Below are 66394 nucleotides of genomic sequence, written 5' to 3' on the forward strand. Positions count from 1 at the left end.
ATACCGTCCCGACGTCACCACGATCTTGTCGTTCACCACAATTTGCACGGGGATCGACACGTAGTCTGAACACACGGGCAAATGCGTGGCATAAGCTAACATCTGCTGGTGTCCCTCAAGGTTCTTTCTTAGAGCCACTTTCAAACTCACTGAGCGGGTCAAAGTCGTTCCTTTCCGAGAAATGACGTCCTGCTTACCTTGATGCTCGGGCGTGGGCGGGATGTCCGCGGGGTCCGGCAGGGAACAGATGACGACGGCCGGGCTGCCCATCACCACGCCGCCGCTGAGGGACCCGTTGAAGAGGCAGCGCAGCCCGTCCGACTGCCGGAGCCGCGGCAGCGCCGGAACGCTGATGTCCACCTGGGGAAGGACAAGCAAGCCACGGTCGCTTGGTGGCTTTGGGCGCCGCCGTCCCCCCCCCGTCAAAATACGGCCGTACCTGCTGCGTCTTGTGGCAGCTGAGGCTCGGCGGGTCGAAGGCCCGAATCTCCACGCACTGCTGATTGGGCGACCACAGCCACGTGTTCTCCACCGAAGACCTGCCGCACTCCTGCTGCCTGGTGCACCTGCGACGGACGAGTGAGCCGCAAAGCTGAAGCGCTAAGCTAAGGCGCTAAGCTAAAGCGCTTTGGCCTACCTTCCCTCCAAAACACACCAGCCGCAGTAAGGATCCTTGAGGGACATGCAGGACTGGCAGTCCGTCTTCAGGTGGCACGACTGCACGGGAACCTTGGACATCTAAATTCATGACACAGCGATAAAGACCAACGTTGGTTGTCACCGACGACAGAGGTGTGAAATGCGGAAAGCACCTTCTTCCCGCTGGCGATGTACAAGTGCTGCAGCTGAGAATCCAGCAGCAGGTCCTTGTTGACTTTGTCGCCCGTCACTTCGTTGGACGCCCGCCCGTAAAGCTCCGGGTGGGCCGACAGATGCAACTTGAGCACCTGGAAAACAAAACGGAAAAGTTTTTTGGTTTTTTGGTTGAACAAAGACAAATTGAGCGTGACGTACTTCTCCGTTGGCCGTGCCCAGGAAGGCCACGGCGTGGCCCATCTCCACGGAAACGGCCACGGCGGTCATGACGCCCTTGCGGATCAGGGAGGGCTCGGCCACCAGGGCCACGTTGGCTTTGCCGGCCAGCGGCGACGGCAGGAACTCGGCGCCGCACTTGTACTTGGCCACCATATTGTGCTGAGGTCGGCCATAAATAAATAAATACATAAATAAATAAATGAATGACACCGTGTCAAAGCGCTAACTCTCTCCGAAGCCTTACCTGATTGTTGCTGCTGCACAGACCGCCCGACTTGGTGGAGTACGGCGAGTAGACGGCCGGACTGTCGTGGATGAGGCCGCCGTCGCTGTAGCAGGCGCCGATGATCTCCAGCAGCCTGGTGTTGATGGCGCGCAGAGGGTACATGCCTGGCAAACACAGCGAGGAGCACAACACAACACTCAAGTTGCCGGCGGTAGCGGCACGTTGGCGATCAGGAAAGGAGACCTACACATGGCCGAGATGCTGGGGTCTTCGTCGGAAGTGAAGGTGACAAAGAGAACCTTGTCGGAAGCCAGGATGTGCCCGTACTTGCCCGACCGCGTCAGATTCTGAGCCAAAACCTCGCCCGGTGTGGTCACGTAGGCGGCCTGCGGGAGAACGTGGCAACATTAAGACCACTGCCACTGACGGACGGCGTCCAGAGTGCAAGTGGCTTGTTCAAAAGAAGCCAAATACGTGCCTGAACTTTATTGAAGCGGTTGTCGGCGCTGCAGTTGAGCTGCAGCTCCGTGTACGAGTAGTAACTCTGGTCGTCCTCGCACATCCGCGAGATGAAGGTGAAGTTCTTGGTGTCCTGCACGCCCAGCGTGCGCGAGAACAGGAAGTAGACGAAAGCGCCGTCCTTAAAGGCGAAGCGAAAGTCGTGCAGGTAGCGCAGCACAAAGGGGTTGGCCTGCACGGCCGAGGCGTCGATGATGTTCTCGAAGATGTTCCACTCGCCGTAGTCCCGCAGGATGCGCGTGGAGATCAGCTTGGTGCTGTCGTGGCTGCCGTAGCCTTTAGCGACCTAGCGTCGGGGCGGGAGGAGCGTTCAGGTGGCCAGTTGCCAAAGAATTTGACTGGAGCGGCTCCTCACCAGGAAGACGGTGAAGTTGTCTCTCTCCTTGGTGAAGTAGGACATGACGCCCACCACCGAGACGCTTTCCTCGGTGCTCACCACGTACGACTTCTCGCCTTTGTTGTCGCTGAAGTAGATGACGTGCTCCACGTTGCTGAGGTTGCGCAGCGAGCAGATGCCCCTGAAGACGCTGCCGCACACCACCAGCCTGTCCTCGGCGCCGTGCACCAGGAGAAGCTTGTTGTGGTTGTCCGTCTCGGCCGCGTCCTCGCAGGAGTCCGTCACGGGCGGCGTGCACTGCCGGTTGTCCCGCCGGGGTCCCGTCTCCACGCGGGCTTCGGCCAGAAGGTCGGCCGACAGCTGGTAGAGGGCGTTGACGGCGCCCACGTACAGCCGCCCCGTGCGGGGGTCTTGGACCACGTTGTTGATGAGCGTGTCGGAGTGGAACTCAGGGTTCTTGGCGCAGGAGACGCAGAGGAGCACGCTCGCCGCGGTGACCAGGAAGGGCCACGCCCAGCGGCGCGCCATCGCAACTGCTCAAAGATAAACAGACAAGAGGTCTGATTGAACTCGGGGTGTCCCGCAAGGTTCGTTCTTAGAGCCACTTACGATCCAACAATTCAAGAAACGACCAGCGGCAGGCAAAAGTTGAAGTCGGAGCAGGACATCTTCAACAATTTGTCCGAAGAAAACGACCAGCGCGTGAAATGAAAACCCGACAGAGGACACAATGGTGCCAGCGGGGAACGGCCGGGCACAAAGAGCCGAGCCGAGCCAGCCCGCGGGACAAAGAGGGCCCGACACTGACGACACCGCCATCGAACTGGAGCCAACTGATCTTTCCGTCGATGCTCTTCTATTACTCACTACAATAAAAATGGTTGCATTCTTTGATGATTTGCCGCTCGCAGATGACGTCCGCAAACAAAAAGCGCGAGAAGCAAGAAATGAATAAATAAATAAATAAAGGGCTCTTGCGGAATGCGCTGGCCCGGGATGACAGCGGGGAGAGGAAGTCCACTTCCTGCGTGGATGGCCGTCAACAACTTCCTGAGGGAGCCTCTTTGGGAGGTCACGACCCGGGTGGGTGGGGGCTTATTGCAAGCAGAACTTTGCCGCGCCTTCCCAAGAGACTCGCTATCTGTTTTGGAAAGTTAAAGGCTGCTTTTCACAAAGCCTAGCGGCCATCCCTAGGCTTTCAAGGCCAGAAGGTGGCGCTAGAGGCACCAACCTTACAGACCACATGGTGCAGAGATTCAAACGCAACTTTCAGAGCGCCGCTTCAAAAAGCCTTTCTGTCCAAAACTTTTCCTTTGGTGCCGCTGACCTCATTCTGCAGCCCGCGTGCGTTCCATGTGGGCGACATACGGCTTCCTAATGAGCAATTTACATAATTAACACAGCGAGGCATGGCGAGGCATGGCGGGCTGCCCCTCGCCCGACCCCCCCCAACGTTTGCGTTGACGGCAGCTGACAAGCGACGCGGAGGAGGTCCGCAAAGCCCAGCATCTTGTGGGAACGTTTTGCAAATGACACACGCGCACAAATGCGCATTAGCCCATGCCGACACGCTTTAATGCCAGTTGGCAGCCGGCGGCGGGACACACGCAGATCACAGCGGTGGTGGCGGCGGCGGCGGCGGCGGCGGCTGACTCACTCCCTTGGGATGAGACAAGCGTTCAAAATAAACAACACACACACACAAAAATGCTTTTTGCTGACACGGCAACTTTCAACTTGTCAGTTGCTGAGCCACGCACGAGCTGGTGCATGTTTGGACTAATGGGGGGGGGGGGGAACCCAAATATGGCGGCAAAGCACTACTTTGTCTAAGTGAAACTCTTGGGTTCAAACAGCCATGGGAACCTTCTGTGGGCCAAAGTGAACAAAGTGAGACGTGACAGGCAAGAAAAAAAAAAGGGAAGGAAAAGAAAAGAGGAAAAAAAAAAAAAATCTGCGCCAGAAGAAAAGACCACCATTTAAGGACGCGGGGGAGACTTGTTGAAAAATAAATCCCACTCACCTGCTCACTTTTGGGGCGGGATGAGCTCCGGGGACATCAAGTGACTCGGCCCCTCCCCTTCCTGACACACACAAACAGAAAAAAGGTCCATTCCACCCAAATCTCATCCACAAGCAATATATCGTGGAAATGTTACTTCAGTTTTACAAAGCAAAACAGTCAGATTTTACCAAGCGCATTCATTCTCGTAAGCAAAATGGTAGCATAGCACTACTTTTGTCCGATTTAGGAGGGGGCCATTTTAGAATGTTGACATAATAGTTTAAGTTCTCGCTCAGCGCCAGCGTTTAAGATGTCGCCAAGTCACGTTATTGGCAGCTGGGCAGCGCTTCAAAAGATGTGCCGAGTATCTCCAAGCGCCATCACACATGGCTCAACTTAAGAGGCCAAAGTGCTCCTAGCTTCTTTTTTTTCCCCCCAAAACAGCTTGAAGACATCACGTTAGCAAAGCGCCTCAAACGCGCACTTGCGTTTACAACCGGGACGCTCCACGCACGAGCGAGATTTTTTTTTGTTGCTCCGGTCGGCCTTGAAAAATTCACGCGCAACTGTCAGATGACAGATGACTGTTGTGCGTGGCAAACATACTCACACTACAAGGGGTTTGAAGGTCACAAGGCAAGTCTCCTCACATGCAAACACGACCTTTGAACATTTGCAGGAAAACCAAATAAGGGACAAACACACACACACGCCACTAATGTGCAAACACACAAAGGCTCACACTTCCCTTTTTTGTGCTAAGGGCCAACGTGTTGCCATTCTCAAAATTCTCCTAGTGCTGGACTAGTAGCAAGCACATCAATGCTAACTAGCGTGGCATCGAGTCAAAGCGGCGTTGTGGAAGCAAAGCGAGAGGGAACCGTCCTCTGACCTCGGCGACCTTGCTGCCCGCTCGCTTCCTGTGTGACAAACGTTGCCAGTGTTCCGTCTTGCATCATTTTCCTCATCTTGTCCGTCGCAAAAACAACTGCTGGATGCCGAATTGTCATCGCATGACTCACCTCAAACATAAAGTACAGTAGGGAGGAGGGACTCCTACTGCACCGGTCCAGCAACTCACAAATTCAAACCACATTTTCTCATTCTTTTCATTTCTCAGTCTTTACGAAATTGACAGCCAATCATAAGAGCCACATTTTCAGATTGGACACCACATCCACCACCATCTAGTCACCAGATTGTGCATATTTCACAAGTGGCTGAAAAGCCAAAGGTCTCTGTCACCCATCAGAGCAAAAAGGACAGTCCTTATCTGGCCCACATTCCTATCCATTTTTTTTTTTTAAACTACGTGACAACTTGCTGCTCTTTTAAGGATTTTATTGGCATTTTATTGAGCGATGTGGAGTGGTGCAATCAAGTGAGGTGTTGGCTTTCTCTTTGCAGACTTGCTCAACAGGATCAGCCCACGGAGCCTGTGAGAGGCTCCAGATGTTCTGCGTACTGATTGGTCCCAGACACATTCCACTCGTCCCCTCGTGCCAGATCGGCTTGAAGGGAAAAAAAAACAAAAACGCACGCATCTAGGTCGCCTTGTGAAACAGCAGGCAAGGCGCCTGCACCTCCAGGTTGGCGTGCTGCACATAACCCAAAGCAAAGCAAAGCAAAGCAAAGCCGTCGGTATTCGTGCCGAAGTTCACACCACAAGAGATCGCAGGCAAACAGCAGCAAAAACAAACGAAAGGCAGCAGCAAAAACAAACGAAAGGCAGCAGCCGCTCCTTACGTTAAAAGTAGCAGCACCTGTCCAAAAGATCATCATACACGCTCGCACAATGTACTTGAAAAGGTCCAACGCATGCCGGAAATTCCACATTTCTCACTAGTTGGTGGATCAGCTAAAGTTCGGTTCGGCGAGTCGACCGTCCCTCGGCTAAGTCCGGTGGGACACTCAATTGCACGATTTGTGCTTGGAGTACGGGGCGCCGCTCGGAGAAACTCGCCACGGTGCTCGTGGACGCGGCGCTTGAGAAGAAAGGAGCGGACTATTTACTGGACAAAGCGTGTGGACTTACCTTCGTACCTTCGTCCCGTCGTCCCGTCCCGTGGCTTAGCTACTTCCAAAAGAAAAGTGCTCACATGCTGCTGCGCTGAAACAACTTCAACGACATTCCCAGGAAAAAAGAAAAAGTGAAAAATAAAGCAAGTCGTCGCGTGGTGTAACTTGGCAGCTCCCGGGTGAGGAGCATTCGCTTCGGTTCGGTTCGGTTCGGCCACTATCTCCTGCTCTTGTGAACGTCAAGCCAACTTCGCTGAGCGAGACGAGTGTGTGGAATTGGAATTGGGATGAGGAAGAAGCATCCTCCTCTTCCTCCTCCCCGAGCTGGAGCGCCCCCGCGCGTCTGTCAAGGTGCCTTCAGGCGGCGTCGCCACTGGTCGGCCATCTTGGAACAGAAAACGCCTCTGTTGCGCTGCGCTCTAGTCGGCGGTGAGTAGGGTGATTTACCCCATTCAAATACTCGTAACTTGCTGAACTCTTGGTAGTTTTACAAACGAATTGGTTTAATGCAAAGCTTAATGACATTCAGGCTGAATGTTTAACTTGTAATGTTTGAATTTGAAAGCACTTTGCCAAAGGAGATTTATAAATGTGTTTTTTCTTTTCTTTTCAGTGCCGTTTTGGCTTGGCTGCTTCTGTCAAAGCCACTTAAGCGTGCTGCGGCCCCCGCTGCTAATTGAGCCTTTCTTTGCACACAGAGGAGCCTTTGTTGCCGGAGAATTAGCGCGAGGAGAAATCTTGCTTCCTCACGCTTCCATGTTGCTGGGAAGGCAGAGAAGAAGAACACATGCATGTGTTCAGGGAACAAGGTACGGAGTAACCCCCCCCCCCCCCCCCTTCGCTCCATGATCAGACAGAGTTCAAAGGGTCAACATCAGGATCCGAGTCAAGAATTGACCTAACCCTGACCTCGCAAAACCCCAATCGAACCTGTTCCAAGTGCAAATGAGAGGTATGGAAAGCTGCTGGCCCTGAGGGCAGCTCCTTTACTCGCGGCTGCCTCCTTTGTCTGAAAAAGACTTCTAACACCTCATTAGAACACTGCCCACAGCAGAAGTGTGTGTGTGTGTGTCGTTGTGTGTGTGTGTGTCGTTGTGTGTGCAGTGTGCACAAGGTGTCACTTATGAATGATTCATGAGCATGTAAATGAGATGGATGCAGGCACGCACACCTCAATTTGCGTGTGTGTTGGAAAGGCAGTGGACTCGGTGATATAATCCATCATGGAAATGGAGTAAATGAAATGGTAATAATGGTCATAATATGAGAAATGAAGCTGCATTTAAATGGGATTACCGTGCTTCTAGCGTGGCAATAATGTACAATGCTTTGAATAAATACTCGGCAACACATTAGACTGAGGCTAAATGCGATTAATGTTAGGGAAGTATTATTGCATGCATTATTATTCATATTTATGCTTTCTCAGGCTGCAGTACTAGTGGAGCTCAAACAATCAGAGACAAATTATAAAGGCGATGGCACATCGTGTTAAACTTGACACCAAATAAAACCTGCTTCAAATATTAACAAGTGCAATGGCTAAACACACACACACACGGAATTTTGAAATATTCCAAACAGACAACACCAAATGTTGGTCAATGGCGCCCTCTAGTGGAGAGTAGAAGACATTATTATCCCCAAATGATGCATTTGTCGTCCTCCAGTGGCTCAATGACCACATATCTCCAGCTCGTTATTTGTTTATAACAGGAGCGGGGAAAAGGTCAATTTTGAGGTCATTGCAGCATGGACAAAAAAAACATAAATGCGTATGTGTGTGTATTGTGTGCTGTGTGTGTATGTTGCTGGGGATGTCCACCACTTCCTGTGCAAGGGCAATTGGTCAGGCAGGCCTCAACTTTTCTCACACTGCCGACTTCAACTAAATACGCACGCACGACAAATAAAGAAGATTCAAATTAATAGAAGAACTCATTCTTAATCTATTTTTAAATAATCCTGAGGATGTGAATTCAACTTGTATGCAGTGTGTACGTGTGTAAACAGAAGAAGAGGAGTGGGTGAGTGAGTGGGAGTACTATTTGTCACACCCAAGGGAGATGATCAAATTGTGTGTGCGCACGCACACGCACACGCACACACACACAGCCTCCCAAAATGGCTGGGGGCAGTTGAGAGTATTCTTAATCCCGTGCGGGTGTTTTCCAGTGTCTTTATCCTCCTGGATATGATGTTTCCATGGCAACAACATGAAAGCGGTAATCGGTTTATGATGCTTACACATTCAATAGTATAAAAGGACTACATTTAAGACTATGCATAATACTCCACTACTATATGTCTACATTATATCATGTATTGTATGATGCAGGATATCTCTTTTCACTTAAGTGCTATTTATTCTTTTGTTTTACAGCGCCCCCGTCCTGCAGTGGCTTGTACGACACATTAGCGCCGTAATTTACAATATTTTCACATTGGTTGTGTAGAAATATGTAATAAAAAAAAAGGGAAACGTTACTGATGTTTTTGCGTCCATTTTTTGATGAATATGAGATTATTCTGATGCACCTGACTGCAATTGATGGCTATTTCCGGTGTTCATCATCACCTTAAAGACGTCGGAATTCCCCATTGGCAGTACTGCATCAAGTTTGAGGTGCCAAAAGCTGCTTCTGAGCCCGGGTGAGTGGTTCCTCCGTGTATGTCCCACCTCTGCTTCTCATGACGACAGTCGGAAAATGCACCTTGTGTGCAAACTGCTCCATACCAAACTTCATCGACCAAACGATCGATATAAGAGTCATGTCGTCATTACGGGATAATGCATTTCTCGATAGACCCCCCCCAAAAAATATTTTTGTCATCAGAAGGTTTATATATCATCGGCATTAAAATTGGACTTTTGTAAACATGCTTATGCGCAAAATGTGGCTTGAATGTAGGATGATCTCCTTGTGTTAGGTGGACGAAAGTGAGTGATGCTAACGAGCGGGACAATTTAAAATGTGAACACGTTGGAGCTTTCCTCTCGTTGAACGTTCTCCTCGAGCGTGCCGAATACAACCTTTATTCCAACAGATACAATATTTGCTGTAGTGTATGCGCGCGGCCGTATAATTATTTGTAAACGCAAGCGTGATCAAATCGATCCATTTCAGAATGGAGTTTGGACTGTGTCCAGCTATAACGCTCATTTAAGCCAAATTCCACGATGGTGTCACAGATGTGCAAATGAAATACTACAATAAATGGCATCGTTGGGGTTTCTGCTCTAGATTTCTCAATCGTATTCATATTTATGATTTTTCCAAACGGACCAATGAACATTTGTTTAGCTACCAACAAGAGAGCGATCTTCCTTTGAATTATATTTGCATTAGAAGCGCAACACAACCCCCTCCCAGTCGTAAAGTTTTGGAAATCTGATCGTCGACGTCGCGTCAAGGTAGCAGGAGTTAAACCCAATTTAAGTGGAAGTTAAAAAAGCGCTGCCTTCATATTAAAGTGGCCGTTAGTGACGCATTTCTGAGGGGTCAGACGTCACTTTTATCGCGCACACGCACAACTCAAGTGCACATTTTAGATTGATGTGTGAGAAAGTTCAATTTGAGCTTGCCAGCGCAAAAAATATCAAGTTTGGGAGAGCGTTTTTGTTATGCAGGCAGAAAGTAAAAAGTACATTTTATTTTGAAAATGACCGGAGGTAGTGTGTGTGCATTCCATCGAAGAAACGCGCGTCAGAATGCCGAGCAGCTGATCCATGCGCGCGTCTAAAAATAATCAACTTTATTCTCCCCGGTCAGCTCACACCACACCACCACATCTTTTTCTCTTTATTTTTTTCTTCTTCCCCCTCCCCAGCCTCAATCGTCTTTTTCATTTGTCCTCCAGCAGGAATGAAAATTTGTCCGTAAGGATTGCGGGACTTCTGTCATCTTGTTGAGGTAAACCTTGGACTTTTCATTTCCACTTTTCTCACTGGGAAACGAGTTGAGAAGACTCTACCCTCGTAAACTGCGTGCGCGGGTTATCATTGATTTATTCACGCAACTATGACATCATTGTCAACATGACGTCACCAGCGACCACCAGCGACGAGTTGGACTATGTTTGGCACATATGAAGTGTGCGTAGATGTTTGAGTCCTAGGTGGAGGAGGGTGTCAAGTGTCTTTAACGCTCAGAAAAATTCAGCGGTGCGCTTTGAAACAACTCTATTTTTCATTTGATTGGATTCTGATACATTTGTGTATTATGAGTGGGAGGTTGAATGCTCAAATGTTCCCAAACGAAGAAGAATAGCCGTAGAGCACTGCTAAGTGGCAGCCATGTTTGTTTGGCCCCTTGTCAGCTGGCCATTTCTTCTGAACGTTGCGCTTGTCAGACGGCGGCAAAGAAGCGCGGCCATGGGCTTGTCGTTTTGCGGCAAGAACGAGAGCAGCTACAGCGTGGAAAAGGGCGTGCTGAACAACTGGTGCTTCCTGGACGCCCTCAACCTGGTGCCTCACGTCTTCCTGCTCTTCATCACCTTCCCCATCCTCTTCATCGGTCAGTACACGCAACATCAGCGCACCCAAGAGGTGATCACTCGTCACGTGTGTGTGTGTGTGCGTGCGTGTGTGTGTTTGTCAGGATGGGGCAGTCAGAGCTCCAAGGTGCAAATCCATCACAACACGTGGCTGCACTTCCCGGGACACAACCTGCGATGGATCCTCACCTTCTCGCTGCTCTTTGTTCACGTCTGCGAGTTTGCCGAGGGCGTGTCCGACAAGTGAGTTGACTCTCCGTCCCCCCGACGCCGGATGATGCTGTTGTTGTGTTTGCGCCTCACTGTAGGATGATGGACACCACCCACCTGCACCTCTTCATGCCAGCCTTCATGGGATTTGTGGCGGCCACCACGTCGGTGGTGTACTACCACAACATTGAGACCTCCAACTTCCCCAAACTTCTCCTGGGTGAGATTTGCGTTACAATGATATCAATAGTTCAGCCCGCACGCGAATACAAGACGTTTGCTGCTGCCACCTAGCGGCGGGGGTCCAAAGCGCACTCCGATTGTCGTCCACAGTGCTATTCATCTACTGGGTGCTGGCCTTCATCACCAAATCCATGAAGCTGTGGAAGTTTGCCAAGGAAAAGATGGACATCCACCAGCTGAGAGTCTGCATCACGGCGCTGCTGGTGCTGCTCTACGGCCTGCTCATGGCCGTCGAGGTCAACGTGATCAGGATCAGGGTAGACCAAATGACGGAAGGTGCGGTCGGGTAAAGTGCGAGATGGCTGATTTTTATGCGCTCCCGGCAGAAGTACGTCTTCTTCGCCAACCCTCAGAAGGTGAAGCCCCCCGAAGACTTGCAGGATCTGGGGGTCCGCTTCCTGCAGCCCTTCGTCAATTTGCTCTCAAAGGTGAGAGGACACGCCGAGAGCCCTTTGCGCGCTGAGCTCAAGCTCCGCCTCCGTCGGTAGGCGACCTATTGGTGGATGAACCCCCTGATCATGGGGGCCCACAAGAGACCCATCGAGCTGAAGAAGATCGGCAAACTGCCCATCGCCATGCGAGCTCTCACCAACTACCTGCAACTTAAAGACGCCTACGAGGACCAGAGGGTGAGTTCCAATCAAAGAACGCCTGTGCTAACACCGGTGAGCCGGTCTACGGCGCTTTGCATTGTAAGTTAGCATGAAGCTAGCAGATGGTCAGCTCCACGTCTTCCGCAGACGGCCGAGAACCCGGAGCGGGCGCCGTCCATCTGGCGCTCCATGTATCGGGCGTTCGGGCGACCCATCTTGCTCAGCAGCACCTTCCGCTACCTGGCCGACCTGCTGGGCTTCGCCGGCCCGCTCTGCATCTCGGGCATCGTCATGAACCTCACGCTGGAGGGAGACGCCGGCTCCACTTCCGACAAAAAGGTGAGTGAGGCGCCTGCTTCGATCGAGCGGAGTTGTACTTAGCGTGTCCGGCGGATGGCGCTACGTTTCGTCATCCAAAGCCCGCCGCGGCATTTTGGCGCCGACGAAACCCGTTTGGTCGCAACGGGTTCCCATCCCCAAAGAGTGATTCGCTAAAGGTGGAAAAATCTCAATGTTGTCATATTTTTGTAAAGGTGACGCCGTTTTTGTGCTCGTTTTCACACTGGAATAATTCCGCAGCCGTCGGCCAAGACAAATCACTTAGCGTGTTGACACGACTTGATCTGATTATGGAAATTTCGCGTTGAAGATGGGTCGTTGGGTGGTCCCGCCGTCCAGTCAATGACTCACTGGGTGTGATCGCAAGACTCTCTGGGAAATATGTTACCCTTGCTTGTGTTGGGAGCGGTGGCCTAGCGGGTCACTCGTCCGCCTCGCAGCTCTGAGGTCTGTTGACGAGCACCCGCCGAGCGGTCGCTTGTTGTCACAGCTGAACGGCAGATGTCCGACGGCCGCCGTCGTTTGGATTGAGACACACCATTAGGTACAGCTACGTGTGTGTGTGTGTGTGTGTGTGTGTGCAGGAGAACCACCCCATGCTGTTCACCGAGCTGCTCCAGAACACGTCGGTTCTCGCCGTCCTACTCTTCCTGGCGCTGGTGCTGCAGAGGACCTTCCTGCAGGCGTCCTACTACGTCACCATCGAAACCGGCATCAACCTGCGCGGAGCCCTGCTGGTGAGGCGCCGCGGCGTTGTTTGCGGTGTGCCGCACGGCTCACCGCTCAGCCCCTTTTGGTTCTTCCTCCACCCAGGCCATGATTTACAACAAGATCCTGCGTCTGTCCACGTCGAACATGTCCATGGGCGAGATGACGCTAGGCCAGATCAACAACCTGGTTGCCATAGAGACCAATCAGCTGATGTGGTTTCTCTTCCTATGTCCCAATCTGTGGGCCATGCCTGTGCAGGTATCATCACCGAGTCTGCCATTTTGCTTTGAAGCAACCGCTATGATATTTATTTATTTATTTATTTTTTCTTCTTCCACCAGATCGTGATGGGAGTCATTCTTCTTTACTACCTGCTTGGCTGGAGTGCCTTAGTGGGCGCGTCCGTCATCGTTCTTCTGGCTCCGGTTCAGTACCTCATTGCCACCAAGCTGGCCGACATGCAAAAGAGCACCCTGGTGAGCGTTCTTCTCCCCATTTCCGACGTGGGAACCGGCCGCCAAGAGTTGTGTTTTTGCAGGAGCACTCCACCGACAGGCTGAAGAAGACCTCGGAGATCTTGAAGGGCATCAAGCTGCTGAAGCTCTACGCTTGGGAGAACATCTTCTGCGACAGCGTGGAGGAGACGCGAGGCAAAGAGCTGACCAGCCTCAAGACCTTTGCCTTCTACACTTCCATGTCCAGTGAGAAGACGGTGGAAAAGATGTTGTCGTTGGAATGCCCTTGCTATCATGCTCTTCTGTCCTTGTGCAGTCTTCATGAACGCCGCCATTCCTATCGCCGCCGTCCTGGCGGTAAGCTCCTACCCGCAAACAATCAAACGGATCATGGTGGCCGGAACCTTCTAAATGTCTGAGAACCTCCTCGCAGACCTTCGTCATGCATTACTTCATCACCAACACGGGTCCGAGTCCCGCGGAGGCCTTTGCCACTCTGGCGCTCTTCAACATCCTGGTCACGCCGCTCTTCCTGCTGTCCACCGTCGTCCGCTTCGCCGTCAAGGCGCTCATCAGGTTAGGCCCCTCCCTGGTAGAAATCCCCAAGGAGGCAGAAACCTTTTCATCTTTCGCCGCAGTGTCCAGAAGCTGGGCGAGTTCCTCCAAAGCGACGAGATCGGAGACGACAGCTGGAGGAACGGCGAGGTGTCCGTCCCATCCGAGGCGGCCAAGAAGCACCGCGGAGGGGCGAGTATTCCCCACTCGCCGCCGCCGAACTGCTAACTTGCTCACAAGCTAACTTGTCTTTGTCTGACTGAAGACCAAAGCCATCAACAGGAAGCAGCCTCTCCGCTACCAGATGGACAACTACGAGCAGCCGTCCAGGCGGCAGATGAGACCCAGCGAGACGGAAGATGTGGCCGTCAAGGTCAGCACCTTTTTCTTTGGGCAAGGTCTGAGCCGCTTTCATCAAATCTGCAACGTAGCGAAGAACTGGAGCAGATGTTTGTTATCACGACGACGTGACTCCCGAGGAAGCGGCCCATTCACACGAGAACGTCTTGCCCCGAGAGCGGCCTCACTTAAGGCGACTCTTCCTGTCGCATCCCCGCGGGGCGATGGCCCGCTCATTAGCCCGGCGAGGGAGGGAGGGGGGGGGGATTGGGAACTTGACAGACGTGATGGAGTCTGCCTGGCCGAGGCCCGGACTTTTCCAGCAGCTCGGTCCCGAAGGTATTAACCTGGGTCGAGGTCAACTACACTGGGAAAAGCCCGCTTGGTCTTTGCGCCGCCGCCGTCACTTCCCGTTCTCGCGTTTGACATTTGACGGCCTCGTTAATTTCACGCAGCGCTTCCTTTGTCCTTTATCTGCTCTCACACTCCTCTCCAGAGGCAGCGGGGAGTAGGAAGTCACGTACGTAAAAAATTCGGATCAAGTCGTGGTCGGAAAAAGCCAGTCGGGTTTCATTTACTCACAAACGACTCAACTTCGCCTTCAACGTGTGTTAGCATGAAGCTAACACATGACGGAAGGCTCTCACGACCCGTTGGACATGTTCCAGTGGAGATGGCGCTCGTGGGCCGGTGTCGCGCTGAGAGGGAGTTCTGGAGGGAGGGGGGGGAGGGCGGCCTGATAAAATAAACTTAACGGGAACAAATAAACCAAACAGAGGAGAGGAATGTGACCGCCGGGAAGCGGCGTGCCAGATCATCGGACGTTTTGGGCTTAGCTATTAGCTTAGCCCTCCGTGGCAGAGCGTGACGAAGCTGAAAAAAACCAAAACAAAAAAAAACAGACCATGAGCTTCTTTTCAGGTGAGCAACGGATGCTTCACCTGGGGAAGCAACCTGTCCACGCTGAGCGACATCAACATCCGCATCCCGACAGGTGACATGATCGTCGCTGACGTTGAATCCGGTGGTGGCAAACGTTGCGTTTTTCAGGTCAGCTGACCATGATCGTGGGCCAGGTGGGCTGCGGGAAGTCGTCGCTGCTGCTCGCCATGCTGGGCGAGATGCAGAGCATCAGCGGCCGCATCCACTGGAGCAAGTAAGTCTGGCCTGAGCGGGTAGCTTTTTTTGCACGTGTCGGCGCTTTTTGCACCAGCTTCTGACTTCCTCACCCTCTCGGCCACCCGATAGCGAGAGGTTCTGCCAGGGGCCGTTCAGGTACTTTCCTTCCTCCAGAACTTGCATGATCCGTGCAACTCTTTTCTTTTTTTTTTTTTAAGGTAATGAACTGTCCCCATGGAAACGTTTCCTCAAAAGCCGCCTTAGACTGCATGTAGCATGTTAGCATGTGTCGTTAGCTCACGCTAAAGTGCTACCTTTGACAGCCACCTGGAAGCGGTGGAGGACGAGGCCGGTGACCACGCCGCAAGGTAGCGGACAGACCTGTGACATCATCCCCCCCCCCCCCCCCCCCCTCTCCACCCCACCCATCATAGTGTTTTGGCTCCTTGAATCATCATTGCTGGAGAATTTTTGATTTGATTTCATTTTGATCGTTTGACATTATTTTTTTACGTGATTATTTGACTTATTTTTGAAGTTGGAGACTTTGTGTGGACCATTTTGTGCTCCTTCATGATGGCATCCTTAACACTCATGAACCTGAAGCCAACTGTTTTTTGCCAACTTCATGTTCTTGGCGTGGATGTGTGAAAAGAAAAAGGCTCCTCCCTCCCTGGGCGAAGCTTCGTTGTCCTCACTCTTGTTTTTGCTCTGTCCTTAGCAAGAACCGCTACTCGGTGGCCTACGCCACCCAGAAGTCGTGGCTGCTCAACGCCACGGTGGAGGACAACATCACCTTTGGGAGCCCCTTCAACAAGCAGAGGTGACAAAGCGGCCAGCGCTGGGCCCAAAAGCGTTTTGATTGATTGATTCTGGATTTTGCCATGTCAGGTACAAGGCGGTGATCGACGCCTGCTCTCTCCAGCTGGACATCGACCTGCTGCCCTTCGGAGACCAAACGGAAATCGGGGAACGGGTGAGACTCCCTCCCTCCCTCCCTCCCTCCGGCTTTGCTTGCACGTTGCCCCGCCTTTGCTTGAGTGATCGCCCGCTTTCCCGCTTTCCCGCCAGGGCATCAATCTGAGCGGCGGTCAGCGCCAGAGGATCTGCGTGGCTCGAGCGCTCTACCAGAACACCAACATCGTCTTCCTGGTGAGCACCGAGGCGTCCCAAAAATCAAGCGGTGTAATCGCATTAGAGCAATTAGATGGCGTCAGACGGAAGCGACGACCGCCCGACCACGTGTTTGTTATCCCGTCGCCGCGGCGACAGCAGCTCCGCTCGATTCCGATCCTCCGTCATCCGGGCGAGGTTAAGCGGTGACGCCGCCGCCTTGGGAAAACGTGCCCGTTGTCATGGCGACAGCTGTCTTCTCCTTAGGATGACCCCTTCTCCGCCCTGGACATCCACCTGAGCGACCACCTGATGCAGGACGGCATCCTCAAGTTCCTGCAGGACGACAAGCGGACCGTGGTTCTCGTCACGCACAAGCTGCAGTACCTCATCCACGCCGACTGGGTCAGTCCGAGTCCGGCCGAGCGAGCGAGCGAGCGTGTGGGCCGTCGAGCTAACGGCGCCTGAGCGCAAACTCACCCCTGCTTCAGATCATTGCTATGAAGGACGGCTCCGTGTTGAGGGAAGGAACTCTGAAGGACATCCAGACGCACGACGTGGAGCTCTACGACCACTGGAAGACGCTCATGAACCGGCAGGACCAGGAGCTGGAGAAGGTGAGTCCTTCCCTCCCTCCTTCTCTCTCGCTCTCTCTCGCTCTCTCGGGCCTCTGACGGCTTTGCTCCACGCAGGACATTGAGCAGGACAGCCAAACCACCCTGGAGAGGAAGACTCTCCGCCGAGCTTTCTACTCCCGAGAGACCAAAAACCAGATGGACGACGAGGATGAAGGTAGGTGAGCTTCAGGATTGCCACCATGGCTTTCAATCCACCTTGCCATCCTTTTAGAGGAGGAAGAGGAGGAGGAAGATGAAGACAACCTGTCCACCACCACAAACAGGAGATCCAAGGTCCCGTGGAAGGTGAGATGATTTTGATCCTGACTTTCATTGGCCGTGGTGACCACGATGACTCGTAATTGTCAGGACTGCTGGTGTTACCTCTCCTCGGGTGGCTTCTTCATGGTCTTCCTCATGATGTCCTCCAAGCTCCTCAAACACTCGGTCATCATGGCCATCGACTACTGGTTGGCCATCTGGACCTCCAACCGCACCAACCAGACCATGGTGGCGAGATCCAACGGGACGTGCCAGGTCCAAGCGGTCAACAAAAGCCCCGCCGACTCAGAGGTCCGCTCGCGCCATCCATGGATGCATTTGCAAGAGATGTTGCGCAATGTCTGAAGCGGGCCCGCTTGCAGGACTCGTTCTACCTGACGGTGTTCATAGTTCTTTGCGCGGCCGGGATCGCGCTGTGCCTCATCACCTCGCTCAGCGTGGAGTTCTTGGGGCTCTCTGCGGCCACCAACCTTCACCACAACCTGCTCAACAAGATCATCCACGCTCCTCTCAGGTGGGTCCTTCTTCACAGAGCTCTTCTCTGGCGGGAACTGGATTGTCCGTCTTTCCTCTTACCAGGTTTTTTGACATCACCCCCCTGGGGCAGATCCTCAACAGGTTCTCAGCTGACACAAACATCATCGACCAGGTACGTCTTTGTTGGGCAATGTGGATCCTCGCTGACATCTGGTCTGCTTGTCTTCCAGCACATTCCTCCTACCCTGGAATCCTTGACGCGCTCCAGCTTCCTTTGCTTGTCCGCCATCGGTGTCATTTCCACCATCACGCCTTACTTCATCATCGCCCTGGTGCCCCTGGCCGTGGCCTTCTACTTCATCCAGAAGTACTTCCGGGTGGCCTCCAAGTGAGTGAAAAGCTGCCGAGGTTCTTCAGCAGGTGTCGGGACCAATTTTTCGTTCCCTCCCCCACACGCCAGAGATCTTCAGGACCTTGACGACTCCACGCAACTTCCCCTGCTGTGTCATTTCTCCGAGACGGCTGAAGGTCTCACCACCATCAGAGCCTTTAGGTAAGGGCGCCGTCGTGCATCCAGAGGAGCCCGGAACGGAAATGATGATTTGTCCTTCAGACACGAGGCCCGCTTCAAGCAACGCATGCTGGAGCTGACCGACACCAACAACACGGCGTACCTCTTCCTCTCGGCCGCCAACCGCTGGCTGGAGGTCCGCACGGTGAGGCTCGCCTTCTTCTGCTGGTGTCGTGATGACCTTGAGAATCATCCGCTGATGTTCTCTCCCGGCTTTCAGGACTACCTCGGAGCCGTGATCGTGCTGGCCGCGGCCGGCGCGTCCATCTGGGGTTTCCGTTGCGGCCAACCGTCCGGAGGTCTGGTGGGCTTGGCTCTCACGTACGCCCTGACGGTTGGTTTCGTCGCCGGACGACAGAAGCTAAAGAACATCCCAGGAACATCTGCTTGTGTTTCGGTGCAGGTCACCAACTACTTGAATTGGGTGGTGAGGAACCTGGCCGACTTGGAGGTGCAGATGGCGGCCGTCAACAAAGTCAACAGCTTCCTCGGTACCGAGTCTGAGAACTACGAGGGATCCATGGGTGAGTCGGCCGCCGCCGCCGCCGCCGTCTTTGGAAGCTCCGAGCAATTTGCGTGTCCCGCAGATTCTTCTCAGATGCCGGAGACGTGGCCCGAGCACGGAGAAATCAAGATCCAAGACCTGTGCGTGCGCTACGACCCCATGCTCAAACCCGTGCTCAAGCACGTCAACGCTTACATCCAGCCGGGTCAGAAGGTCATTATTCCAGATGGAGATGGCTGGCGGTCCGAGTCTCCTTCTCACGCCTCGCTTTTCTGGCCAGGTGGGAATCTGCGGCCGCACTGGAAGCGGCAAGTCCTCGCTCTCCTTGGCCTTCTTCAACATGGTGGACATCTTTGAAGGTGAGTGTCCTCTCCTCATTCTTCTCTCCTTTTGTGTTGACGTGCGTGTGTTTAAAAGAAAAATGTTGCCGTCTTTCCGAGCTTCCCTTTTTTGGGAAAAGTGGCGCGAAGGCCTGACGGCTGTTGACATTAACCGAACCATATGAGATGATTTGGCTTGTGGTGGAGATGTAAACAACTGGCCTTGAATCCATTCTTTTTTCTTTTGAACAATCATCATGGCGTATCGCATTCCTCAACAATTTCATTTCCATTCGACTTTTTCCACATTGGAATGTGTGTTGCTTTTTTTGATGGTCTTCTTTTTTTTCTCCTCCAGGAAAGATCGTCATCGACGGGATCGACATCTGCAAACTTCCCTTGCAGACGCTGCGGTCTCGGCTGTCCATCATCCTGCAGGACCCCATTTTGTTTAGTGGCTCCATAAGGTACACACACACACACATGGCTGAAGAGACCACTTCCTGTTTACGTTCCAGCCCGGCTGTTTGATTTAAGTTGTAGTCTTTTTTTTTTTTGGGAGGCAGCTGCAGTGCTTCCAATAAATCTCGCAAGGGCTTTTTTTGGTTTGTTTTCCCGGTCCTTCACTTTCTATTGTTTGTATCAGAGCACTCGGGTCGGCCAAATATAGCGGACTTATCAAGTGGGCCGCTTGTTCCTTTGAGAGGGGCTCCGGAATGGAGCCTTGCGGAACACCGCTCTGCTCCGAAGAAGCTTTTTCTCGCAGCAGGAAGTGGGCCGGAGACCTCATGTGACTTTTTGCCTGGCTGTGTTTGTTTGGACTGTGCGTGCGTGCGTGAATGCGTGGGGTGAACGGTCGAGTGTTTCACAGCGCTCACCGCGTGTTTCTCGGCCCTTCTGACGCATTTGTGCAACAAATGTGGGAAATGAATACGGCGTGACCTTCCGCAGGTTCAATCTGGATCCGGAGCGGACGTGCAACGACGAGCGCCTGTGGGAGGCCTTGGAGATCGCGCAGCTGAAGAACATGGTCAAGGCGCTACCGGGAGGACTCGGTACGGACGCCTTTGCTTTTACCCGGGCCGCCTTCTGATTGGTCGCCCGTCCCCTTTTGCAGATGCCGTGGTGACAGAGGGCGGCGAGAACTTTAGCGTGGGGCAGCGGCAGCTCTTCTGCTTGGCTCGGGCATTTGTGAGGAAGAGCAGCATTCTCATCATGGACGAGGCCACCGCCTCCATCGACATGGCAACGGTGCGTGCGTGCGTGCGTGCGTGATTGCGTGATTGCACGTGTGCACCCAAAGGTTCCTCAGCGCCGGATGGAGAGCAATCCTAAACTGGTGTTTCTGTGCGTTCAGGAGAACATCTTACAGAAAGTTGTGATGACGGCGTTTGCCGACCGCACCGTTGTGACCATCGCAGTGAGTGTTGTGGATTTTGCACGTTTGCTTCCTCCTGCTTGGCCTTTGTGTCCTTTTCCAGCTTCTTGTCATTTCCACTCCAGAAGATTTCAACTTGCTTTTCTTATCCTTTGCCACTCTGTCCTGTTCTGTCCCGGCCGTCCTGTCCCGTGCTAACCCTTCAGCACCGCGTCTCTTCCATCCTGGAAGCTGGGCAGGTGCTGGTCTTCTCCTCTGGGATTTTGGTGGAATGTGACTCGGGTGCCAACTTGCTAGCACAGGAGGAGAGCCTCTTCAGTGTGCTAGTGCGAACACACAAGTAGAACCGGACCTAACCAGCCCGGCCCACGTGGACTCGGCCCCACCCACTCCTATTCTCTTTCCGTTTCTTCTTCTTCTTCTTCTCGCCACCGGGGGCTGGTTCTGGTCCTGGTTCTGCCAGAGACAACCTGGTTAGTAGCAAAGAGTAACATTGTTAGTTGAGTTGCTCAGTGTGTGTCCTGCTCCCCCCCTCCCCTCCCCCTCCCTGCCCTCCTCAGCACCGCGTGCACACCATCCTGACGGCCGACCTGGTGATCGTCATGAAGCGCGGGAACATCCTGGAGTACGACAAGCCCGAGACGCTTCTGGAGCAGGAGGACGGCATGTTTGCCTCCTTCGTCAAGGCTGACATGTAGCGGCGGCGAGTGCCACTTGTCGTTCGCAATGTTTGGGTGCGGCACACGCCCCGACGTTTCACTTTGACTCGGGCACTAAACGTTGAGCCCAAAAACAGAAAGAAAACTTCAGCATCATGTAACAACATTTTTTTTTTTTTTTTTTTCTGGTGCGGCAGTCACACATGTTGGGCCGAGCGCATGTTGTTTTATTCCCAAGATGACTTCACTTGAGTCTTTTACCTTCTGCATGACGTGTTGCTTTGATTCCTATTCAGCATTTGTACAATGCGACCGAGTCGTGTGCATTAAAGTCCTTTTGTAATCTTTGCAAGCTGATGACTATTTTTGCCAATCGAAACATTTGCTGGCTCCTCCCCCGGGCGTTTTTTATTTGGGAAGGACTTATTTCTGGTGAGCGATATGTTACTAAATAGCGCCACCTGGCGGCTCGACCAAGAACCCATTTCCCTCAACTTTTGTCACATTTCAAGTCAAAGGGAGCACTTTAAACGGAAGTTGTTGAGCTCATTTGGGCATCTTTTTGATGGCGTTTTATTGCCTGGGTGGGTGCCTTTGAATTGACGCTTCGGGAAAGCAGCGCTACCGGGTCCGGCTTGAGGAGGTCGTAAAGCCGGCCCAGCAGAGGCGCCTCCCAACCAGCGCCGAAATGTGCGCGCGCGCGCGCACGTCAGAGGCGCTGAGACGACGTGCGTAAAAGGCGCACAAGAGCGAAGCGAGGCAGGCGAGCGAGCGAGCGAGCAAACCAATCATGCTGGCTCGAAAAAGCATTATCCCGGAGGAGTTCGGCTTGCCGGGGCTGGCGTCCCGCGTGCCCCGCAAGCCGGTGTTCCGCGACCGCATCAACAAGGCGCGCTTCATCGCCAAGAACGGCTCGTGCAACTTGGCGCACAAGAACATCCGCGAGCAGGGCCGCTTCCTGCAGGACGTCTTCACCACGCTGGTGGACCTCAAGTGGCGCTTCACGCTCGTCATCTTCACCACCACCTTCGTCAGCAGCTGGCTACTCTTCGCCATGAGCTGGTGGCTGGTGACGTTCGCGCACGGAGACATGGACCCCGAACGTCTCGACGGCGCGCACTGCGTCACCGGAGTCAAGTAAGTGCTCAGGCTGCAGCTTCAAAACTCGCCTTTTGACGTCACCTCGTGACGCAGGTTTCTGATGAGGTTTCCCTCATTGAAGTGACTTTTTCAAGCGAGAGAATGTCTTTCTTTGGTCCCGCCCACGCGGCCTTCTCCCTCCTCTGATTGGTTGCTGGCTCACATAACAAATGAAATGAGGCCATTTGGCTTAAATGGTGGTTTTGTTCCATGAGCACGATGGGACTGATCTCTTTTAGCAGTCACGGTTCACACTTGTGCGTCCTGCCTGTCCCGCCCAGGTCGTTCACGTCGGCCTTCCTGTTCTCCATCGAGGTGCAGGTGACCATCGGTTTCGGCGGCCGCATGATCACCGAGCAGTGTCCCGCCGCCATCACGGTCCTCATCCTGCAGAACATCGTGGGCCTCATCATCAACGCCGTCATGCTGGGTAGTCGTCAACGTAGACCGAGCCCGGTGACCCCAACGTGACCTCAACGTGACCCCAACGTGACCCCGCCCGCTTTTGCTCCAGGTTGCATCTTCATGAAGACGGCGCAGTCCAACCGGCGCGCCGAGACGCTCATCTTCAGCCGCCACGCCGTCATCGCCGTGCGCAACAACCGCCTGTGCTTCATGATCCGCATCGGCGACCTGCGCAAGAGCATGATCATCGGCGCCACCGTCCGCCTTCAGGTCGCTCTTTCTATTTGTTGGATTGCTATTGCGATTTTGCCAATCGTGTCGACCTCACGTTGTCTGTCCTTCTGCTGCTCCGCCGTGCGTTTGCAGGTGGTGAGGAAGACGACCACTCCCGAGGGCGAGGTGATCCCCATCCACCAGATTGACGTCCAGACGGAGAGCGCAACGTCCAGCAACAGCCTCTTCCTGCTCGCCCCGCTCATCATCTGCCACGTCATCGACAAGAACAGGTGGGTCCTCCATCGCCGCCCGCCTTTCTTGCGGCGGCGCGTGCTAGCGTAGCACCTGGGCTCACGCGCCTCTGCCCGGCAGTCCGCTGTACGACCTGTCGGCCATGGAGCTCCAGTGCAGCGACCTGGAGGTGATTGTCATCCTGGAGGGCGTGGTGGAGACCACCGGCATCACCACGCAAGCCCGCACCTCCTACATCTCCGAGGAGATCCAGTGGGGCCACCGCTTCGTTCCCATCGTCACCGAGGAGGAGGGCGTCTACTCCGTCGACTACTCCAAGTTCGGCAACACAGTGCGGGTTGGTCACGCGGCGGCCATATTAGAGAGGAAAACCGCTTCCAAATAGGGGACGGGTTGTAACTCACGGAGGAACTCTCAGTCCAAGGTTTGCTTGTGTGCTACGACGACAGGTGGGCACGCCCCGCTGCAGCGCCCGCGAGCTGGACGAGAAGCCGTCCATCTTGATCCAGACGATGCAGAAGAGCGAACTGTCACACCAGAACTCCCTGAGGAAGAGGAACTCCATGCGGCGCAACAACTCCATGCGCAAGGGTGCCGGCGGAGGCGGCGGCAGCAGCGGGAGCTTGCGACGAAACAACTCCGGCATGCTCTCGTCCAAAGTCCAGTTCTTCACGCCGGCCGAGGGCGGTCAGAGCGTGAACGCCGTCACCTGACAGGAGGCCTGGGTCCTGCTGCTTTGCTGTCTGCGTGTGACCTCTGCCCCCCCCTGGGACCTCTTCTTCTTTGTCTTGCCCTAACTTCATTGGCAACATTTCCAGAGCTAACACCTGCACCTGCAGATACCGCAAGACTGAGATGAGGGAGTTGCTTCCAGGTTGCCATGGTTATGCTTCACTCAGAAATGATGCAGAAAAAAATCTATAGCACTTTTTCATTCTTTTTTCAGGCAAAAGTGTTGCCTTAGTCCTCAAAATGATCACTTTTTACAATAAATCAATTTTGGAGGAGAAAATGTTGCCTTATAATGAGCCTGATAATGATCACTATTTGTCATAATCAATGTTTGTCCATTAAAAAAACAATGAAATAAATAACCAACCATTTCCCTTTCTGAATATGACACGAATGAACATTGTTTGGCTTTGTGTAGGAAAGATTCAGGACATTTTGTCGATATACTGGTGCTGATTGAAAATGAATGAAAATACGAAAAACAAACAAATAGGGTGGTCGCGCGAGCTTGACGTCACCGATGTGCTACGTCACAGACCCGGAAGTGACAGGGGTTTGTTTTGAACGGGTCAAAGATGGCTGCAGCGCTCCGTAGGTTGTTGTGCAGCAACGTGAGCTATGTCACCAGCTCACGTTTGCTGACTGGACGTCGGTACTTCTCAAACAGAACGGAACCGGAAGCACAACCACTGACTGTGCGCAGCCAGGAGAACGGCATTAGGTGACGAACTGGCTTGAAAAAGAACAACACTTCAATGTATTTACAATGCAAACCACAGCAGTCAGCTAGTAAATGAGTTTCAAGGTCTCTCATGAAATCGATTTTGTTCTTTTAACATGCTTTCCTTGTTCTGCTGCTTCCTGTTTGTTGTAACTTCATGTCAAAAAGTTCAACATGTGAATTTCTCTCCATTTGTAGAAGAATAATACTGAACAATCCCAAAAAAAGGAACGCTCTGTCTCTGTCCATGCTGGAGTCTCTCCGAGAGGACATCTTGACTGATGTGGACAGCCAAGATCTTCGAGTTATCATCATATCAGGTATCCCATGGAAATAATATGTATAGTTGGCCACTTTCTCAACTTGTGTCACTATTTCTTGCGCGTGTGTTAGCTGAAGGTCCCGTGTTTTCCTCTGGCCACGACTTGAAGGAGCTGACGTCAGCCCGGGGTCGAGAGTATCACACCCGTGTGTTTCACACGTGCGCGCAGGTTAGCCGCTTTACCCGTCTGTATTGATTCACTTCTTGAGCGTATTTATTGAGGTGTCTATTGCACGGCCAGGTGATGACTCTGATACAAGACGTGGCCGTCCCCGTCATCGCCATGGTGAACGGCGTGGCCACAGCGGCGGGCTGCCAGCTGGTGGCCAGCTGCGACGTGGCGCTGGCGTCCGACAAATCCACCTTCGCCACCCCGGGCGTCAACGTGGGGCTCTTCTGCTCCACGCCGGCCGTGGCCATCGGCCGAGCCGTGCCCAGGAAGGTGCCGTGTGACGCTGCGACGCTGAGGCTATTCATTAGCATCGTTTGTTAACATGAAGCTAGTTTTGTGACTTGTGCCCGGCAGGTTGCCATGGAGATGCTTTTCACGGGCACTCCCATCTCCGCCCACGACGCTTTGCTGCACGGGTTGCTCAGTAAGGTCGTTCCGGAGGAGCGATTGGAAGCGGAGACCATGGCCGTCGCCCGGCGCGTGTGCGGGGCCAGCCGACCCGTGGTGGCCCTCGGCAAGGCCGCCTTCCACAAGTGCGCGCCGTGACGCTTGAATGGCGACGTGGCCACGTTTGCTTTGCTTTGCTCATTCTGTCTTTTCTCCCCCAAGACAAATGTCTCAAGGACGAGATGCGGCGTACGCCACCGCCTCCAAGGTGATGGTGGACAACCTGGCTTTGAGAGACGGCCAGGAAGGAATACGAGCCTTCATCGAGAAACGCAAGCCGGTGTGGAGCCATCAAGTGGAAAACGTCCACGATTGACGCACGTTGCTCGGACGGACCTTGTGTGTTTCGGACGGACATCATCAGACCTATTCCTGCGTGCCTTAAAGAGCTGCATTGTGAAGGGACATTTAATTTAATGGTACTTAAATACCCATGTTTAATTTTAAATGTTTTGGGAATAATTAAGCACGATTTTTGTTTAATGTACATATATAGTGTTTATATTCAAACTGTGCAGATTGTTACAGCATATACAATACAATTAAACACTATGTTTTTGGAGTAAAACGTTTCATTTTTGGTTTTACTGTATTTTATTGTTCGTCATTATGGTTTGGTACTCTTAAAGTCAAGTGTTTTTTTTTTTTTTTTAATCGACAATACAAAAAGAAATGATGGGAATTCGTTCATCTGATTTTCCTTGCGAGTCCGTGAAGGCATCAGCGGTGCCTGCGTTTCCCTTGACTGTGCGCATGCGCAGTGCTGCCAGTCTGACCTTCATAGGAGCGAACATGTTGGCCAGGACCAGCGCCTTGGTGTTCTCCCCACAATGGTAACGAAAAGTCGCACTCTGCCACTGTTTTCTCGATCACCTCTGTTGCGTTGTGTCTCCAAGTGCGTCTTGTGCAAAAGACGTGAACCGTGTTGGGCCTAACTGAAAGTTATTGAAAGCTAAAGGACGTGCTAACGTGGAGGCCGCGGCTAATGAATGACAGCGGCTAGGCGGCTAATGCTAAATAAGACGGTGGTGACATTGTCGTATTAGTGCTGTTCTTTTAAGCCAACACAGAAGTGAAGTGTTTTAAGACAAACCACCTCGTATTGCTCAGCTATGCGTTAGTCTGCAGTGTTGGCAACACACATTTGCGCAAGTGTCCCCCTTTGCTGTCATTTTACAATAAAATCAAAAGTGGATGTATGATTATGCACAATGCAACATTTATAGTGTTTTGCACAAGTTGCATTCATGTGTGTTTGTTTTAACAGTGGGCAGATCAGGAACATGGCCACCTTGAAGGACAGTAAGTTCATGACATCCTGGTCCACTGATGTAAAATTAGATATTGTGCCGCGGCACGTTGTCAACTGAACTAACCGTGTGTCCGATTGCGTCTAGTCACCATCCGGCTGAAGTCCATCAAGAACATCCAGAAGATCACCAAGTCAATGAAAATGGTGGCCGCCGCCAAGTACGCTCGGGCTGAGAGGCAGCTGAAGCCCGCCCGGGTCTACGGCACCGGCGCCCTCTGTACGTGCACTTGGAATTGGTCCCGGCGCCCTCTTGAAAACAGCCAAAGCTTGACTCCTCCGCTGTGTCCCGCAGCTCTCTACGAGAAGGCCGAGATCAAGGCGCCCGAGGACAAGGCGGCCAAGCACCTGATCATCGGCGTGACGTCGGACCGTGGGCTGTGCGGTGCCATCCACTCCGGCGTGGCCAAGACCATCAAGAATGAGATCGCCAACCTGACGGGCAGCGGCAAGGAGGTGATGGTGGTCAACGTGGGCGACAAACTTCGAGGTCTGCTGCACAGGTACGAGCGCGCGCCGCGCCGGGCCCGCCCCGCCCCGTTGCGCCCGCCACCGTGCAGCTGAAGTGTTTTTGCCTTGTGGTCAGGACTCACGGCAAGCACATCGTGCTCAACTGCAAGGAGGTGGGCCGCAAGCCCCCCACTTTTGGCGACGCCTCCGTCATCGCCGGCGAGCTGCTCAACGCCGGCTACGAGTTTGACCAAGGAGCCGTTGTCTACAATCGCTTCAGGTCTTTGACTTGCCCGTCCTCCTCAAATGTGTCTGCAAGTAGCTTTGTCATTAAAGAGAAATGTTCTCCCCATGCAGGTCTGTCATTTCCTACAAGACGGACCAGAAGCCGCTTTTCTCCAACGACGTGGTCGCAAACGCAGGTAAGGTCTCGGGCCGCCTTTGCCCCCCCCCCGCCAAGCTCTGCGATGCTCCAACTCGGGCCGTTCTCCGCAGAGACCATGGGCGTGTACGACGATATCGACGCCGACGTGCTGAGGAGCTACCAGGAGTTTGCCATGGTCAACATCATCTACCTGGCGATGCGGGAGTCATCCACCAGCGAACAGAGCGCCAGGATGACCGCTATGGACAGCGCCAGCAAGAACGCTTGTAAGCCGGACCCGCTTTCACTGTTTGGTGGCAAACTTTCTGGGCCAGGCATTGATGGGTTCTTCCTGTTGTTTTTTTTTTTCTCCTCCCCTTTTGATTGACAACGTGCCTCCGCTCCTGCTCGTCAGCCGAGATGATCGACAAGCTCACCCTGACCTTCAACCGCACCCGACAGGCCGTCATCACCAAGGAGCTGATCGAGATCATCTCCGGAGCCGCCGCGCTGTAAGTTTTCATCTTCACAGCTTCGTGGCCTTCAAAACCTTCTAATGCTCTCGCACGTTTTGCATCGATCCGCTGCACTGAATTCAGGAATTGAGCCTTGCAGGAGGTAACCCGGTAGACGTCAACGTGCTTTGACTTAGTTAGCCGCTACGTTAGCCAGCAGTGTGGTTTTGTTGATTTCTTGTGTTTTGGAACGACGGGAATTCTTTCTTGGCAGGTAAGCGACGAGGTGAACCTCGACGGACGTTTCCGAGCGAAGCCGACGTGTCCGGCCACGTTTATGCTTGTGTTTGTAAAATATACGCAGAGAATAAAGACCTTACACCATCCGCTCGACTTGTTGCTTTTTTCGTGCAATTTCACAGGACAAATTTGGTTCAGATATATTTGTGAATTAAGAATTAACAGTGACACATGCACATTTGTAAGTATATTTCATATAGTTTCATTCAAACTGAATATTTAGTAATTATTTCCACATTTACTATAGTTTTCCTTTCATACTTTTTTACTGGCATATTCATGGACTAGCTTGAAATTGTTGACATATATTCTATTGATAAATTTGCTATTTATTTAATTCTAGTTATACGCTAACTTGTAAAAGCACAACACCAATCTTAAATGAGCGTCATCAAGGTTAAACAAACCATGATCAAGAGCAAAATGTTGCTATCAATAGCGCTGTCCGGGTGTTCCTAATGGAGTGTCCACTGAGTTGCAACTCTACATTTTGGCCGCTAGGTTGTGCTGTCGGACAGCAAATGCCCTCACGCTGCAAACAGGAGCTTAAAGACGCCGGAAGTCGGTGAGTGAAAGATTCCTTGTCACTTTTGTATATCCACTCAACACGCTTGTTACGTTTTCATACAAACTCGTATCATAGTGACATTTATTGTGTATTTGTGTGCGCTTATGACCACGCGTGTTCGTTGTGGGCTCACAATATAACAAAATCGATAACACGGTGGCCTTAGAAGCTCTATTTTGCCTTTTGGGAATTTCTGCGTGGTTACGCAGCACGTTTACATTAAAAAAAATGAAAGAAAGAAAGAAAGAAAGAAAAAGCGCTCCGTTTATGTGGTTTGAAGCAGTCGTGTACATATTCCACGTCACGCCTGTACCTGCTTTTGTTAATCAACTTAACGCATTTCTTTCCAAAGGTAAGCGATTATTTTTTGTACTATGATTTTTATTATTTATTATTATATTATTGTATTATTATTATATTATGAATAGCACGAAAAGTCAATATAATGAGTGCTTTGATGCGTTTTTCATTTAGTGGATCGAGTCTCAAAAGCTGACAAGTTCAAGTGTGCTTTGCGGGTGAGTTGAGTCCCACTCTTTTCCTTGTGCATCATTTTTTCCAAATCATGTGATATTGCGCTTTATCATCATATATATTGTGTCTTTCCGCCATTTTCTGTTTTGTCATTGGCCCAAATGGTCTTATTGATTGCGCTTTGTTGATGAGCTGTGACCGCCTCCATCTTGATGCACACACGTGAATAGAAGCTCAAACAAACACGAAATGTCTTGCAAATGGTTTTGCGGAATGCAGCCAGGCTGAGAACCAGCGGACCTCAAACTGGTTGGAAGGGAAAACATTTTGTGTGCATTATGAATTGACTCATTGACAGAATCTTGGCTTTAGTGTGTGTGTGTGGGTGTGTGTTGCGCTGCCAGTCAAGTGTCGGGTTGCGCTGGTTGTGGCTCTATGATAGATGCTGGTTGCCCCCCGACCCATGCTGGATGGATGAATGTCACCCAAGCTTTACAGCCACGCTTTGAAGTGTGTGTGCGCGGGGGGGTTCTGCGAGTATGGCCCAGCGTCAGTGTCCCGCTGAGCGTGGTAGCCCCCAACCTTTTCCTGTCCAAACCACACGTGTAACCAAAACCCAGTGTGCGTGTGTGAAGGCAAATCATAATTTGAGCGCATATTGCTCAATGTTGCTGTTCACTGCTGAAATGTTTGTGATTTGCTGACAAACTCAGCTGTTCCGTTTTCGTCGTCAGACGGCCGCATTTTGCTACCAAGGAACAAAGTGAATTGAGGCGTTTCATTGAGACAAAAGTAGTGCTTTGCCGCCCTCTTTTGTCATCCCATCGCGGCTCCGGCGCTTCCCCTATGTCACTTTCTGATAACCTGCCATCACTTCTCTCCTCCGCGTTGGGGAAAACGGCGAGCATTTCCTTCTGAGCCACGTTCACATCCGTCCTTCTAGCCGCATGCGATCACACGCTAATAGCTCTCCAAAAAGCGCAATTGCTCTCCAATCCTTTTGGGGGATTGATGCTATGATAGGTGTCGGATACACTGGTGAGGAAAATGAAAATAAAATAAAGAAATGTCTTAAAAATCCCTCTTCTTCTTCTTCTTGTTGGTCGTCGGCGTCTCGCCGCCGCCGCCGCCAGCAGCAGCAGCAGCCGGCGTGTTTGTCGGGCGTGCGGGAGATTAGAGACGCCAATGACAAGCGCGAGCGGCGGCGGCGTCTGATAGCGGATCCGCTCTGAATTACAGATCAGGCCTTTTTTTCAAACGATCTTTTAAATAGTCGCCGCGGGCCGCCACTTCTCATTGTTATGACACTAGTAGCATATTTGGGCGGGAGAACCCGCGCTGGCGCTTATTTAAATGAGACACGCACGCATGCTCGCACGCGCACGTGCTGGGAATTAAAAGCAAGTCTTATGAAAAGGACAAAAAAAGAAAGGACAAATTGTAATTAGTTGGATTTTGCTGTGTGGAGTCCATTAAGTGTTTGGAGCGACGAGGCGAGTCTTTGATTGCCTGGCTGGCGTGTCGCGCCTTCGCTCATTTTGATCGCTGAATTAACGCCACATCCCCTCGCAAAAAAAAAAGAAAAAAGAAGCATTTTTCTTCCCCGAGTGAGCGAGCGAGCGAGCGGCAGCCATGTCAGGAAGGAGTAGGAGGAGGAGGGAGGCCCTGCAGTGGCACCGGCGGGGGCCGGGCGGCGCTCTTGGCCTACTCGTCCCGGAGCTCTTTGTGCTCGTGGTGGAACGCCCCCTATTGGAACCCGCGCTGGGCCGCAGCAAGCGGGCTAATGGTGCTCGTTGTTTGTTTACTTGTCCCCAAAACGCATTACGCAAGGGAGCCAGCCGCCACAGAGGAAGTACACAAACAAGCTTCCTGTTTGTCTGTCTGCAAATAGCCGCACCCGCGCCGCCGCCACGGCAACAACCGCTAATGCTACGCTAGTCGAAAGAACCCACAGTGACCTTCGGCGACTTTCGATTCTTTTTCTCTTTTATTTTTCCCTTTTTGTTGACCTTCCTTTCCCATATTCTCACTTCATTTCCTTCGCTGCCCTCCTTTCCTTTCCTTTAGCATCCTTTTGCTAGCCTTTCATTTCCTTTTCTATCCTGCAGATAAGAAGAGCGTGTGTGTCCATACCCCCCCCAAAAAAAAATTACATACATGATGAAATAAACACACGAGCACGCTAACATTGAGCTGTGTGCAGCAGAGCCGCGATGTTCCTGGAGGCCCTAGAAAATGAGAAAGAAAAAAAGGGAAAAGCCATTAAATCCGACATTTTTCACCTTGGTTTGCACATTGTCACGGATCAGAGGCGAGAAGAAAATGAGTGGATGGCGGGCGATGAAATGAAAAGAAATGTGTTTTCACATCAGTCAGATGCGCATTTTGATGCTTTGTGTGCTGTGGCCATGGTTGTGCCGGTGACGCACGCACACCTTCAGGCGGCGCGTGAACGCGAGCGCTAAGATGGCGACACGCAAAAGCTGCAAAAATGTTTGACCGCGTGTGAACAAGCTCCAATTGAAAGATTCTGCCACGGCGGCGCCCCAGGCTCAACTTTGGTGCTCGTAAATATTCAAGCAACTTTTTCTTCCTGGACTTTTCCCAGCGTTTGTGCAGTCAAGCTAAGATATTCATGGGCTCCACCTAGCGGCATAAAGACGGCCACCTTTGACCTCCCGCATTCAATTAGCCAGCGCGTATCGGCGGAGATGCGGCCGGCCGCATGTCTGCCAGTGGCGTTCGTATGTTTACCCGCCCGTTAGTGAATGTGTGTGTGAAGACGTGTGCAGCCAAGCTGGACTAAAGGCCCGGCTCAAACGTGGGCTTATGGTCGCAGCTGATGGTGTGACAATCGCGCTGCGTGCGTGCATGAGATTGGCTTTTGCCATGACGTCACGGAGTTTCAGTCTATTTATGCCCTGTTGTTGTTGCACTGATGTCTGTCAACGTTTGGCATGAGGCCTGGCTGACTTTGTGACGTATCGCCGCGGCCATCAAACAGCCGCCGCGTTGGGACAAAATGCGTGTTGAAAAGGCCCGGCCGCAAAAGTGATCACAATGATTTGGCTCTGAATGGCTCGTTTCATGCTCAGAGAGAACAAACAAAAACAAATTAGGAGTGAAGGTCGGGAAAAGTCCCAAATACACCCAAAATTATACTTGTTGCCTTAATTCAGCTTTAAAATAAATATAAGTGTTCACTTTCAGTAATTTGGCTCTTCACGTGTTTTAATTCACTCTTTAAAGAACTACTTGAGTGCAAATACACGCACATCTACAAAGTAAACAAAGGCAAACTAATTATCGTAGAGTCTGTTAACTTTCAGCTAACATGTCATTCGAAACGCCCTAGACAGGCTAATGTAAGTTAGCATGGATGCTTCTTTTCGTTAATCACGCTGCGTTGGCTTGAGTTGAGCTCAGTGCTGCCCTGGCATGTTGTGGCACAGCGCGGTACTACAAGCGCGCAACTCTAAATTGCCTGTTTAGTGGAACCTCCATTCACAAACTCAATTGGAAACTCAAAAAGTGAATTATTCGCAACACAACTTTATTAACCCTTTGAAATCTTTGCGATAACGGGAACGAATGATGGCCGTCAACATTGGCGTACATGCAGTCAGAAGCGGCTTGCTCTTTTTGCCACCTTTGCGGCGGCGTGTCATTCCCAAAGTTGACGGAGTGTGACGCCACGTAATTGCTTTGCGGAACCTCACGGCGTCGATATGAATAATCTGTCAGCCGAGGTGGAGGTGGAGGCCGCCGTGGCAATCGCTGGCGTGCAGCGGCGGAGCCCCCCCGCCTCCCCCCGCGACGATTGCGCTGGCCATCCGGAAAAAACATATTTGGACTTTCCTTCTTGGCCGCGCACACGCACTTGTTATCTGTGTGTGTCGAGGGGGGCGCACGGTTAGCCTCCTATCTGATGAGTTGTTGGCGGGTGGGCGTGTCCAGAAGTTTCTTTCCGGGAGCAAAAAAAGGGGAAAAGGTGGATGAAAGGATGCAGTAAGGAAGGATGGAGGAAATGGAGGAAAAAAGGGAGAGAGGAAGGAAGAGTGCATGTACGGAAAAAGGAGCACAAGATAGCTTTTCGTTTGCTGAAATTCGGTTGGTGAACATTGTATGTGTGTTGCAGGAGATCCAGCATGTTTGTTTTGATCAGAGATCTTGTTTGGTTGCCTCACATTTCATCATACCGCTCGCTTATCTGCATTTGCTGCGCGCACACACACAGGCGCGCGCGCTCTTGTATTATTGAATGTAAGAATGTCTGTGCACGCGCACGTGAGACAAGCGAGTGTCCTTTCTTCTTTTGTCCTTCCTGTTTGTTGACACGAGCGCCCCCTCGGGGCTCCGGTTCCCACGCGACCCACGGGAGCGTTTCCCCTCGCAGCCGATTGGGAGGGCGGGCGTCCGTCCGTCCGTCCGTCCGTCCGTCCGTCGGCCATCCTAATGGCTTCCGACGCGGGGGCGGAAAGCGAATGTAAATAAGGCGATTACGCGTCCTAACGAGGGCCAACCAACCTGTTGACATGATGGCGCTGCTATTTTTAGTCTGCTAATAAGCTTGCGTGGGATTGGCCGCGACGCTGTCATGGGAGTCGCAGCCTGCGGGAAAAACTCGCTCTGGCGCAATCTTCCATCCAGTCTTGGCCTGGCCCAGATGGCTGGGAAATAGACTTTTTCTTTTTAATATCATCAATTCATTTTGAATGAATGACATTCTATTTTCCCCATCTACAGTGGACTTTTTTTATTTTCTTCGGCCTGGCTTGATGTAGAGTTGGTCAAGAGGTTTCACCGGTGTTTAGATTGCGCCGAGTGTAGCACAAATCCCATTCTATGCAGATTAAAAGCCGAAATTTGCCACAGCGGGATGGCGGCGGCACAGTGGGAACAGCGAGTAGGGAATTCAGCGTGCCAGCGCTTCCCATTTTCATGGACGACATCCATGGACGGCTTGTTCTCTTTTGACCGGCAACAAGATTACAGGAAGTTGTTCTTTTTTTGGGGGGGGGGGCACGGGTGAACTTTGCGCGTACCGGCTCACATCTTGTTTTCATGTCAGGGAGGACATCAGCAGTACTGTAGACCAAACACACACATACACACTCGCTTGGCCTCCCCCGCGCCTCACCTGTAAGCTTTTACCTGCAGCCCCCCCCCCCCGTTTTCCTTCCAAGCCGAGCCCCTCCCTCACTCCCTCCCTCCCTCCCTCCCGGCCGGCTAGTCTTTCCGATGCCACTCAGCCGTTACGTTCTCAAGGGAAGCGCAGACTTCTGGCGCCGCGCTGTTTGGGCTCGCACACACACACACACACCGCAAATTAGGTGTATTGTTGCGTCGAGCGGGCAAAAAGTCATCTGGAGGTTTTGTCCTCGCCTGCACATGAGGGCCTCCATCAGCCCCCACACCTCAAATGGTGGCTTTTAAAATGGCACGGCAAAATTTGTTCTTCATTCTAGTTCAATAAAGGCGAGTTTATTTTCTGGGCCGGCCTGGCCCGGCCCGCTTATAGACGAAGGCGCGAATTCCCCTGACTGTCTGCGACCTTGGCCTGAATGCGGCCGGCGTATTTGACTTTTAACAACAGGTCAAAATGGCCGCGCGGGATTATTTTTACAGACTAATTTGAAGCAGTCGGCTTTTTTTCCCAGCGCTTTGCCCCCCCCCCCCCCCCAACTGGAGTAATCCGCTCATCTTGATCAGAGGCAGACGGCGGCATTTGACGGAAAATTAGACAAATAAACGGCAATAACGTTAGCCTGACCTGACCCGACCCCATGACCTCGGTGACACTCTGGCTGGGGTCGTGACCCATCAAGGAGGGGGGGGGCAGGCTCGCTGTGTTGCTTGGCCTCTTTAATGCACCAAAGCCTGGCCCATTAGGACACACGACACCGAGCGGCAACACCGCCAGTTGACAAAGCACTCAAATTGTTGCTTCAAACGCTGCCGCATTGACTCCTCAGCTGATACTTTGGTGACCTTTGGCGACCTCAGGCGTCACTAACCTGCCACCCTCGGCAATCGAGTGCCGCAACCGCTCCTGAAATGGGTCGCAATGTGCGCCACCCTGGTGACCGCTTGTGGCTCTCAGATGCTGCTGGAGTGTCGAGTGAGGTGTTAAAAGTAGCGCTAAGGCGCCATATGCGTACGCTCGGTTGCCAGTGTACATCATCGACAGGGTTTTCCCGGCGAAGGAGGACGAGGAAGGGGTGGCACTCCACGAAGGGGGGGGACTTTAATGGCATCCTTCTAATATGCATCCATTTGTGTCCGCATGGACGATTCTTATCAGAAAACGGTTTGCCTTTGAAAAAGTGCCTTTGTGTAAACAAGATAAGCCGGCGCTGCCGCAACATGGCGTTTTCTTCCCCCCCCGTTTGCGTACTAGGAATCCAAATGTTGTTAGTAAGACACAAGGTGCAACCTGCACTATTCAAGGGGGCTCGGGGTTGAGCCTTGAGGTCAATAGCGCTGCGCCGAGGGCCAGAACTGCTCATTGTTGAGCAGCCAGGTTCAAGAGCTTTGTCCCAATACTTTTGTCCACAGTGTCCCTTCTTTCCCCCTGTGTGGAATAACATACCTTTTACCCCCCACCCCACATCACCCCCGTCCCATTTCCCCAAGTAGCGATGAGGGCGTCTGATAGCGATTACAAAACCGCACACACACACACACACACACACGCACACACGGAGCTAAAAGTGTTTTTCCAGGGCCTGGCGCCACCCGCAGCAGCGTAAACAATAAACACACACGTTGCGTACGTGCCAGTCCACGCGTGTTGTGGCGGCGGCGGCGGCGGAGCAGCAGACCTCCGTCCACGTCATCGTTCATGCTGCTTGTCAACAAAGTTGTTTTGTTTAGCACCTATGGCGTTAAAAAGGCCCCCACGCAACCTCTGGGTCGCCCCGACTTAGCCCGCCAGCTTCTCCGGGCTATCTTGCCATCTGTCTGGCGGCGGCGGCGGCGGCGACCAGGCGCTCGTGTTACACGGCGGACTCGGAGCAAATTGTCTATCGCTTCAAAGTGGCCGGCGATTACGTCCGTGAGTGATTAGGGGGCCGTTAAGAGGCGACCACTTGAGCATTGCCAGTGAACCTGTGAAGGAATGTCGCCCGGGCTCGGTAGCGCGCCGGGGAGAGCGCCCCCGGAGATGCACAAATCCCATCAAGGCTGCTCGTGGACCTTTTTTTATTATTTTTTTTTAACGCTCCGTCTAGCAGCTCCCAGACGGGAGAGCAGGCCGTAAAGAAAGGACAAAAAGTCAAGCGCCATCCCGCGGGCCTGGAGTTGAACACCCGCCGGCCGGCCCCACGTATTAAAAAGTAGCATATTGTCGCTCTTGAAAGTCTTCACGCCCACTTGGGTCAGGCTGTCGACATACAATGAAGAAGCGGCGAGCGGGTGCGTTTGATTCCAGGGCCGTTGGAGCGAGGAGCGCCGAACACGGCGAGCGCTTTATTCACACGCCGACGTGAGCGAGGAATGAATGGCGCACACGGGCGGGCGCAGGTGAAGTCGTACATCATTAGCGTCGCTGATGAAGACTATTATTGTGCCAAATTGATTCCGCTTCCGCCGCCGTCATAATGGCTGCCGCAGAAACGCTGATGTAACCATCAACAACGTTTCTCCCCGCCTAGAATGAAAAAGAAAAAAGGAGCCGGGCCTTCCTCAAATGACTTTTTTTTTTTTTTTTTTCCTTCTTCTGCGACCCGCCTATCATGAAATGTTGCCGATTATCTCCCATATGAAACGCTCAAATTGAATTCTGTCTCTTTTTCATTTAAGGAATAATTGAGTCGACATTTGGGAGCGCTTCAAAGGCGGCGGGGCCTTCGGGCACCCTCGTAAATTACGCTATCAATTCCGGATTGGCCATTAGCTCGGTGTCAAGTGCGCACCAGGTGCCCCTCCTCGTCATCGGCGGCGCCGTCTTCATCCTACTTTCCTCTTTTCTTTGCTTCGCGGCCCTCTGACACACCAGTCTCGCTGTGTGTGTGTGTGTATGTGCGTGCATGTGCGTGCGTGCGTGCATGTGTGAGACATTTTAATGTAACATCATGAAGACTTTTATATGTTTAGCGCAAAACATCCGATGTATGGGGGTCCATGTTTAACGTGTAAACAAGAACACACACACTCACACACACACCAACAAAATCCCTGGACACTAGATTAGGGAAGTGTGTGTGTCTGTGTGTGTGTGTGTGTGTCATTGGTGGTTTTGTTTCCATCACCTGAATGCGCTGTAATCTGGAGGTGAGGCATATTGTCTTGGGCTAATGCGAGTGTAAATATGACCCCCCCCCCCTCCCCCCCGTTAAGTTATTCATAGAAGTGCTGATTGCAGCCGCTCGTCACAGCTAAATGAGCTGCGCGTTTGTTATTGTGCAGTAATTAGGAGCGCCACGGCGCCGCTCCGAGATGACAGGGTCACTTAAATAGTTTCTCTCCGTCTCTTTCTGGCCCGAATTACGGAAGCTGAGGCGTCGAGCGGAGTGCGAGGCAATCCTTATCTCAGGCAATTAATCGCGGCCGACTCATATTGTGGCACAATTATTCAAAGCTGCCGCACAAGTCGGCCTAAAGTTGCGCGAGTGGGCGTGTCATCCGGACCTACTTTATAGATGAGAGCCGCAAAGAGTCCGATAGCTTCATGCTAACGTATAATGCGAAAGGTGCTTGACAGGCTAACGGAGAGTAGCGCTGGCCTAGTGGATGCTAATGCACGCTGGTGGATGCTAGTAGAGGCTAGCGGACGGGTTTTTGAAGGCAACGAATGGGACGAGACCCTTGAGAAGTTAAATGTCGGGTGGGCGGGATTCAAGAACGCAAACGAGGTTCCCCAAATGAAAATGTCACCGCGTAAAATGTCGTCAGTGCGCTTTGGTGGGCGGACGGATGACAAATCCGCATTCTTAAATAAAAAGGCGCAGTAATATTCGGGCCGGAACAAAGCGGCGTGATTAACGATAGCAATTTATCGTATCTGCCGGCCGGCCGGGCCGGTTGGTCGGTCGACCCGCCCGGCCGTTGCCGCGACGACGGTTATCATAATTCATATCGTAAATAAGCGCGGCGGCCAATCAGGAGGAGCGAGCGTGTCATCCCAAATAACCTTTGATAACAATTACCATGGAAGGCCTCCAGTCACAATGTTATCTGTCGGCCGTTCTCGCCGTGTTGCCGACAAGGCCATTACCATATAGATTAGACTATTTACAATGCGCACCGCCCGCCGCCGCCGCCGCCGTCATCGCCGCCGCCATCGCCGCCGCCATCGCCGGCCTGCCTCAATAGGCGCAGGTGGGAGCATCTCTGTCATGTTTTGTGTGATTGGACTTTTTTCTAAATTCAACCTTTATTTATCCAGGTAAGGCAATCCTATGTGTGAGTGTGCTTACATGTGTGTGGATCACAAGTGCGCGCGGACTTCTGCATAAGTGAAAGTGCGTGTGCGTGTGTGCGTGCACTCGGTATCTTGGGCTGGCACATTTTGGCGGGCGGACGACTTTGTGTGTTCCTGGAGGCTTTGGGAAAACCTTCATATTAGCGGCGTGATAAGTGTTGCAGATTAGCCCGGCATATCTTGGCCCAGGTGCTGTTTTTTTTTTTTTTTTTATTTGGTGAGAGGAATCCTCTGATATGCGTCCACACACACACACACACACACACACACACAGACAACCAACATGCTGCTTCATCAAGACATTTGGATGAGGACTGACCGCAAAACCCCAGCAAAAAGTTGTAGGAAGGACATGTGTTTTTTTTCTTTAATCCGCTCTAATATCTCCATTTTTTTTTTTGCCGTTCCCCTTCTTGTCGGCTGCGGGCAAGGCGGTCCTCCCTGGCGGTGGCCGGCCTGACAGCGTCTTTATTCCAAGGTAGATGGCGTCAAGGCAGATTAAGCGCTCGCCAGCCCACGCGGGATGTTCCCGCCAAAAAGTACACAAGGCATCTCGCAGGCTCGTCGTCTTGGAAAAAAGAACAAGGAAATCAGTGGCGTCATCTCTATCGCGCCCGCTAATCTCTCATAGTCCTTCACCTGGTCCTCCTCCTCAGAAAAACTTTGACGTCTTTGCAAAGCTTTTCTGCTTGTCTTTATGGGCGGAGCCAAAAAAGACAAAAAGTCTTTTGCCAGTGCGCTACGTCCTTGCTAGCAAGACTTGAGTTCTGATTTTTTTTTTCTTCTCAATCCGTGCGCCGTCACATGCAGCCAAGTGAATTCTAAATCTCTTGATCACTTTAATTTTTTGCTAGGCTGCTCTGCAAGGAGGAAAATAAAAAATAAAAAAAAACAGGCCTTATCAGCGACCGGGCCGAGCGCTACGCGAGGACGGAGCTGAATCGGCAAAGATTAGGCGCCGCCGTTGGCTGGCTGGCTGACTGGCTGGAGTTGCGGCGTGTAAGGGGCTTACCACGCACCTTCCATGAGTTCAGGTGAAAGGACGTGCGCTTTTACATACAAGTGGACAAATCCGTCCATAATACATTTCCCGCAGGACCACAATGCGCCGGCACTATCTGTGCACCTCACGTCCCCCCCCCTCCCCCTCCCTTTCCCCCCGCCTCGCCTCGCCTCGCCTCACCTCGCTGTGGTCGCATTGGCTATCCAAACAGACGAGAAGACGGCGACCCAGGCAGATACGCCGTCCAAACAAAGCGTGTTTGCCCACTCGGAGCGTCTTCGCCGACCACTTTGGTGCTGCAAAAGTCACTTTTGGAACTTGGGCAAACTCACTGCTTCGTGTACTGCTAAACAAAAAAAAACATTAGCAATGCTAATCAATGTTTTTTTTTTTCCCCCCCAAGAAAAAGCATGAATTTCCCCACCTTGTAAACGTGCATTTAAATTGAATTTGCTGGTGCAAGCGGAGAGAGACTCTTGTCATATTTGATAGAATCATCATTTGACAGAAAAGCCTTTTTTTTTTTTTCTTTCTTCAATCTAAATCTCACGTTGGTGCCGAAAGTTTATCAGAAAAGACGGTTAAGGTCGCCGCCACGTCTTGTTCTTTATCTGGCAGAGGTGGCGCGCCACGCGCTAGGCTAACAAAAGGCTGCCCCTTCTGACTGGAACAATAGCTCAAAGGCCCCCCCAAAAAGTGCAGCCGATGGTTCTTAACATCAATTTACGACGCTATTAATCAATTTAGAACCCCCCCACCACCAGAGGGTCCACTTCCTCTTTTCTGTGAAGGAGAGCGAGGAGCTCCTGGTGATCCGGCGCAGGTTAAGTAGACGGAGAGCGGCCTGAAAACACTTAGCTGCTGATTAGCATAAGCTGATAGCGCTATCGTGAGCGGGCCATTGTGGTGACCCTGGAGCACCCCCAGCCACCCCCCGCGAATCCTCCCACCCACCCACCCACCCACCTCCTCCTGTCCCCCTGTGAGGAGGTCTTATCTGGGATGCACAGAGGCCTCCTGGGGAGGAAGGTGGAAAGGGGGGTGTCATTGGATGTGTCCTCCAATGTTTCATGCCTGCAGAATGATAATAATAATAATCACAATAAACTTTATTCCTGTCAGCTAGACGGCTCGTAAAAAAAGAAGAAATACGATTGGTTGGGATTAATCAGTCTTTGTGGTAACCTTGGCAACAGGACAAGTGCGGCAAAAACAATATTTGTAGGCAGAAATGTCACGTAAAAGTGGAATGAATCGGCTAATTAAAGCATGATAGGAAAAACGGCTAAGTGTTATTCAGCGTCGTTAGCGCAATGCTAGCAACAAAAAGACAAATGGAGAAAATGCAACAGAACTTTTCTTTTGTTTACAGAAAGACAACTTCGGGAACTGAAAATGACGTCACGCACCCATTTTGTAAGTTGAGTTTGGACTTGCGGCAGGTTAGGGTTTAATGTCATCTCTGTTTTGCAGCAAACGTTCCAGCAAACTCCCAGCAAAGAAAGTAAAGTGGAGCGAGTGAGTGGATGCATGGATGGATGGATGGCGGCGATTGTTTGCGCACCTGCGCGCGGCGCGGCCTCGTTCCGCCTCCTACGGAAAAAGGCGATGAAAAGCGGCGGCGGCGGCGGCGGCGACAACGGTGACACATTTCTTGAAGGTAAGGCACTTTGTCAAGCGCTTAGCGCGTATAGCACGTTGGCATTATGATGCAAATGATAAGAGCCCAGCGCTCCTCCACTTTTGCCGCCGTACCTCCAGACGCGCGTGATTGTGCGCGCCCGCGCCTGCGCCTGTGCCTGTGCCTGCCTGCGCATCCTTTCTGGCCGTCTCCGTTGCATATCGCCTTTGTTTGAGCTGATTGGATCTGCCGCGATCACATGTTTACCCGCCGCCTTATCTCTTTGAGAAACCTCCGTCACGGCTAGCGGAGAGTAACGAGTGGCGCTTTTTTTTTTTGTTCTTTTTTTTTTGGGCGCGCGTGTGTGTTTTCCTTTTATTTCCGAGACGGGCGCGCACACACGGGCCTTTTGTGTGTATATGCTAATAGGCCGGCTAACACCCTTTTCACACTGTTTGTTTGGCGAAATGATGCAAGTTGCCAGACATCGCTGCTTTTTCTGCTGATGTTGACGTTTTTTTGTGCCTTTCTTTGGCTGGGGGAGGAGGGGGCGGGACGCCAAATCCGCAAAGGTTTTGTCATCAATGCTCGGCTGACAATGGCGACAAAAACATTAAAGGGAGAAAAGATGTGTTTCTGTGTTAAACAATTAGTGCTGCGGCATTAGAGGCGATCAGGCGGGAGACAAAAGCCAGGCGGCACAAAGACACAAACACACATGCGCCCAGATGGAGCCCGGCCGACGCCGTCCTCCGCCGGGACCGACCGCCGTCGCTTTCTGGGTCGGCGTGACGGACGCGCTCGGAGATGGCAAAGTCGCCGCAACCGCCACCGCTTTGGGTTCGGAAGTCATCGAGGACAGTTCCAAAGGAGGAACATTAAAAGCCAAGTTCAACGTTGGCTCGTGTGGCCCAAGCTACCCCCGTCCGTCTGTCCGTCCGTCCATCCATATGTGAGAGACCGGAACCCCCCTCCCGCCCCCCTCCCGCCACGTGAATGGCTGCAGTGTTTGCGCGCCACTTAACCCGCTGACCGGCGGCGGAACGAGCCCCTCGCAGCGGGCCGCTCGGCTCGTGGCCCCCCACCGCCGGCGCGGTGTCCGTTACGGCCCCAGGAGAAGCATGAACAAAAAAGCTCATGTGCTTGTCATCGTATCTGCATTGTCAACTTTTCCTCCTTGATTGACGGATGGCTTTGAAGTCGACGAGTCTTCCGTTCTCCAGCAGAAGTGAAAAGCCCAGAAGCGCCGTGTTTTGCTTTGGCGCTATTTTCTCAGCCAGCGTAGATGGCATTGGGGGCAAAGCTCCGTGTTTGGACTCGCCGGCTTGGTCCCGGATGCCGCCTGCCTTCACCTGCATGAGGGAGGACTTGAAAGGCAGGAAGCGTTTGATTCCTTCACCAAAAGAAGCTCCTTCAAAAGCGCTGAGTGACGCCAGACCGCCCCCCCTTCCCATTTCATTCACATACATGCCCTACCTGTGGCGGCAGGTGTTGCCTTGGTGCCACAATGATGCAGGAGCTTACTGTAAATACGCCAAGCACCTCCGCTAAGGCCCCTCGTTTGCAGGGAAACCGTCCGAGTGAGTTGAGGAGCTTCAAAAATAGAGACAGAAGCTAGCTCTTTGCGCTAAAGCGGGCCAGGGTGAACCCGCCGCGAAGAAGCCAATGTTTTGTTTCCCATGCCAAGCAGTTAGCATGTTGCTAACGTGGAGAATTTTCATCTTGCAGCTGTTGTTTTGCTTGCAAGGAAGCCGGCCAGCCTGTACCCGCCATGCAGCCATGCAGCCATGCAGCCGCTCTCGGGGCAGCAGGCTGGAATTGAAATATTTTCTCCGCTCAAGTGGATTTTTCTGTCTTTAACTCGAGTCTCTACTTCTCTGGCAGCTTTTTTTCCTTTTACTCTCTGCAATTTTTAAAGCTCCCTGGGGAAATGTCATTCATGACCAAAGTTAGCAAGGAAGTCAATTTCTTTTTTTGTGTTTTGTAATTTGATGCAAAGTCATCCTCGCCTGCTCAGCTTGTCGCCGGCATCTGAGGGCACTTGGAACATTGGGACAAGTTTCCGATATTTGAATATTCCCTGCGAGGCTGCTCAATGTGCGGCGCCGAGATAGCCCGTTAGCATCATTAGCCCCGTTACCTCGCTCGCTCGCCCGGCCGGGCGTCCTTCGGCTCGTGTTTATCACGCGCACGCAGACCGGCGGAGTGCGCCCGCTTTGTGGCAACCCTCCTTACCTGGAAAAAAGAAAAAAAAACACCCTCAGAGAAAAATAAGAACAACAAAATGTTTTCATTGTCAACTTGTTTTAGATCTTTTTTTTTGCTGCTTCCAACTCTGCCCTGGTTGTTGGTGGTCAGCTCCGTAAATGCGTGGCAGAGGACACGCCGCGTGACCTTTGCAGCGGAGGCGCCGCCCACCGGCGCCGCCCCTCCCCCTTGGCCAGAAACATGGAAATGGCTCAGCGCTATCTCGGTCGCCGTGGCAACCATCTGAGTCCCCCATCTCGCGGTGGAGAAATGAGTTCCCGACAGGCTGCGGAGAGGCGCGGATTAAACGTGATCCCGCCGACGGGCTGTCAATCAAAAGTCGCCTTTCTGCAAGAGCACGACAAGCCAGCCGCTCGCTCGCTCGCCATCCGCAAGTTCTCCTCTGAATCTTGGAAACCAACCAACCAGTCAGTTCGTTCGCACGCCCAAGATGAACCAGGAGGCAATTTTGCCCTGCCCACCTCCCCCTCGGCTCACCTTTGACCTCACTTTCCACCTGCGGCGTGGTCGTAAAATCACGAAGCAACTCGCCGCCACAAATCTAATTGGTGCAAACTCAACAAATCTTGCCTCAGCATGCAGCTTGAAGTTTTGCATATGCAGCAACTTCAGGACTTGATGATGTGTCATCGCCAACTGAATGTTGTTTGTGTTTGCTGCTGTTGCAAAATATTGCCCAACGGAAGGCACCGCCAGTATTAGCCCTATTATTGTCTTTTTTTTATTTTATTTATCGACATCAGAGATGAGGATTTTCTCGCCTGCTATTCGTGGCCACCCACTCCTGGATTATCGTGGGGGGGGGGGGTTGTTTGTTTGACATGGACGCCCCCCCCCCCCTTATTTGGACGTGATACCCATCTGATGGTTGCCAGGATACAAAAAGCTGTGAGTCATAATGGAGGAATAAGAGCTGAATGTTAAGAGGCTGATGAGTGAAGGTGGGGGTGTTGCATATTTTGGGGGCTTGATGAACGATGCGAACTAAATGATGATCCAAATGGCTGGTGCGAGATGGCAGGTCGATGCAGTTAATTTCAGGTTGAAATTGACACACTAATTACGCGCTGCAAGACTGGCGGGAGAGATTAGACGCCCCCCCTCCTCCTCCTCCTTCCCTTTATCAGATCCCCCCCCCCCCTTTTGGCAATTAAAGCCGCTAAAAAGCATTGGTGGGCCCCACGCGGGACGGCCTTGGCAGTGCACGCGCGCGTGGCGCGCAGGCTCATTGTGATGCATTTTTAGATGCAATCAAAACAAGCGCATCGTGTGCACGGCCCAGATAACGATTGCTGCCGCTTCTTCTTGGCAATCATTAGAAAGCCCGCGGGCCCTTTTGGCCACGTCTTTCTTTCCTGCAGACGGCCCTGCTTGCCTGCCTTGCCTGCCTTGCCTTGCCTTGCCTGTCTGTCTGCTTGCTTGCTTGCCTGCATGCGCGCGCCTGTTCGCCTGCGCGCGCTCAACAGAGAAGCGCGGCGTGCGCGCGCCTAATTGTCGCCATCACGTTCGCACCGAATTGACAAATAAATACGCTCAAAAACAAAATGGCGAGATTCGGGTTGGAGTCAGGCGGAAAATATATGAACTATTTTTTTAATAAACAAAAGAGGAAGGTTTTGGACACTTATCCCTACCTTCTTGATTTGTAGCTATTCTGCGATGATATTTAATATTTCTTAAATGTCTCTACATCATTATCAATGGAATTGCTTTCATTTTTATTTCTGTGCTATCCTGATTCCATAATAATTTTCCTAAATAATATATTTATTGTTAGTAGACGAATTTATACAGACATGTTATTACATTTCAGTTATTTATCATCTTAATTTAATGTTTATATTGTGTTATTTAATCGTGTTTGATATACTTTAATAATAATAATAATAATGATAATAGTGAATGTATTAGTCTTTCCCCCAATTATTTCATTTATATGTATTTATCAGTTATTGCATGTCATTGAATTCCAATTATTTTAATTTGAGGTGTTTATCATAATCTGCATATGTCATTTTATTTGATTGTCTCCATCATTCTTCTACGATAAAATATTTAGTTTTATTTTTGTCGAACGAATTTGTTATTATTTAGTTATTTTCATTAATTCCCAGTCTTTTTGTTCTACTGCGTGCGTATAGATCATTATTTGCGTTTCATTAATTCGAATAATAATTCATGTCTTGATGGACATGATTTCTGTGTGCGAATAACGCAGCCTCCCCTGAAATTAATCGTTTTTACGAGTCAAGTGTGATGTGCTATCCTTTAATGCCCCCCCCCCCCTCCTCCCTTCCCAAAATAAGCCCTTTATTCATGAAAACTCGTGCGCGCCACTGCGCGTGCTCGCTGGTGTTATTTAGTCATCCGATTTTGCAACCTGCGATGCTTAATTCCGCAAATGAAAAATTAAAACTCAGATTAGAGGCCTCGCGCGTGCAACGAAGGGCGCATGAATGAAAAAGGAGAAAGAAAAGGAGAAAGGAGGAGCCACTTCGTCACTTGACTCCACTTTAGGCTTCATTGACTTTTCTTTTTCGGTCCTGACGTGCACGGAGAAAAGCACGAAACACGCACGCACGCGCGCACGCACAATTGTGCGCGTATTTCTCGCCCGATAAAAAACAAAACAATTCAACGTGCATGTCAAATTTGCCCCATGCACGTGCAAAAGCGTTGGCAGTGACGTCACCAGCCTCCCCACAGAGATTCGAATCCATCCAAAGGGAACCACTGAAGGCCAAAATATTAAACCCTAACCCTAACTATAGAATGAGTCGACTTGAGCTTCTATATGGGGGGGATGTTAACAAGACGAAAGCTTTCCACCCCCATCAATTGATTATTATTATTATTTTATTGTCATTTAAAATTCTTACCTAATTGGCGTATGCGACCCCGAATATTTTTGAAAGTGCGCAAGCACTCGCAACAATAGAATATGCCCGAAAATGTTATCTTTATAGAATGTCATGATTTTTTGGGAGGGGGGAAATGTCCCTTGTTGACCTCATACTGCTCCTCTAAACCCCAAGTATATTCAAATGGGACATTTGCTCGATTTGGGGGATCCAAAAGCTCACTCAGCAACTCTCCAAATGACTCAACAGTCCGTTGCAAAGCGCTTGCGTCTGCGGCTGTGACGTCACGGGTTTTGTTTGCTTGTTTGCTCCAATCAGCAGTGACACCCCCAGCCCAACCCCGACGTCCCCCATCATCATTTTCACTTTTATTTCGCCTGTCCGCCAAGACGCGCGCGCTTCACTCGCAGACAGCAAACAGGAAAAAGATTGAGATGGAACACGGAGAACAATTAAATAGAAACAAGTGAAAAATGAGAGGGAAAAAAAAACTGTTGACGTAAAAAAATGGAAGAATGACAAAATGGAAGAATGAATATGCTTTTTTTTCCCCAAATAATTGATCAAATAAGAAACAAGGAGTATGAGAAATAGAAATGAAAGGAAAAAGGGATGAATCCAATATTTAAAACTAATGATTAAAATAGGAAAAGAAAAACTGGCAGGAGAGTGGAATGAAAATACGAAATAAAAATAACAATACAAAATAAGCATGGAAATGAAAAAAAATGGATTAAATGTTAAAACGAGGAAGATAAAATAATAAAGGGAAGAAAAGGAGGGAAAATGATGTGGATAAAAGCAGAAATCGATGCAAAGCAGAAATATCGACGCGCTGAAACCCGGAAGCGCGTGCGTGCCCCCTCTGCTCGCGCACGGACGGGCACGCGCCTCTCTTTCTCTCTCTCTCTCTCTCTCTCTCTCTCTCTCTCTCTCTCTCTCTCTCTCTCTCTCTCTCTCTTTCTTTCTATTCTGTGAGTTGCGCGCGCATCGACGGGTCACTCGCGCGTCTCATCCGAGCGGAGCAGGTCAGTCAATATTCCGGCAATTCATATTTCACATGCTCATAAAGTCCATGACGTCATGCATCATTCTTTTACTGCCCCCCTCCGCGCGCGCGCGCGCACGCGTCGATCCCTTATGGCTCGTCCACTTTTTCAACTCGTGAAATGTTGCAATGTGAAATGATGAATGCTAATGAATGCTGCGTGTTGTGGAATCGGAGCGAGGTCGCTAATGACGTATGAGGTCGTGACGCGCGGCAAATTGCAACGTGGATGCAGCCAAAAGGGGCAAAATTCCAACCTTCTTCCATTTGAGGAATTTGATTTGGGGCTCATTTATTCGTGCCGTTTTGTCTTTATTTTTGTGTTGATTTATTTATTTGTGAGTTTATTTGCATTGTTGGCGCTTCCTTACCTGCTCTGGCTGCATGCGTCCATTTTGTGTGAGCTGCTGCGGCTGCTGCATCTTGTCTTCTCTGGTCTGCTCTGCTCTGCTCTGCTCTGCTCTGCTCTGCTCAGCTCTGCTCTGCTCTGCTCCCCTCCGCTCTGCGCGTCCGTCCGTGCACTCTTTGTGCCCTTTTGACAGCGTCAATTAAAAATAAAAAAAATAAACGCCCGCACCCCACGCAGCTTCTGTATGAAACGTCGTTGTGCATCTCATTTTTGCGCGTGCGCGCGGGTCTGATGTTTTTGTGAAATTGCTGAAAATGAAATGTTTTCTAAATCATTCGAGGGGGAAAAAAAGAAAGCAGTCTCTTGCTTGTTTTTCTTGGACGTCTTGAAATGTTTTTGTCTCTTCGTCTTCACACTCTGCTTTCATTTTATTTTGCATGCTTTCAATTTTCGATTGAACGAGGCTGCGTGCATTTGGAAATAATTTAAATCGCGCGCCAAATCTAAATGACACCATTTTTGCTCCAAAACAAATTGAACATAACCAAATGGGATGTTTAAATGACTTGTGACGTCATTTACATTTGATCTACCTCTTTATTGTTCAATACACAAAAAAAGATCCGAAATATATCGTGCGGGCCGGCGCGCGCGTGTATATGTTTTCACTTTATTGCCAACATTTCATCCCATGCTGCCAACGTTGCACTCGAGTCTTAAATTGTCACACACGCAAATGTTAGAAAATGAAGCAAACGTCAGATTAAAACAAAAATAAAACAAAGATGATCACACTCTTAATTTTTTTTTGCTTTGTACAAAACAACCCAACAAATTGTTCCTGGGTCGGTCCAATTTTTAACACAAAGGGTGTAAAATTAATAATATTAACGTGTGTGTGTGCGCGCGCGTGTGTGTGTGTGTGTTTGTGTGTGTGTGATATAATCCAGATTAGTAGTCCGGATTACTAGTGCCGCCTTTTCTGATGATGACATTCTGAGTGTTAAATGTGACGTCACGCCCGGAGGGCAACAGTAATGCAAACGATCAGTCACGTGATTGCTGCTTCATCATATCGGAATATTTTCAGGATTGCCTCTCCCCTCACTTCCGGGACTGATGTGACGTCACGGCTAAATTCTCACAGAGATGCACACTCAAAATAACAATTGTGAGTGTGTGTTTCCATTTTCTGTGATGTGTTCATTTGTATTGGTCGTTCGTTTAGACCAATGTAACAATTTAACGCATTCATTCTTTTAAATTTACTGTTGATGTATGGTTGCATTTTGATTTTTAATTTTTGGGGGAATATCTTCGTGCAAAATTTTCAAACTATGATAGCATGTTTTCAATCAAAAACGGGCTATTTAAAACAAAAATTAAAAACTCATTTGGACTAAATGAGCACACTTGGTATTTTTTCCTCCTTTTTGTTTTGTTGACATATTTCCGATCGATGCCACCGTCGGTGACACAACCACGTATTTATTTGTATTTGTTTGCTTGTTGGACACATTTATTGGAGGGGAACATGTTCTCATAAATACGTTTAATTTAAAGGCGAATTTGAAATGTGAACATTTATTGTGACATTTGATTCTTTGTCATCTTAAACACAAAAACATGATCATTGATTGTTTTTTCCAATTTGAGTGTGAACCACATTTGTCGTAAACCACGGCCACGCCACGTGACTCGCTCCTGTCTTCTTTCTCTTTGTTGTTTTGCGTTTGGGATGCTCTGAAAGCAGATTTGAGGTGGAGGATGGACAAAGAGCACACGGCGCCATTATTTCAATGAAAGGCTGCCAAAATGAAACCTTGGCAAGGAAACTCGACTCATTTTGCAGGATGAGTTTCGCCTCTTTGGTGTGCAGCTGCCTTGCGCCTACTCGCGCGGCCCTGCTTGAACTTGATGGCTCTGCGCGGGCACGCGGGGCCCAGCGGCTTTGAGCAGTCACATGACCGCGAGAGGACGCATCGGCGGGGCGACGCGCATGCGCCATCGCCGCCGTCACCACCGCCACTTGACTTTTACGCACGGGCTGCCTTCTTCCTTGTTGTTTCTCCCGCTCATGTTCATCTCAAATGACACTCCAAAGTCTCCAATTCAATTAGGAAAAGCCCTGCCCACTTTTCTGGGGGCTGCCTCCCCACCCGTGCATGCATGCGCGCGCGGACCCTCCTTAAGTTGCGTCGCGCCGCAGCTGTCTGCTGCACTGAGCCGCCTGGCGCCACCCGGAAAGAATGCCTTCAGTGTAAGAGAGAGAGAGAGCTGGAGGGAGGGAGGGAGGGAGGGAGGGGGGCGGGCACAGAGAGAGAGAGAGAGAGAGAGCGAGAAAGGGGGGGGAGGGAGGGAGGCCCGAGTGGGTGCAACACGCCGCTTGGGTGCGTTCCGGTCACTTTTAGGCACGCGAACCTGTTGAGTGCACGTCACCTCGTCACCTCTTCGTCGGAAGACTCAAACAGTAGCTAAACGAAACGTACTCGTCCGAAAAAAAAAAAAAATCATTATAATAATTCCAAAACAAAAAGAGCAGCTCGAGACTGCCTTGTTTGCGGCCCACTTGAGGATCTCCCCGCGCGCCTTCTCCATGTTGGACGTATGGCCTCGTTCCGTGCGTGTCGGGCAGGACGTTAACCGCCTCTGTCTATGTGCGCAGGTGGGACGCTTGTGGATTTAAACGGACGCAGGTGCCGGAAACGCAAAACGGGATTGTTTGCTTGTTGTTAACGCCGCACCAAGCGAGAACTTTTGCAAAAGAAGGAGGAGAGGGAAGAGAAGCGGCGGCGGCGGCAGCGGAGGCGCCATGGAAGTGAGCGCGGAGCAGCCCCGCTGGATGAGCCACCCGCACCCGGCCGTGCTGAACGAGCAGCACCCCGGCGGGCACCATCCGGGCCTGGGCCATTCCTACATGGACGCGGCGCAGTACCCGCTGGCCGACGATGTGGATGTACTCTTTAATATCGACGCCCAGGGCAATCACGTCTCTCCCTACTACGGCAACTCGGTGCGGGCCGTGCAGAGGTACCCACCGCCACCGCACAGTAAGTACGCGAGCGAGCGAGCGAGCGCGCACACACACGCACAGCGGCGAGAAAACGAAAAGCAAAATTCAGCTGCACGAATAATAAATATATTGCCGCTTACATTTCGAAACTTGCCCCTTGACAAGCATCGGAGCTGCTCTGGAGGTTGCACAATGTTTACCTCGATTTGTTTTTTACATTGGAAAAAAAAAATCGTGCGTCTGTTAATTATTTTGGGTGGCAAAGTGAAGTTTTTTTAAAGGGAGGAAATCATCGAAATCGCTCTGCGCACTTATTTCTAGTGTTCATTTCAAGCGGACTTAATTGCAGCCTGCTCAAAATTGTATTTATAAAAGACGTCAACTAAGGAGGCACATACATGAGACGTAAAATGAAAAGAGGCTCTGTCAAAAATTTAGGAACCTTTACAATATTTGATGAGAGCGAAAAAAACTGAAAAGGTTTTCTAAATTGTATGCATTTTGCACTTCTCGGACCGCCAACAGAACGTTTACTTTTCTTCTTGTAACAACTAAAATGAACAACGTGTTTATGATTTTTTTTTGGAAGATTCACTTAAAATAAATGATTTTTTTAAGGCAAAGTTGGTGTTTCGTAACGTATTTGCGCTTGAAAAATCCAAGGACGTAAGAAAGCAGCATTTCGTGCGTTTATTGAGCCCAGTTAAAAAACAAAAAACAAATCGATGAGCAACATTTCATGCGTATTGTCACGTTCGTGCTCACTTGACTAGAAAATACGAGGTGCGGCGCGGAATTATTGAGGACAGACAAACGACAAAATGCATCAGAATTCGGTGCGCGGAAGACAAAAGTGGCCTGCCTGCCTTCCTGCCTGCCTGCCAGCCAGCCAGCCTGCCTGCATGTGCGCTCTCGCGCTGCGCTTTTCTTTGCTGACGGCTGCGTTCTCGTGTCTCCCGCACGCAACCACGCGCGCACGCACGCAGGCAGCCAAGTGTGCCGACCGTCGCTGCTGCACGGCTCGCTGCCGTGGCTGGAGGCCGCGGGTGGCAAAGGCATCGGCGCGCACCACGGCGCGTCCCCGTGGAACCTGAGTCCCTTCCCCAAGAACCCGCTGCACCACCATCACCATCATCACCACCACCACGGCTCCCCGGGCGCCCTCTCCGTCTACCCGCCGACCTCGTCCACCTCCTCGTCATCGTCGTCGTCGTCGTCGCTGTCCGGCGGCCACTCCAGTCCGCACTTGTTCACATTCCCGCCCACCCCGCCCAAGGACGTGTCCCCGGACCCGGGCCTGTCCACGCCGGGTTCGGGCGGGGGCGGCGGCGGCCCGCGCCCGGAGGACAAAGAGTGCGTCAAGTACCAGGTGACGCTGGGCGACAGCATGAAACTGGAGACGGCGCACGGGCGCGGGGTGGCGGCGGCGGCAGCGGCAGCAGCGGCGGCTGCGGCGGCGCTGGGGCCGGGCCCCTCGACGACGGCGGCGGCCCACCACCCCATCGCCACTTACCCACCACCTTATGTCCCCGATTACGGGCCAGGCCTCTTCCCACCAAGTAGCCTGATAGGTGGGTCCTCTTCTACTTATGGTTCCAAAACAAGACCAAAAACAAGGTCGTGTTCAGGTAGGCCTCACATTCCCTCGCTTCTCACTCTTGCTGCATCTCACACAAACGCGCGCGCACGGGTGCACGCCAAACGCAACAATTGCACCAAACGCGTCGCGTCATCGTCTAAGCAGATCGGCGCCGCATTCATTTGACTTTGGTAATGAGATTAAAATCGGATGGATTAGTCGATGCATATCATTGGGATTATTATTAATGGGGCGGGATCATGTGCATTTAAAGATGTCGTCCTCCTGCTAATAACACTTTTTCTTGCCATGTGTGCAAAAGCGGGCAAATTCGACGTTGATTCGATTGCACAATAATAGAAGCAAAAAAGACAGATTGGCTAAAGTGTTAAATTAACGACGTCAGCGCGCGCGCGCGCGCCCTAAAGCTTTCGCTTCACGTGCACACGCTCGATCCCATTTTAATTCATGCTGCGAAACGACAATTCTATTTTTACACAGATTAATATTTCACTCCGCGTTCGAGGAGTTGCGCGTATTGTTCCGATTTGACCACAAAAAAAAATCAAGTGCAATTTAGTGCCGCTGCTTTTCACAGAAGTGCTGTGCTGCATGTCCTGTTTGCCTTTTGAGATCAAATGTTGTTGCGCGCGCAATTGACCCGTGGCGTTTGTGTGCGTGTGTGTGTGTGTGTGTGTGTTTTTTTTTTTTTTGTGGGTCCCGCACGCGTGCGCGCAGAGGGCCGGGAGTGCGTGAACTGCGGCGCCACGTCGACCCCGTTATGGCGGCGGGACGGTACGGGCCACTATCTGTGTAACGCCTGCGGCCTGTACCACAAGATGAACGGCCAGAACCGGCCCCTCATCAAGCCCAAGCGGCGGCTGGTACGTGCACGCGCCACCAAGGCCCCTCTTGATGACATCTGCGTCTCTCTCTCCCTCTCTCTCTCCCTCTCTTCCTCTCTGTCTGTCTCTCTCTGTCTGTTTCCCTCTCCAGGAAGAAGTAGGCCTATTAGCTGCAGGAAATTGACTCGACAAGTGCAGGTCTCTGCTTTAAGATCCTAAAAAAACTGCACTGTTATTATTATTATCATTATTATTATCACCGTGATGATTTGGGACCCAAAAAAAAATCAAGCAACGGCCGCTACAGTCATGTCCGTTGGTCCTTCTTGCCACTGTCGTGCAGGCCTGCATTCTAAATCAAATGTTGAATATTAGGGGTGTCCAAACGTTATTATAATACAGTGCAAAAAGATTACATGAAGCAATGAAAAAGAGCGCAGGGGAAAAAAAGTCAAAAGGCAATATTGTCAAGTGCAGCTCAACTGGCGTTTTGACAATCGGCCTTTGTTGCAAACATAAGAGCACTGGAAGAATTCAGAAAGAAAAAAAGAAAAAAAATCATTTTTTGCCACACGGAAAAGAAATCATCCAAACCAAAAATGTCTGGCATGGTTTTTGCTCAAAGCGCTGACAATGTGCTTCTCAACAATTTCAATCATTCAAAGCAAACATTGAAATTTACAAATAAATTCCTCCCTAGTTTCCGAGCATGTCGACAAAAGGTCACGACCCCTGGATTTGTAGCTCACAGCCTGGTCCATTTTCCAGGCTAAATTTTGGGCCACTTGACGTCGACGTTGGACACCCTCGATTTGAGCTTATAGTTTCGAGCACCCCCCCCTCCCCCCTACATGTATATATCTACATTAGGTAGCTAGCGCCCAAGAGCAGGAAAAGTGTGCAGGATGTGAGATAAGAGTTGTGCAAGCTGGAAGTGCTGCGCCTGTTTTCCGAGCGGTTCTGCTAAACCAAAAAAAAAAGTGGGCTGGTCGCATTTGGATGCAAAAGGAGAAGACGCGGCGCGGGCCTTCGCGCTCGCTCACCTGACTGCCGATCGATTATTTTTAGAGGGGGAGTGCAGAGATTAGAACATCAATGTCAAGCAGCTAAATCCATCCACATGCACCTCACTAAAATAAGCACTTGCATCCAAATGTGACCCCCACCTTTTTTTTTTTTTTTTTGGAGGAGGACATTTAATCAGATTGACTGGCTGCAGCGTGTCAAGGCTGCGCTTTTATCTCCACTTTTAGGAAATGCTTCTTCTGTACTTGTGCTACTTTTAGCCCCCTCCCCTCCTTGCCAAGCGGCGCGCTTCCATCTGCTCCTGTTTGCGTGTTCCCTCCCCATTCCTCCCCACTGTCTTGGTTTCAAACGTCGGGCCGGGCCTGGGGGGGGATGGAAACATGTTTCGATGTCGACGCGCCCACTCACGGTGGCCTGTGTGTTTGTTTGCGCCCGCATGCGTGCAGTCGGCGGCCAGGCGCGCGGGTACGTCGTGCGCCAACTGCCAGACGACCACCACCACGTTGTGGAGGCGCAACGCCAACGGCGACCCCGTCTGCAACGCCTGCGGACTCTACTTCAAGCTGCACAATGTAAGTTCACCCAAAACAAAATGCACGTTGGCTCTCGGCGCAAAGTTAACACACAGGAGTCACCTTCCTGCCGTCCCCCATCTTTGTTTTCCCCTCACGTCCCCGAGCGCTAATTGTCCCTGCAGAGCTGCGGCTGATAAAGTGAATTAATGATTTTATTGGCAGCCGCCGTAAATCCCAGCGCTTGCAAATATTAAAGAAGGCGCTTAATTAAAATCCCATTAATTTTTTCCCTTCCCTCTATCTGACCGGCATATTATTCCCTCGTCATCTCCGCGCGTCCCCCGGGGAGTCGCAAAAAGCCGTCAATTTCCATCAAATCGGGCGACAATCATAATCATAAAGTGCCAACCAGGTGCCGCTAAATCGTTTGCTCGTGGGAAGAATTCACTCAATGGTGAAATGCTATCATCTCATGTGAAACGCCATTGACGGGCTAACGGCAATTAGCATTGATTGGAATTGTTGACCGCCGCGTTAACGTCAGTTGGATATCGGTCATCTGGCATCGACTGGCGACCAGTCGATTCTTTTTTTGGGAGGGAGGTGGGGCTAATTTCTCGCTAAGAAGTTAACCGGGTCGGCCGACCGGATGCCGTCCAAGAGCTGAGGTCCGGTCCACCGGGGAAGCAGAAATGAGTCATTCAAACCCGAGTCACGTGTCAGCCTGTGAAAGCACATCATGGTTGCGGCGGTAGGGGGGGTTGGCGAGGGGGCACGGCAGTAATCATGGCGACCGCTCCGCTTTTGGAGTCAGCGAAAAAATATTTCTGGCGGCCGACGCCAGAGCCAGAAAGAAATCCCTGCTCCCATTTCCCCGGGAAGAAGAAACGCTCGGAAAAGATCAGGGAGCCAGTCGGCCTCATCCGCAGACCCCCCCCCCCATCCGTAATCCTGCCCACAGCCCAAATTCCATCATCTCGTTTCTTGCCGGCTAAACTGCAGAATGGCAGCCGGGACGAGAAAGCCACGCGGTCGAGGAGGACTTGGCCCGTGGTGGCGGCGGCTGCCAGGCAGGCCCCCCCCCCCCCCCCCCCCCCCCCCCGCAACCCCATCCCTCGTTTCTTTCCTCCTGGCACCAACCAGACACTCCATTGGAAAAAGCAAGCTACTCGGGAAAGCCATTGGAGCATTTCTTTGATTTTCAGCGCGCGCACGAGAAAGTTTCTTTTTTTCTCTTCATGCTAACATGATGGCCGCCATCATACTAACCTGCCCTCCTTTTGTCTGGTGTGTGGAGAGCAGATCAACCGACCTCTGACCATGAAGAAGGAAGGCATCCAGACGCGCAACCGCAAGATGTCCAGCAAGTCCAAGAAGAGCAAAAAATCCCTGCAGGACGGCGGCATGGACGACTTCTCCAAGAGCCTGATGGACAAGAGCAGCTCCTTCAGCCCGGCCGCCCTGTCCCGCCACATGTCCTCCTTCCCGCCCTTCTCGCACTCGGGCCACATGCTCAGCACCCCCACGCCCATGCACCCCTCCTTCGCCCCCCACCACCCGTCCAGCATGGTGACGGCCATGGGCTAGGCCCGGCTCGGCTCAAAGGCGGCCGGCGCCCGCCCGCCCGGACGCTTCCGTCCCAAAGGCTTCTTCACTTCCCGGGAGAAGGTCTGGCAACATTTTGCCGTGAAGAAGCCTTTTGGACTCAAGCGGAAAGAGCCAAGAAGAAAAAGAATCCGGCGTGACCCGGATGACTGACGAGCTCCGCAGACGTCCCGGCTTGCTTGATTTTATTTTTGTAAAATCAAAGGCGGAAGCTGACTCCGACCCTCCTGGGATAAGGATCTCTCCAATTGTGTACAAAATCTAAAAAGCTGACTGAAAAGACTTCCTGGCTGGTCTCGCACCTGTTTGACAGGACCTTTGTACAAATTGTATGAAATACATCTAACGAGAGAAAAAAAAACGCAAAAAAAACCAAGATGGGACACTCGAAGAAGGCTACGAAGAGGCGACGGCGTGTAAAGACAACGTGAACGCTTTTGCTTTTATTTTTGGATGTGCTTTAAGTCTCGGCCTGTTGGTTTGTGTTGACACACGCGCACACACACACACTCACGCACGCACACACATGCACGCACACAACCTGACAGATGATGATATGCATTGTGAAAAAAAAAGTTCCTGTATTTGTTATTTGTATGTAAAAAAAAAAAAAAAAAATCAGAGTACCAAAAATACGAAAGAAACAAAGATGTAGAATTATTTCTTTATGTTATGCAGACTGAATGGTTGTAAAAATGGAATAATAATAATAATCACTTGTGTAAAATATGGCTGCTTTTTTGGGGGTTGCTTTTTGTTTGGTACAGCCCACCTTAGCGAGTTGCCCTCTCCCCTTCCCCTTTGCTCCCCCCACCCCCCCCTCCCCTTCTTTCCAAATAATAAAACTAGTTTAATCTCTGTTGACATGTTAGCCTTGTGATCCCGAGCCGTCCTTTTTTTGGGTGACGGGAAAAAGCTCCACGGGAAGTGCGCGTGTAAACACTCGCAAATCAAACAACCGCCGGCCGGGTGGGCGCGCTCGCGCTTAGGTGGGAACCTCCAAAGTGGGCGGGGCCTGGGGTGGGCACCGCGGGTTTGTCCCTCCATGTTGTTTTGAGTCGAAAAGTTTGAAGGGAGGAAGAAAAAAAATCCAACCAGCATTTCCTTGCGTGCGAAAATGCGCACAAAGCACGCCGAGATGATTTCGAGGCATGGAGGCGATAAAAAAAGAATTGAGTGGATTACATCTTGATTCTTTTGATTGTGGTTTGGGAAAAGACCTGAAGGCTGAAGCACGCCGCCGTTGTGGGAGTTCCCAGAACGACCAACTTCAATTGTCTAGCTAACAATCGTAAATTTCAACCGTAATCTCCCGCCACGACACGGAAGATAAAAGATAATTATCTCGTTTAGCGACGTGCCCCCGAGGCTTCTTGGACGGCCTCGCCGATGACGAGCCTAAACCCTCGTAAAGACGCGCTTGTGATGCGAAAAACCAGACTTAAAGATTGAAAGTATGCCGCTCGCAGGGCTTTGCATCAAAGGAGACGAGCATCGCATCCGCTAGCCAGCCGCTTCTCCGATTGAAATGTAAATCCGATATCAAATCTTCCTTCCTTGTAAAGGACCACCAAAGTAGCATGCTTAATGTTCACCTCGCAAAGAAAAATGTCTGCAAGCACCAAACAAAAGTTGTCCTCACCACTAAGGCAAAAAGTGGATTTGAAAGACTACGTCACCATCGGCTTTTCTCCAAAAGTTAACGTGACATCGTCATCGTAAAATGTGACAAGTTGTTGACATGAGAACTTGATGGATGAGTGTAGGGGAGAAAAAAAAAAAAAAAAACAGCGACAGCCATCTTTTACCACCGTGTCCCCTGATTGGCCCCCGTGTCATCAAGCCCGGGGCCCCAACTGCGGCTCACCTGGCGCTGCCGCCGCCCTCCAAACATTTGCATGGCTGCAACTGTCATTGCTGCTGCTGCTGCTGCTGCTTCTCTCTGCAAGTTGGAAAGGTACGAACGAAAGCTAGCAGGCTAACGTAGCATTAGCACAAGTGCTATGAGGCACAACTGCTAGCCGGCAAGGCCCAAAACTTTTAAGTGGTCGGGATCTTAAAGCCTCCAAAGGCGACTTGGCTATGATAGTAGGATACGTGGCTATGCCAGCAACCAAAGATCTCAGTATAGAAAGACCAGTCTGCAGTTTCGAGGACGACGTTTACTCAAGTTCTTCATAAAGCTACCGGGAATGTTCAGGAACCTAAAATTTACGATAATTAAACAGGTGAGCGGTTTTGAGGGTCTTATCATTAGCCAGCCTTTGCTTACAAGCTAGCGGGCTGGAAGGTTAACGTTGGCTCTGTTGACACTGGAAGGCAATATTGTGGCGCATGACTGCTTTTGTTGCGAGATTTCATCAGGAATTGGACGGAAGAGTAATCAAGGCAAAAAATGGCCGCAGGGTTACGTGCCATGGTCTCGACCCTCCGCCAACCGGATGTCGGAAGTCAGAAACCAAACAAAAGATGGAAGTTTTGTCAATCAGGGTTGGCGTTTTACAGCCAACAATCAAATGATTGGAAAATAAATGCCATTGACGCTCGCGGTGCCCGACTCGACTTGCCCGACACCAAATGCGTTGCGACTTGCCGCCGCCGCCGCCGACTTGAACCGGAGCGCTTCGACGGGAATGCCGCGCAGCCGTCCAACGGGAGGAGACCAAAAGGCTCAACGATCCCATGTTGTCGATTTGCAAAATTGAGCGAAGAAAAAACCGTTGCGGGAAATACTTGGCCTCTGCTGCGCGTTGTCGCCCCGGGCCGAGTCGACTGCTTCAATTATCCTTCTCACCTTCGTTATTAGCTGTCAATCTTTCACCCGTGGTGCTAACGAGCTAGCTCGGCGTTAACCACCAACATCACACAAGAAGCAAAACTTGTCATATTTGGCGGTGGGCCCAGATTATTTAGGACTTTTTTTTTGACTTTGCAATCTTAGGCCACGCTCCCTTTAACGCCATACAGCTCTTTGGGCCTGTGATAAGCGCATGTCACGTCTTTACATTCTCTGGTGGTGCAGGGAAGGTCTTCCCATGTGTCGGACTGAGCAAGAATAGTCACAGAATGAGAAGAAAGCCCCCGAGCAATGCGAGAGAGCGCCTCGCGTCGCTCTTGCGTAAGCGGGCCAAGCTCCGATGAAAAGCCGGAATGCGGCGCCTGTCGACACCACGGCCAAGCCAGACGGTGCGTTTACGCCGAGGCAGGTGCCCGGCTCCGACGGCGGGTCCTCCATGTGGACTAACTGGTTGGGAGGGGGGGGGTGTTCATTGCCTCCATTGTGTTTGCATTGCAGCCGACTAGCTCAGTCACTCTCGGCTGCTCGGCCATGTCAGCGCAAAGCGGCTTCTTTCTTCCCGCCCCGCTCGCTCGCTCCTTTTGGCTTTTCCCAGCTTACACGCCAAAGTTGACATTTTGTTTCATTTGTTGGCAAAGAGGACAAATCCAAAAAGTTGCTTGGCAGCAGAAAGTGGCCTTTGTGTAAACTCAATTCAACTGTTGTGCTTGTTGGGCCAGATGGAGGGGGGGGGGGGGGGGGGGCAACATAATGTCATGTGGGGGTGGGTGGGGGCGGTGCGTCCCGGGGGCAGGTGAGCCAAAGGGCGGTTGAAGATGAAGGCGAAGACTCGGGTGACCAGTTTTACCTGGAAATGCCTGGAGCCCGCCCGGACACGCCGCAGCGAGCGCAACGAGCGGAGCGAGCGCAGCGGCCCCCGGGCGAGGAAAGAGAGGCAAGGCCGCCATCAATCTTCGTCTTCTTCTACCTCACGTTGTCATCCTGCTCTCCACTTTACCACATCCCTCATTTTTCACAGTAGTCCTCATCTCGTGCTGCTCAGGCTGAAGTCGATTGTCAGCCATGAGGTTCGATGTGGGAGTCAGTACAGATATTTGTTTAAGCGAGTAAAAGTCAAAACTGAAATATTAAAACGTATACATTAAAAATATATCACTTTGTTCAAGCAAAAATATTGCTTCCATTGTAGCCTGAAGTCTCACAATCTGATCAAATCCGAACATACAGCCTTCAAAATATTATTTGCATGGATGATATAAATAAAGTCACCTTAAATAAAGCATCTGTGCAAGTTTTAATTGAAAAAAACCCCCCCCCAAAAAACCCTGGACACTCAACAGTCAATCAAGCGAAGAAGAATTTTGACCAATCACTGCGCCCAGTACGATCCCAGCAAGCGAAGAAGGATTTTGACCAATCACTGTGCCCGATATCATCTAATCAAGCAAAGAAGAATTCTGACCAATCACAGCGCTTGATGCAATCCCATCCACAAGTGTCACTCGATCGCAACAGGTGAGTCTTGTGTTTTTTTGTGTGTCGGGGTTATGGACACGTTTTGCCTCACGTCGTGCCTGAAAAAAGTTACCTAAAGTACCCTAACCCTATGGCCAATAACGTCCGCCCCCCACCCCCGTGTGTTTACGAAGTGCGCGCGCCTGTCCGTCCCACTGAATGGAGATTTTGTGAGGCCGTAAATCACGCGTGTTTGACACGCCACTGAAGAAGCTAGCGAGCGGCGAGGCCACTTTAGAGGATTTGCACCTTGACAATGGGAAGAGCTGTAATCTTAGACGTCGGCGCCTTCCTCCCTGGGGGGGGGGGGGGCATAAAACATATTTGCTTCGTCATATAACATATTTGCCGCATTGAAAGGTGACTTCCCTTGGGTCACAATGGCCGCGTGTGTACGTCTCGCGAGGTACTGCGTGATCTGGAGTCTTATTTAATAAAAATGAAAAAAAAAAAAAATCACACCAAATATGCTTTTTTTTTCTCTCTGCAGTGGCGCTCGGGTTCGTTTTGGATGTGATGAACCGCATTGATGAGCTGCTTGTTGACGTAAGTAAAGGCTGTTATTGAAATCTGTGCAAAATAATGACATGCAAAAAAAGTCATAGCTATTGAAAAAAGAGCCCAGATGTTTACCATATTATATACGTATATCTTTATTAATCACCTTTATATGATATGTGTCTCTTTATTCTGTATCGTTGTCATTGCAACTTCTTGTCTATGCAATTTTGCTAGTTGAGTTTTTGTTCCAAGGTTTTGAATCTGAGCAGAAGCATTAAATTGGGCTAGCGTACTTCCTTGACACCGATGACTTTGCGCTTTGCTCCAAAACATCGACTGGCGAGTTTTTGCGCGTAAAGTTTTCCATGCCTTGCGATGACGCCGCCGTGGACAAGTTTGCTTCCCGCCGCCCGGTCCTCGCTTGAGCGCTCCGCTGTGACCGGCGGGGGGGGGGCAGGCCATGAAGGGCGTCAATTGTTGCCAAGCCAGGCGGGGCTGGGTGGGTTGGGGAGGGGTCCTCCGGAGCACCTGGCCATCTGGACATTACATCCCCCTGAGCCGTAATGGATGCCCCCCGCCGTCCCCCGTGCTTCAACCCCGAGCTGAAGACCCGTAATGGACACCCCGCCCTTGCCCCCCAAATCGAGCCCCTCTCGGGACCTCCGTTTTGGGAGGTAGCGCCACCGCATAATAGCTTTCATTTAAAGCTCCATTGATGGCGATAGAGCCTCGGCGCCGGCGGTGGCCTCGGGCTCGGGACTGTTTGGGGCACGCACGAGCTCCAAGCCGATCACTGGGGCCCCCCGCTTTGTGCTGACAGGTGTAAAGGGGGCGTGGCTTTTGCCACAGGTGCGGACGCTTGGCTTCGCTGGCCGCATTTTGTAACGAGATTGCATCTGAGGGCCGATGCAGTCATTCGAACGAGCGGCGTGGGGGGGGGGGGGATATGCGGGCGTTAACGTGTGCGCTCCAATACAAGCTGAATTCTTTTGTTCTTTCTGCTGCGGGGCTCCTGAGAACATTAACGCTCATTAGGGCCCCGAGCGTGCACTGCAAAGGCTTTCTTAGCGTTGCCTCGGGCGGGCTGTCGTTATTCTCTGACCAAATAAAGCAAGCGCCGTTTGAAAGTTACCAAAGTTAGCTTGCTTGTGCAAATTCAGAACTTGCTGGGTGTGGGAGGGAGCTCACAAAAAACCTTTCAAGAGTCCTTTAGTTCTTCCACATTTTTTCTGATTGCTCCTAAAATTGAAGCACTTGCGTCCTTCCGTTCTGTTTGTAAACCACTAACACGCACACACACACACACTATCGGAGCGCACGTGTGTGCGAAATACGTGCAAGGTGAGTCATGCCCGAAAGTCAGAGCGAAAGGTGAATCAGAGTGCAGGGTTGGGTGGAGGGGGCAGCTTTCCGGGGGCAACTTTCGTCACATACCCGTTTGTTTTGTTTACCCATCTGATTGCGGCCTTTGATTGGCCGGCATGGCGCGGTGCGAGCACGCGGCACCGATTGCCGTCTGTGCGTTTTTGGGCCAACGTTGACATAGCGCGCGCATTCCTCAAGTGGCGCAACGCAATAGGCAAGATTTGACTTGATCTCGTGGGGCTTGCGCTGCTCTCGTGAACCGCTTTTTGCCTCTGGTGCATCTTTTACACGCCTCGTGCAACTTTCCCCGGCTCATATTATGAATGAATGCCATTTTCAAAATGATTTTGTCTTATTAGACAATTGGCTCTTTGATTTGTGGAAAATAGCTTTTTTTTAATTTCATTTTTAATTAGGTTTTTAAAATGGTTTCCTCATCTGATTGCTCTGGCCCATTAGCTTTTCTTAAAAGTCAAACGGCATCATCCATCCAAATAGGATGACATCACGGAATGATGTCACAGCCTTGCGTGTGCCGGTTTGAAGGCCTCCGCCCGCGAGCGGGAAGCGGCAAAGCTCGGAACGCGCTTCTCGGGAAAGCGGCCGCAACTCCAGCTGACGTTTGGAAGAATGTTTGCGTCTTTTTTGTGGCTCTGGTTGCGCTTTGGCAGGCAGAACAGGTCCAAACTGGTTTGGCTCTTCGTATCTGTCTGCAAATATGCGGAAAATGCCAAGCGTATTTTTTCAATTGAATCAAAAATAGTCCAAGCTGTTTTTGTCCTGTAAAGCTGACACACAAAAGAAAAGAAAACCAAGTAAGGAGACAATCGACGGCCAAAACAAAAAGTAACCTGAATCGAAGAAGAAAAGAATCCAAATCATCCATAATTGAAAACAAAAGCAATAAGGCCGCCTTTGATAAAGATCGGCCGTCATTGTGCAGCCGGCCGGCGTAATTGTATCATTAGCCCGAGCTAATCGGCGCCATCCGACGCTAATCGAGGCCACGGCGGGGCACGCGATCCCTTTCATCGGCGGCCCGCCGGTGTCGCCTTCCGCAATCGAATTTGGCTCACGCGTGACCCTCCACGCCAGCCGCCTGACCTCTGAACCGCCATTGCAGCCCGCCGCGATGGTTTCCCGCTGTACCGCTTTACCGGTGCCAGCTCATCGACGCCTCCTCGATCTGTTCATTGGTCCAATTGCTCTCCCGAGAGTACTCGGTGGGAAGACGAAGGAGGGAGGGAGGGGGGGCTGGTCTTGTGGGCCCGCCGCTCTAATTGGAACACAACCGGGCTTACACGGCGGTCCGGGCTTCCTCGTACCTAAAAAGTTTTTAAGTGGGTCACCTCCACCCATCCCGTCCCGTTGTGGAGGTGCTGATTGGCGGCCGGCCGGCCGGCCGGCGGGCTCGCGTTTGTATCGGAGCGCATTCAGAAGTCCCTGAGGAGCGGCGCCGGCCCCCCTTTTGTTGCCGCTCGCAGGTCCTAACGGGAATAGAAAACAAATTAATTGCCCCTGTTAGATCACTCAGGCGCTCACCCGGGGGACCAATGTGCTTATCACGCACACACACACACACACACACACGTTCCTGCGCTGCACATTCTGCCTCCTCCCCATCTGTTGCAGCCCCCCCCCTCCCGCACTAATTAGGGAGCTCGCTGGCTGGCTCGGTCTGTCCCGTCTCCATCTGCTGGCCCACAATGCGTTCATGCCACCGGGCCGGGCATGGCCGGGCCTTTACGACCTCTGGCTCGGCTCGGACTGCCCGCTTTATTGCCTCTCGGGAGGGCTGCGCATTGAGCGGACAAAAAGCACAACAAGCCTGATTGATTGTTTCATTGATTAAGAGCCGTGTGGTCCCGAGTTAGTACAGTCAGCGCCGGCCGGCCGGCCGCCTGGCTCAGCCCAGCGTGTGAGGCCGCGCCGGATTTGTTTGCAAATTTGCTTTGGCATCTGAAACGTTTGCCGAAAAGTGCTCGCTTGTTCTCGGGACGGCTCCTCGCATTTGAAATGTGGAGTGGGCTTGGCCCAGCCCGGCCCGGCCTGTCAAGAGTATAATGACACCGAAGCCCGGTCCCGTTGTTCCTTTGTAGCCCCGCTGTGGGCTCAATTGACTTGTTGACCTGCTGCTGCTTTAGACGGCCCTCGTCAGCTTACCTTGGCCAAAGTCTGCTCCCAAGTGTCCCCAAAAAAAATCCAATAAATAACAGAAGCGACAGTCATAGAAAGTTTTTTCCACTTACAGTCTAAGAAAAAAAGGCTGACTCAGCAAAAGGGTTACTCGGAAATTCCCATTTTTTTGTTGCCTTTTGATTTGGCTTTTGTTGTAAACCTTCAATTGTTCTTGCAATTTGGTGATTAGGATCATCACGTCTGTCGCTCTTTCTTCGGCCCCCAGCGGGACTAAACTAACTTGGCCCTCCCCAGCTTTAGCAATGCAAATGTGTGTGTGTGTGCGGGCCCCCAGGGGGGCTAACGTAGCCCTGTAATTAGTGTTTGTGTGTTGTGGCCTGAGGTGCCAGCGTGTTAATCAAAGACATTCTTGTGCAACCAGTGAAAAGGGCCAGCCGGACCAAAAGTGACCCCCCACCCCCGGCCGGCCCCGCCCCTTGGTGGACGCTCTGCCAGACTTCCACGGCACATCCGAGCTTCCCGCCCGCCTCCTTCCCCTCTTAATGAGCGTGATTATCAATCCAAACAATAATTGGGGCCACTTCCTGTCTGCGGCTGACGGACGCGCCGGCCACTTCCTGTTTCCTCAGCGCCGCCATCACTTGATGACGCGGTTGTTTTGCTTTTCGACTCATCCTCCGTTTTGATTTGAGTTTTTTTTTTAAAGTGCTGACCCTTGTAACGCGAGCACGCTTGGGATACGTGGGAGAAAAAAAGAGCCGAGGTGGGCGGTGCCGCTTTTCTTGATTGCAAAACAGCAAACGCGCCGGCACGGCCGTTTTTCTGTCAGCCTGAGAACCAAAACAAAACGAGCCGCCTCGGCCTCCTTTCTCACACCTCGTGTCTTGTTGACACTCCAAACGGGCCACGCTGAGCAAGCGGCCCGCACGGGCCCAACTGCCACGCCGGCGACCTCGGAACCGGTTTGCCGTCGGCCGTGAGAACTACGTGCGGCCATTTTGTCTGTTGCCGGAGTCAACCGAGCGAGACTTTCTTTCTTTCGCTCAAATCAAACACGAGCTCGTTTTATGTGAAAGTCGTTCAACGCAGAAGCCAAAAATTGCCACAAAAAAAAACAAAAAAAGCGAGTCAAGTAAATGTCGTCTGTCCGGCGGGCGGCTTTTGTCTGACTTGCGTCACTTGGTAGAACATTCCGGCATGTTGTCTTTGCCTCTGACATGTTTTCTGTCAACACGCTGGTGGTTGTGACATCACACCTTTATAGAGAAAAAGTTTCCTGTCCTTTCCCGTCAATCACGCGCTAACATTAGCATTAGCCTCATGATCCACTCTGAGACGATCCGACGGTGGCGTTACAAATGAGGCCAGATGACGCTCGGATGTTGGAGCTTCCGTTCAAAAGATGTTGGCGTGAGCCATGGAGTACTCGAGTACCTGTGCTCAAATCAACTATTTTGGGCTCTCCGCAA

The 66394-nt window shown here is 51.4% G+C and overlaps 6 protein-coding genes and 1 long non-coding RNA gene across 24 annotated transcripts in view; 6 read left to right on the forward strand and 1 right to left on the reverse strand.

Moving 5' to 3' along the window:
• The window catches only part of plxnb2a.1 (plexin b2a, tandem duplicate 1), a 13738-nt gene extending 7305 nt beyond the window's left edge, over positions 1-6433 (reverse strand). Inside the window, exons 1-12 of one of the 2 annotated variants that reach the window (XM_049760265.1) lie at positions 6166-6433; positions 4141-4201; positions 2136-2650; positions 1740-2066; positions 1509-1647; positions 1280-1425; positions 1015-1194; positions 813-947; positions 638-738; positions 440-566; positions 198-360; positions 1-65 (exon numbers count right to left, since the gene is read on the reverse strand). The exon at positions 1-65 is cut by the window's left edge and continues 47 nt beyond it. In XM_049760265.1, the coding sequence (XP_049616222.1) occupies positions 1-65; positions 198-360; positions 440-566; positions 638-738; positions 813-947; positions 1015-1194; positions 1280-1425; positions 1509-1647; positions 1740-2066; positions 2136-2645 (1893 nt within the window). In that variant the 5' untranslated portion in view covers positions 2646-2650; positions 4141-4201; positions 6166-6433. Of the gene's footprint in view, positions 66-197; positions 361-439; positions 567-637; positions 739-812; positions 948-1014; positions 1195-1279; positions 1426-1508; positions 1648-1739; positions 2067-2135; positions 2651-4140; positions 4202-6157 lie in introns of both variants that reach the window. The other variant, XM_049760264.1, reaches the window with a different exon arrangement.
• A 2270-nt stretch (positions 6434-8703) lies between these two features.
• abcc9 (ATP-binding cassette, sub-family C (CFTR/MRP), member 9) lies at positions 8704-21476 on the forward strand. 8 transcript variants are annotated; one of them, XM_049760282.1, is made up of 43 exons: positions 8704-8793; positions 10006-10055; positions 10495-10658; positions 10743-10881; positions 10947-11068; positions 11182-11348; positions 11418-11519; positions 11580-11720; positions 11832-12023; positions 12608-12760; positions 12837-12992; positions 13076-13210; positions 13273-13435; positions 13506-13546; positions 13623-13765; positions 13828-13936; positions 14010-14117; positions 15005-15077; positions 15134-15239; positions 15332-15358; positions 15526-15570; positions 15924-16025; positions 16094-16178; positions 16274-16354; positions 16583-16720; positions 16807-16932; positions 17008-17107; positions 17165-17238; positions 17302-17505; positions 17577-17728; positions 17794-17863; positions 17922-18079; positions 18152-18244; positions 18305-18407; positions 18483-18596; positions 18666-18786; positions 18850-18980; positions 19048-19126; positions 19446-19554; positions 20039-20142; positions 20205-20338; positions 20445-20507; positions 21026-21476. In XM_049760282.1, the coding sequence occupies exons 3-43, from the start codon at positions 10517-10519 to the stop codon at positions 21161-21163; spliced, it is 4743 nt and encodes a 1580-aa protein (XP_049616239.1). In that variant the 5' UTR covers positions 8704-8793; positions 10006-10055; positions 10495-10516; the 3' UTR covers positions 21164-21476. The 8 variants fall into 8 exon arrangements, 6 of the variants coding, with proteins under 6 accessions (XP_049616239.1, XP_049616241.1, XP_049616242.1 ...); XM_049760284.1 differs by lacking the exon at positions 8704-8793 and adding an exon at positions 9826-9909; XM_049760285.2 differs by lacking the exon at positions 8704-8793 and adding an exon at positions 9840-9909 and having other exon boundaries at positions 10003-10055.
• Positions 21477-21679: 203 nt separating this feature from the next.
• Positions 21680-24252, forward strand: kcnj8 (potassium inwardly rectifying channel subfamily J member 8). 2 transcript variants are annotated; one of them, XM_049760466.2, is made up of 6 exons: positions 21683-22261; positions 22546-22694; positions 22779-22939; positions 23036-23175; positions 23258-23474; positions 23587-24252. In XM_049760466.2, exons 1-6 carry the CDS (start codon positions 21915-21917, stop codon positions 23848-23850), a joined length of 1278 nt encoding a protein of 425 aa, XP_049616423.1. In that variant the 5' UTR covers positions 21683-21914; the 3' UTR covers positions 23851-24252. The 2 variants fall into 2 exon arrangements, with proteins under 2 accessions (XP_049616422.1, XP_049616423.1); XM_049760465.1 differs by having other exon boundaries at positions 21680-22261; positions 22779-23175.
• A 147-nt stretch (positions 24253-24399) lies between these two features.
• On the forward strand, positions 24400-26099 carry echdc3 (enoyl CoA hydratase domain containing 3). The gene is made up of 6 exons (XM_049760503.2): positions 24400-24590; positions 24789-24910; positions 24984-25081; positions 25154-25354; positions 25439-25617; positions 25694-26099. The coding sequence occupies exons 1-6, from the start codon at positions 24445-24447 to the stop codon at positions 25845-25847; spliced, it is 900 nt and encodes a 299-aa protein (XP_049616460.1). The 5' UTR covers positions 24400-24444; the 3' UTR covers positions 25848-26099.
• A 143-nt stretch (positions 26100-26242) lies between these two features.
• On the forward strand, positions 26243-28495 carry atp5f1c (ATP synthase F1 subunit gamma). 2 transcript variants are annotated; one of them, XM_049760500.2, is made up of 9 exons: positions 26243-26364; positions 26799-26833; positions 26929-27060; positions 27136-27343; positions 27427-27570; positions 27648-27712; positions 27786-27941; positions 28070-28166; positions 28384-28495. In XM_049760500.2, exons 1-9 carry the CDS (start codon positions 26285-26287, stop codon positions 28385-28387), a joined length of 921 nt encoding a protein of 306 aa, XP_049616457.1. In that variant the 5' UTR covers positions 26243-26284; the 3' UTR covers positions 28388-28495. The 2 variants fall into 2 exon arrangements, with proteins under 2 accessions (XP_049616457.1, XP_049616458.1); XM_049760501.2 differs by lacking the exon at positions 28384-28495 and having other exon boundaries at positions 28070-28170.
• Positions 28496-28712: 217 nt separating this feature from the next.
• LOC125992009 (uncharacterized) lies at positions 28713-44879 on the forward strand. Its single transcript, XR_007489508.2, has 3 exons — positions 28713-29329; positions 29452-29495; positions 41352-44879. It is a non-coding gene; the product is annotated as an uncharacterized lncRNA (long non-coding RNA).
• A 5489-nt stretch (positions 44880-50368) lies between these two features.
• gata3 (GATA binding protein 3) lies at positions 50369-57479 on the forward strand. Of its 8 annotated transcripts, none has more exons than XM_049760943.2 (6): positions 50370-51075; positions 52025-52666; positions 53356-53412; positions 53614-53660; positions 54935-55060; positions 56306-57479. In XM_049760943.2, exons 1-6 carry the CDS (start codon positions 50838-50840, stop codon positions 56588-56590), a joined length of 1395 nt encoding a protein of 464 aa, XP_049616900.1. In that variant the 5' UTR covers positions 50370-50837; the 3' UTR covers positions 56591-57479. The 8 variants fall into 8 exon arrangements, with proteins under 8 accessions (XP_049616898.1, XP_049616906.1, XP_049616900.1 ...); XM_049760945.2 differs by having other exon boundaries at positions 52025-52609; XM_049760941.2 differs by having other exon boundaries at positions 50369-51075; positions 53356-53660.
• Positions 57480-66394: the final 8915 nt, after the last annotated feature.

Source organism: Syngnathus scovelli, chromosome 22, assembly GCF_024217435.2.
Source record: "Syngnathus scovelli strain Florida chromosome 22, RoL_Ssco_1.2, whole genome shotgun sequence".
In the NCBI taxonomy this organism is placed as follows: domain Eukaryota; kingdom Metazoa; phylum Chordata; class Actinopteri; order Syngnathiformes; family Syngnathidae; genus Syngnathus; species Syngnathus scovelli.

Excerpts from the sequence above, each read along its gene's own strand:
- echdc3 (XM_049760503.2), top strand. The coding sequence starts at position 24,445 with ATGGCTGCAGCGCTCCGTAGGTTGTTGTGCAGCAACGTGAGCTATGTC. Across the intron at positions 24,591-24,788 it reads AGCCAGGAGAACGGCATTAG|AAGAATAATACTGAACAATC; the intron begins GTGACGAACTGG and ends CTCCATTTGTAG. Across the intron at positions 25,618-25,693 it reads GGCAAGGCCGCCTTCCACAA|ACAAATGTCTCAAGGACGAG; the intron begins GTGCGCGCCGTG and ends TTCTCCCCCAAG.
- gata3 (XM_049760941.2), top strand. The coding sequence starts at position 50,838 with ATGGAAGTGAGCGCGGAGCAGCCCCGCTGGATGAGCCACCCGCACCCG. Across the intron at positions 51,076-52,024 it reads GTACCCACCGCCACCGCACA|GCAGCCAAGTGTGCCGACCG; the intron begins GTAAGTACGCGA and ends GCACGCACGCAG. Across the intron at positions 53,661-54,934 it reads AATTGACTCGACAAGTGCAG|TCGGCGGCCAGGCGCGCGGG; the intron begins GTCTCTGCTTTA and ends GCATGCGTGCAG.
- kcnj8 (XM_049760465.1), top strand. The coding sequence starts at position 21,915 with ATGCTGGCTCGAAAAAGCATTATCCCGGAGGAGTTCGGCTTGCCGGGG. Across the intron at positions 22,695-22,778 it reads CATCAACGCCGTCATGCTGG|GTTGCATCTTCATGAAGACG; the intron begins GTAGTCGTCAAC and ends CTTTTGCTCCAG. Across the intron at positions 23,475-23,586 it reads AGTTCGGCAACACAGTGCGG|GTGGGCACGCCCCGCTGCAG; the intron begins GTTGGTCACGCG and ends CTACGACGACAG.
- abcc9 (XM_049760282.1), top strand. The coding sequence starts at position 10,517 with ATGGGCTTGTCGTTTTGCGGCAAGAACGAGAGCAGCTACAGCGTGGAA. Across the intron at positions 16,179-16,273 it reads AAACGGAAATCGGGGAACGG|GGCATCAATCTGAGCGGCGG; the intron begins GTGAGACTCCCT and ends CTTTCCCGCCAG. Across the intron at positions 19,555-20,038 it reads TTGTTTAGTGGCTCCATAAG|GTTCAATCTGGATCCGGAGC; the intron begins GTACACACACAC and ends GACCTTCCGCAG.
- atp5f1c (XM_049760500.2), top strand. The coding sequence starts at position 26,285 with ATGCGCAGTGCTGCCAGTCTGACCTTCATAGGAGCGAACATGTTGGCC. Across the intron at positions 27,061-27,135 it reads CTACGGCACCGGCGCCCTCT|CTCTCTACGAGAAGGCCGAG; the intron begins GTACGTGCACTT and ends TGTGTCCCGCAG. Across the intron at positions 27,942-28,069 it reads CAGCGCCAGCAAGAACGCTT|CCGAGATGATCGACAAGCTC; the intron begins GTAAGCCGGACC and ends CCTGCTCGTCAG.